The sequence below is a fragment of the Opisthocomus hoazin genome, chromosome Z (assembly GCF_030867145.1).
Source record: "Opisthocomus hoazin isolate bOpiHoa1 chromosome Z, bOpiHoa1.hap1, whole genome shotgun sequence".
In the NCBI taxonomy this organism is placed as follows: Eukaryota; Metazoa; Chordata; class Aves; order Opisthocomiformes; family Opisthocomidae; genus Opisthocomus; species Opisthocomus hoazin.
The window spans coordinates 72,778,776-72,850,864 of record NC_134454.1 but is presented as its reverse complement, the minus strand read 5'-3'; the positions used below and the strand labels follow the sequence as shown (position 1 = coordinate 72,850,864).

Here is a 72,089-nt window from a genome sequence, read left to right as displayed (position 1 = left end):
AATGGGAGCTATTTATATGGTGGCACCACTGGAGAGTTCATACTTTAGGTTCCTTATTCTGCATATCCATTGAGTTAATTCTCTGAACATGACACTTCCTGCATTTCCTATGTGACACGTGGGTCACTGGGCAGGGAAGTGCTGCTGTGTGACTGAGGCAGGTGGCCGTCTGGTGGGATCCTCTGCTCTCCGGCAGGCTTGGGAAAAGATAGATTTTTATGGCAGCTGCCCTACCTCAGGAGTCTTCCCCCTATCATCGGGAGACACATCTGTTGTATTCAGACACAGTGTGCCAGCAGTCTCTCCCACATTGTGGGCTATCTTACAGGTCAGTAAGCTGAAGTACCTTTGTCTGCTTTCATGCTCATGGACCCCACTAATTACTTAGGTAATAGAGGTTTGTGCTGTGAGGTGCCGAGGGTGCCTGCCGGTCCCATTTTGATAAAAGGCCATCAGAGTGGCATTGTATTTTCTGAAATTGATTTATGTGTGTATGTATTTAAGATAATAAAAGCATACATGAGTAATGTTATTCTAGATTACTTTAGGACAAGCTCTTTGTGATGCTTGCAATATAGCCCAGCTGGCCCAGGAGTGGAATGGAAAGGCATAGTTTGCAGGAAGCTGTGATGTATCAGGTGTCATTCCTGCCTTGGTATATACAAAACCTAATAAGCTCACCAGCATAAGACAGGGAGCCGTACATAATTCACTGGTTTTGGATGCTAGATTAATCCGTGCTCTGTAACACTTGCGGCTACTAAAGAGTTAAGTATTTTAACACTGAGTATTAAATCATGTTTCCTAAACTACAAGAACATGCTACTCTGTGATCCTGTCTGCAAAATTTATAGTACTTGTAATAGTAACCTGACCGAATTACGCATGGAGTATTTACGCTCTATTTGCTGTAAAATTATTGGCAGTTTCAAATGGATACAATAGTCTTAGTCTTTAACTACACCATTAAGAGGCCTTTCATAAAAGCAGTGCTATATTCATTCTAGAAGTATTTCCACTTAAAGAATCCTTAAATCTATCCTGTATAGGGCTGATTTGGATTTTGCTGCAATGAAAGCTGCTGACTATACTGAAGATTTTATTCCTTAATATCCCTAAATCTAAATAAGAAATGATGCATGCATAGTTAATAGTACAGAAAACTGAAGGCAGTAAAGTTAGTAGAAGATATATCTCTACCTTTAAATTTTTAAAATGAAACAATAAGAAAGTCTGTATCAAGTAAATGCAGTCTTAGAGCTCCAATGGCTTTATTTGCCAGCACTTTTCTGATTTCATCATCCAGTTCAGAACTTCTGTACCTCTTTCTAAGTGCACAGAATTAAAGATCTAGCATTAAAAATATCAACCAACAGATTGTACAAGCCTCCTTTATGAAGTTCACAGAATCACAGAATGATTGAGATTGGAAGAGACTTCTGGGGACCATCTTGACCAACCCCCCACTCAGGCAGCGTCACCTGGAGCCACTTGCCCAGGACCATGTCCAAACAGCTTTTGAGGATCTTCAGGTATGAAGACTCTACAACCTCCCTGGGCAACCTGTTCGCCTGCTCATTCACCCTCACGGGGGAAAAGTGTTGCTTCATGTTCAGGAGGATGCTCCTGTGTTTCAGTTTGTGCTTATTACCTCCTGCCATGCCAGTGGACACCACTGGAAAAAGTCTGGCTCGGTTGTCTTTGCACCCTCTCTTCAGACATTTGTACATCTTGATGAGACTCCTCCTGAGCCTTCTGTTGTCTAGGCTGAACAGTCCCAGCTCTCTCAGTCTTCCCTCTTATGGGACATGATCCAGTCCCTACATCATCTTAGTGGCCCTTCTCTGGGCTGTCTCCAGTAGTTCCATCTTGTGTTGAGGATGCCAGAACTGGATGTGCTGCTCTAGAGGTAGCCTTGCCAGTACTGAGAAGAGGGGAAGGATCATGTCCCTTGATGTGTGGTTAAAACTCCTCCTAATGCAGCCCAGGTTACCAGGATCCCCAGGTGCTTTTCCGCTAAGCTGCTTTCCAGCTGTTAGGCCCCTAGCATATATTGGTGTCTGGAGTTGTTCCTCCTCAGGTGTAGGACTTTGCACTGCCTTTTGTTGAACTTCTTGAAGTTCCTGGCAGACCATTTCTCCAGCCTGTTGAGGTGTCTCTGCATGGGGGCACCACAACCCTCTGGTTTGTCAGCCACTTCTCCCGGTTTTGTGTCATCAGGAAACTAGTTGAGGGTACACTCTGCTCCATCACCCAGATTATTAATGAAGATGTTGAATGGCATTGGACCCAGTGTTGATCCATGGAGTACACTGCTAATTACCGGCCTCCAACTAGACTTCATGCCACTGATCACAGTCCCCTGGGCCCAGCCATTCAGACAGTTTTCCATCCGCCTTGCTGTCTGCTCACCTAGCCCATGCTTCAGGGGCTTCTCTGTAAGGATCTTATGGCAGACAGTGTTAAAAGCCTTACTGAAGTCTAGGCAGTCAAGTAGGCAATATCCACTGCTTTCCGCACATCTGCTAAGCCAGTCATTTCTTTGTAGGTTGGTCAAGCGTGACTTCTTTGTGGATCCATGCTGACTGGTTGTGATCAGCTTATTGTTCTTCATGTGCCTGGAAATGGCTTCCAGAATTCATTATTGCGTCACATTCCAAAGTGTTCCCAGGAGTCATTTACGTAACATAATCTAAAGACCGATGTATATGTGGGTGCAGATGCAAAACTTGCATACAATAGCTAAATTCTACCATAATTTAAATGTGGGGAAATTGCCCTGAAAGCAAAAACCATAGTCACAAGTGCTGTCACACTTTTTAGTAAATAAAGTAAAACCCCAATTGTTTATGTCTATCAGCCTTGCATTTACTAGATGAATAACATTCCCAAATGGGCTTTCTTCTAAGGATTTCAGCATTGCTTAAGATGAGGCAGGCAGACACGTGCTAGTCATGCATGGGAGCAGCCATTTGGAATGTGGTTTGTTAAAGACGGTAGCTGCTGTGCATCTGGAGCCTGGTGAGGAATGGCAGATCAACCATCCTTGGATGGCCTCACAGAAGTCCGTGACAGTTTCTAAGGATGAAAGGCAGTGAAGGGATCTTCTGACAGCATGTTAGCTGGCCTTCGCCCGTACCTGCTCCCCAATGGGCTCTCTATGTCGGTTGCTTTTACATTCTTTGAGCTCTGTGGTGTAGAGGGAATTTAATTGTAGAAAGATATAAGGGATCAGTGACAGTACTTTCCACGATTCATTACAGACACTGGAAATAGGATAACATGCTTCCAGAAAGATTTGCGATCTCAGACAATTTCTGCTGTTACTTTACTATGTATTGCACAGAAGGAACTGCATTGGAAGACTAAGGCAGTTGCCCACTCCTTGTTTTTACTTCACATGTCTATATATTATATACCTTCAGGACATTGTACTTCTAAGCAGGCATTAGGAATAGGCATTTAAGTCTTATCACATTTATGCTCCTTATCTTTCCACCAGGAAATTTGGAAAATGACCAGTGCACAGGTTATGGGGTTTTTTTTGTCCTCTGTACAGAGGCAATGGATTATTACATTTTGCATGCATCAGACTACATACAGAGAGTAAATCAGCACAGTTTTCCTGACTGAACCAGAGATCTGCTGGTGATTTGTGTATGTGTGTACGTGCACTCACATGTGAGGTTTCCAGTATTTGTACACTCAAAAGTTAAAATTTATTCTCTGTTTTTTGGCAATTGGTTTGAGATATTAAGCAAATTTGAAGCCAGAATTACATGATCTACTGATGTTTTGCTGAAATGGTTTAGCAGAGAACCTTGTCCTCAGCAAGATTGCTGAATAGATTATTAAAGTCTTATTCCAGTGATACAGAACAGAATATATAGATAGATTTAAATATAGGTCATTTTATCTTCTTGTGTGTAAATAAAAAGATTAATCAGCTAAAAAAAGGGAATTAGGAACATAACAGATCAATGTACCGGTAAGAGAGTTTGTGTGCCAATGAAATACATGATTTTGACTTGATCACTTTTTGTTCAGCACAATTGTGTTCATAATTTTCTTCTCTTACCAAGTTTGCCACCAGTATCAATTGCTTGTTACAGTAAGCAATATTTTTAGCATAGTTTTGGGACATTTTTTCACTTACTTTAAAAGCACTTAAAAATGTTAGTATCTTTAGTAAACATGATTGTGAGATAAAGAGGACTATCATCTAGAACCTTAGTGAATTTGTAAGCAAAGATGTCTTAGTATTTAAGCTATCTCAGAATACTCATGAGAATATGTGAGGCTGTTTTTTTTAAAAAACACAGTCATACTTCCTTATTTCTCTTGAATGTATCTAACCTAGTTTATTCAGAGTTGATCTTTGACTTTTCTACAGCTTTGTTGTCACCTAATCTGAAATCTTTCCTCCTCTTTGTTACTTCCAAGATCCCAGATCTTTTAGTCCCCTATGGGTGCACACCCCTACTTTATACTGCAACGTTTCTGTTACTCCATTTCTAAAGATCACCCAGTTCTTCTGTATTTCACAAATAATTGTAGTTATGCTATCTTTCCAGACATAATCTTCCACCTTCACAGTCTATTTCAGTATTGCTGCTTTTAGCAGAAATTTCAGCCTGTTTACATTTGAGCATTAACCTATCTAGTGTACATCATGTACTTTTTATCACAGGCTATTAATGTGATTAATTGCAAAGTAATTGTATCATGTCTGCTATCAGAAAAACCCTTTCAATATAAATTGTATTACATGGTACAGTTTTGTCTCTGAATAAATAAATACACTGCTCACACCTAGACCATTTACCTATTGCTTATCATAGAGAAACTACAGAAGGGGAATTCTTTACTTCTTATGAAACAATTTATTTGCCTGTGATTTAGCTAAGCAACTTTCTGAAGCTTCTCTCTTGTTTCATTTTTTCATGGTAAGATTATAATTCAAGTGTCTTTGCAAGGACATTTAACCATCAGTAATCCTCAAGATTTCTTACCTCATCACCTTGCTCTTCCTAACAAAAGAGTATGTAACAGGAGAGTCCTATTAAAAAATTTAGTTCTGCAGAACTACTAGACATGTTCCTAGTGCATTCTAGATGCTTCTCAGAAAATAGACAAAAAATATGACTCAGTTCCTGTGGCTCATCAGCTTTTAAATAGGTCTTTGATTTGAAGTAGTTGCTTCTGCTTTTGAGCTTGAGTCACACAGTAGTTCTATAAGAGATACAGAAAGAATATAAATGTCTAAACAATTTACTGTACTAGTTGCAGAACTGTAAGGAGGGAGAATGTGAAAATTAATCCATGGGGTTTTTTGTTTCTGCAAAGAGCATCAAAGTATAGTCTCTCCCATAAAGCCTATTATGCTAACCTTTATATTAAAATGATTTTTTTTTAAATGGAAAAATAATATGAAAAAGAAGACTAAAAGATTATGTTTACATTCCTTTTTACATACCTTCTTTATTAACTTTCAGTCAGTGCAAGAAGTATATGGTTGCCTAAAGACTCAGTAGGCATATATAAAGAACTCTGACATAACCCCTTCCAGGGAAGAAAGACCTCCTTCCTGCTGTGATAAACTTAATAAGAGACAACATGCACCACAGATAGAACACACTTTTTGACTTATTTACTATTGTTTTGCCACCCGTCCCACAAATGATGAAGAAAATTGTGATGCATTATGCCCTGTCCTTTACTGGTCTTGGTAAGGTTATTGGTACATCTACTTCTTGCCTGACCTGGTTTAACATAGTTTCGTTTAGGAAAGCAAGAGAAAAACCGTCAAAGTGAATCACGTATTTAGTAAACTTATATGAGTCATTCAAAATTATTTGAGGCCCCAAAGAACCTGTAATCCTGTAACACAGGCTATCAAAATGTATTTCTTTCTCAAAAGAAATAACTGTTTGAAAGAACCAGACAGGCAAATAACCAGAGAAGATACGTGTATAGCTCTCTGGCTTAACATCTCTTTTTTTCCTTTGAGAAAGTAGTAAATCCTAGCTCAACAGCAAATGCCAACAGGAGCAAAGAAGAAAGAGGGTGAAGACTGGGTAGCAGTTCTCCAGGGTATACTTCCACAGTCTCATAACTAAAGGTCTAATTCAGATATAGTATCTCGATGCATTTTTCTTGAACAAGTATTTGTTCAGCTGTTACAGATCCTGCATAGACTTTTAACATCTACAGCATCTTGCATCAAGAAATTTGAAAGCTTGACTACAAAAAGCAGCTATGAATAGTTGTTCTGTGTTTGCCTTCTTTGTGCCACTCACATTTCAAGTTTCACACTTAGGTCTCCAACAAATCCTTCTAACAGTCACTTCTAGACTGAAGAACCCTGGTGCAAATACCTTTTACTGTTAGAAATCCAGAAATGGGTATACCAGGGTCAACTAAGTTGACTAAAACTCCTCAGTCTGTGGAGAGCGTACGGTGGGTTTGTGAAACCACAAGAGAGAATGAATAAGGAATGACTGTATATTTTATTTTCCAACGTACATGCTATGAAACATTGAATGAAGCTATAGTGTAAAGGCTTAAAACAAAGCAAAGGAGGTGGTCTTTTGCATAACGTTTGGTTAAACTGTAAGATTTTACTGCCATGAGCTGCTGTGGGCAGTGAAAATTTGCATGAGTTCAAAAAGCTTATCAGCAAAGCAATGGCAAGAAAAGTCCCTTTGAAGCTATTAATATGGAGACACTGCATTTGATCAGAAAGGCCTAGAACTGCATGTTTTTGAAGGTTACAAGAGCATTTGGAAAAAGTACTGTATGTTCATTCTGTTGTAAGTTTCCTCAATTGTCCACTACAGTCAGCTATTAGAGCACATATAATGGGTTAGATGGACCTTCAGACTATGCATCCCTGTGGATCAGCACTCTCATGATTTTAGTCTGGCATCATTTTAGTTTCTTCTGGCTTTACTTTCTGTAAGCTTTTGACAAAATTAAGAACACACGAAAACTCGAACTTATCAGGGACATCTAGGATGATGATTGCCTTCCAAAGATTGCAGAATTGTTTTGGTCTGTTGACCCATAAAGTAGGCATACTCTTCTAGCTGATGTAGGAACTGCCAGTACAGTTAATTTGAGGTCTTTTAGCTGAAAAATCCCTTTAGCAACATGTGCTTCTCTCTCTGCCAGGTCACTTGCCTGTGAAGTGTGGATGCTGACAGTAATATCATTGCAAGGAAACTGCCCTTCAGAATTACTACAGCAAACCTTGCTGTTTCTTATAATGAAAATTCGCCACACTAGACAGTGTCATCTGGCAAATACAGCTTGCTGTTAGTGATTATTTCTTCTAAGATTTTAAAATTTTTAGGATGCATTTTAACACATCTATAGGTCTCGCAAGAACCAGAATATGTACAAATTTAAACACAGATGCTGGTTTGTTGATATACAGAAAAATCTCTTTTCTTTCTAGACACCTAATTCTATTATTTCTTAGGTTTTACTGGATAATAATGTAGGTGTGAGTCTTTTTTCAGCTTTATCCTTTCAGAAAATTATTTGCCTAGTATAGTCAATTACAGTTGTATTGTTGAGATAGAAAATGACATTTGTAAAATACTCTGAATCTGTCAAGTAGATTTTGAAATACTATGTCTTCATAAAGCTGCAATTTGTATGGTGATTCCTCCAGTGCAGGTATTAAATATAAATCAGGAAGCTAACATTGTTAAGCATTGTTTCATTGTCGATTTTAAATTAGACATCCGATCCTGTAACTGTAGTTGGCACTCTGAGTGTACTAGAACCAGGCCAGAGAAGAGAGGATGATAATGTCCAAATTGGCACATGTGATCCGATGTCTGAAAGCTTGAAGCAAAACAAACCATTATTTTAAAAATAAGGGCACATTTAAAAAACTTATTTACATAAATACTATTAAAATCTTGGACTTACCTCTTATAGCCATTTATGCTAGAACAATTTAAGAGATTGCGATTCCCACACGTCTGTCAAGCTGTTCCATGAGAGGTTATTGCCTCTGAGAAGTCGGTCATTGTTCTGGTTCGGCTGCCGTCGGCAAGAAAAGCTCCACGCAGCCGCTCCTCCCCCTGCCGGGGTGCGGAGGCGAATGGAAAGAAACAGGCAGAAACTGGTGGGTTGGGATAAAGGCGGTTTAACAGAACAGCAAACAGAGGGAACAGCAACAACAACGATACAGAAAAGGAGAAAACACGACAAAACAGACTGCACAACAGACCCGCTCTCCCGAACAGGACCGGCGCCACGCGCTCCCGACCCACAAGTGAGTTCCCGCCGCGCCACTCCCCCCCTGGAACCCAGCGTGACGTCCCATGGTATGGAATACCCAGCTCTGTTTGGCCAGGTTGGGGTAGGGTCAGCCCACCCGGCTGTGCCCCTTCCTGGATTCTGGTGAAAATTAACCCTGTCCTGGCCAAAACCAAGACAGTCATTTAAAAAGTCAAGACCACAGATGTGACTTTTTTTTTTCTTAATTTTGTTTACCTCATTAATGAGAAGAGGAAGTGGTGGATGACTATCACAACTGAGGACTGAGCTGACAGTGCAGCTAAGCTGACTTTCTAGCCAGCTACTGTCAAGAGGGGTGCCAGTCCCTCCGTGTGGGGTGCACTCTCATTTCTCTGATTTTCGTCAACTGTCTGACTCCCTAGTGAAGTGATCTCCAAACTTTTTTAATTCTGCATCCCATCAGTAAAATATTTTTGAGCCACACCTCCCAGATATATGTGTATATATATTTCTAATAAGTTATATACATTTACTACTGTACTAATGTATTATGTACACCATAAAACATGCACAGAAATAGAGATTCAAAAGGGTGAGATTAAGAGGAAATAAACACTTGTTTTAAAATATTTTTTAAATCTTTTTTATTAGCACTACAAAACATATTTTCTTCCCAGACCTCAATGGACTTTCCTGTGCATGCACCGCACTTTGGAGACCAGTGCCCCTGTAAGCCAGTTCACGGCATTCGTAGAAAACTACTCCCTGCAAAACAAAGTGTTTGATTATTTTTTTCTGGATGAACTCTCTGAACGGGCCTGCTGAGAGCTCACAGAAGCAGCAGTGTCACTGGAAGGGTCATGTCAGAAACAGGGAGGTATGACCATCCCACTTGTGGCAGCGAGGTCATCAGAGCCAGCGCAGCAGCCTGCACCCTACCAAACTGCAGGAACTACGTCAGACTGCGTTTTAGGCTCTCTTCCCATTTTCTTCTCATCTGCAAATTGGCTCTAGTTAACCCTTCTCAGGACAAATTTAACTCCTCAAGTATGGCACCCTGTGTTACGATCGTGCAGCCTTAGTCCTTGAACCTTGGCAGAGCCACAAATTGCAGATTTTCAGGGACTCCAAAAACTGGTATTCGCACTGAGAATGATACAGTATATCTTTGTGTTCTGAGCTCCCTAAGAAACAAAGCTGTGTAATACAGACAAGGTTTAAGAGAATAAAATTAACTTTTTCTATCAAGGTAAAGGTTAAGAACGTCATTCCTCATTATAGGGCTAGAGTACACAGAGACTCCCTTGATTTGTTTCTATCACCTTTATTTGCATCTTCCTGCACGGAGAAACAGACAGCTCCATATATCATCATTCAGGGTAGAACTCCTCTTTTACTTCTCCCTATACTTTTATGAGCCTTCTACCCAGCCACAGTGGTCAGAGACAGAGACACTGCACTTCTACCATGGCTCAGCATACATCCACTACCACATACACAGTAGAACTTCTAGGTGTCACCACTTCTGCTGGCGTTGTTAGAAAGGTATGATCAGCAGTTCAAGCGTACCTGGAAGCTTAGACCTACAGGAAGTGTTAGTGCCCACAGCATCAGATGTTGCAATGTCTCCTTTTTAGCGTTGACATTACATCCCTCAAAGAAATTTACAGAAGAATTCGTCGTGCTGAGTTAGGAACCACCTGCACCCCAGGGGACATACTGCACTTTCTGCTAGGAAATACTGAAGACAGTGGTACTTGGAAACTTGCTGCTACCACATTCAAAATGCATAACTGCAAGAACTGTCAGTGAGATGAACTCAGACATCCATATAAACTAAGCTAATCTGCTTAATTTGGGTAGAAGCAAATTAGGAAAAAGGAACCTCTGCCTTTGGGAACTGACACTGTTCGCAGCCTAATTCTGCTTCCTGACCTCTAACAAGACATACCTGTTCTTACTGCCCTACCTACACTGAAATAATATAAACTTTCCCATGGAGATGAAACTCCAATTTTCACAGTCGTAGAATCATCAGATGTTTTGGGTTGGAAGGGACCTAACAGATCATATAGTTCCACCCTCCCTGCCATGGGCAGGGACACCTACTTCTAGATGAGGTTGCTCAAAGCCCCATGCAACCTGGCCTTGAACACTTCCAGTGATGGAGCATCCACAGCTTCTCTGGGCAACCTGTGCTACTGCCTCATCACCCTCACAGTAAAGAATATCTTTCTTGTATCAGATCTAAATCTACCCTCTTTTAGTTTAAAGCTGCTACTCCCTGTCCTATCACTGCATGCCCTTGTAAAAAGTCCCTCTCCAGCTTTCTCAAGCTTCTTGTCACCAACACCTCCAAGTCCTCCTCCTCAAGGCCACTTTCAATCCATTCTCTGCCGAGCCTGTATTTATGCTTTGGGATTGCCACAAACCATGTGCAGGACCTTGCACTTGGCCTTGTTTTGAGGGACTGGAAAAGATAATGGTAAAATGGAAGCTCTAACATCTTAAAAACAGGCAATTTGATCTGTAAACAGAGAAATTTTTTATCTGAACCCTTTTTTATGAAATTAATCTCTGTCAGCTGATCATGCTTCTTCAGTTCTGCAGTCGGAAGATAACGTCCTTGTTCTGATATTTCAACTTCCTGTCTCAGTTTGTCCTTTCCAGATTTGTTTGGATTGAGAAAGCTATCAGTCATGCAGCTTAATCAATGTATGCTACTCCTTGCAGCTGTCAGCGCTATCCAAAGTCAATCTCATGCATATTAATGTTGTAATTTTGTTAAAGCTTTTGAACAAATAATGTGATACCTGGTGGGACGCTGAGGAAAAGAATACAAGACATCAGGACTAATAAGCAAGAGTGATGTATACTACAGAATGATGGTGAGAGTCCTTTAATCATTGTCCTATTTCTGTTTGCTTGTGGAGAAACCACAGTACAAAAAAAACTCACTCAAGCATGTGAGTAACTTCAGCTTCTCTTCAATAAGTCATTACCAATTTGGTATTTCTCTCTGATGCATCATATAAAATATTAATTACTGTCCCTGCACATTAGGCTGGGCAGCTGGGAGTCCCTTACAGACATACTGCTGTAAGATTCGGGTCATTTTGAAAAGGCTTCTCTGGGGTTGTGGACAAGTTTTTCCGAACTGCTGGTAAATTGGAGAAGACAGTAGAAATTAGAGTGACTTCATTGGTTAAGTCAGCAGAGAGAGGTGGCTTGCAGGCTGCACGCTAATATCTGTGCTGCCTTCAGGTCTGTCAGCTAAAATTAATGACTCACTGCAAACTAGAAAGGACCATTTTCTGTGAGCTTCTAAGGGATAAAACAGCTTTGCAAGGTCACATTCTGTGCACACCGTGTTCCTCATTAAGCTCCACCTGGCCTAATCATCAGTGAAAAACAAAATCCCAGTGTAGACATGTGATAAAAGGCAGTAGTAATATCTGATTATATTTGGGAGACCAACAGGAGGTAAGTGAGTTTACTCTACAAACAACACGTTTAGCTAGATGAGACTTTGGCAGAGCAAACCTGGTTTTTAGTGGAATTCAAGGAAGCAAAATACAAATGTATTCCATACCTAAGAACAAAATATGGTGCTACGATATTCACTTTCTAACATGCATTTCTTTTTTTAAAACATAGATTTCATATGTGTTTTAACTTGCTTGCTTATTTTTCCACTGTCCATCAATATTGCTTATGAAGAAGAGTTTTCTCTATCTAAAATTATAGATATATAAATTATCTAAATTGTTAAGATAACAACTCTTCTTGTCTTAATATTTTTTTTCTGTCCATTTGGATTACTAAAAGAGAGTTTTTAATGGGAGGAAATAGAGGAAAAAGAGCAGAGACTTTTGATTCTTTGCCAGGAGAAAGTGTATTTTGACCTTTAGCCAGGACACTCGGCCCGAAACGGCTCAAAAGCTGTGTTCAAAAAAATGCCACACTGTGTCTTCATTTCTTTCAGAAACTTAAACTTGGTGTTGGATTTCTTCAGATAGCAAAGGAATTGCGTTTATCCTAAGAGACTGAGAAGAAAACACATAAAGCAAACTTTGAAAAAATTCAATCAATGTTTTAGAACTAAAAATACTGCAGGCTGAAGAAAAGCCTGAATAAAGCTAAAACAACCAAGATTTATTTCAAACAATAACACATGCTTAGTCAATACAGCAGAAAATGTATATTATTCACATAACATAGACTGGCATAATGATTGTTTCCTGTAACACATCCTTAGCCAGTGAACTAGACAATTTATATAGTTCACATGATGCACGTTGGTATAATGATGCTACACTAGTTGTCAGGAAATTATACCAGGCACTGTACGTGCAGTGACACAGCCCGTTTTCCAGTGAGCTCACAGACAGCTGTGAAGCAGCCGCGTCTCAGCAGCCCCTCGGAGCGGCTGTCTTCCTCAGAAAGGAAGAAGCTCCTGAGAGTTCCTCAGGAGCGCATGGGTTGCTTGCCTTACAGTCTCCCTGGTCGAATGCTGTGCGGTCAAAATACATTTTGATTATGCTAATATTTTTCAGATTTGAGCCATTGTACCTAAAGAAATACATACCCTAAACTAAGCTTGAGGTATGAGATGATTCTCTCTGAAAAAAACATGAGACTCTGCTATTTAATATACTGCATAAGGACAATGCTTTCCTTGTACTTTTTCCACACCTTTTAACATTTCCATAAAGCATTGTTTAAGATAGATAGTGAATTACAAGAGCTTTCTGATATTCTCTTAATATAGGTGTGAGTTAGAGAAAGAATTCTCCACTTTCTGTATCACATTGGAACAGAGCAAACATACCCAATGAACTATACTGTTGTTCCTAAATTGAAATATAGGGAGATGTTTTGTTGTTATTTATTGTAAAATGTGAAAGCGTACCAAGTAGTAGGTTTTCTACATATATTGTACAGGATATGCTACGTATTTCTCCTTTTGTAGAAGAAGTATTCTTGCGCGATGCATTGTTAACTCCATTCTGGAAGGTCATGTCTTTCAGATTAGCACAGCACGTCATGAACTAGCATGGTTACCGACAGTGGGTTATAATGTTGGAATAACACAGTAGCGTTATTCATGGCAGCTCTAATCGGATCTGACAGGGAGAGTGTGTGAAGGCTGTGTAGAAGGTGAGTGTCTAAAAACTGCTATTCCCCTGAACATTTGCAAGGGATCGTGCACAGTTCTGGTACGCGCAGTTTTCTGCTGAGTGTCTGTGTTCCTTTCAGATAAAATCTGTGACGCTGGAAAACAGTTGTGGAAGCAAGCGGAGCCTTGCCTGGAACAAAGAGATCTACCCGTTTTATGACTGGTATAAGTTGATGCTTCAAGCCTTGCGTCCTTGTCCTCCCTTGTTTAAAAGGGCCAGGGAAGGAAAGATGGTCCAGATTCATCCCGGTGCGAACTTCCAGATTCTTACTGCGATGCTGAACCAGGAGAAGTCCTTTCACTCAGGCTGCTCTACGGGCAGCGGGCAGCTTTAAGGCTATCTTAAATGTGATTTGGCATTGGAAGCATCTCTCTCTCTCTCTCCATGAAGTGCAGAGGGAGTAAGGGAAAGAGATGTCTAAGTCAGGAGGCTGAAAGAGTGCCCAAAGTTAGGAAAGAAAACTTAAGTTCTGAGAATTCATTGCTGCTCTTGTACTTCTCTAATGTCCTGTTTGCTTCCCAGTGACATTGCTGTCTTCAGTCACACACTTTCCTGTCATCTGCTAGCTGTCAAGTGCAGCACTATCCCTTGTAGTTTACCACAAAAAAAAAATTTGTTCGCAAACATACGTAACTTCAGTACTTATATAGAAAGCAGTCCTGTCTCCTGCAGTGTGCATGTTGCCATCAGCAGTCTCTGAATACTTGAAGAAAGAAAACTGGGTACTAAAATTAGTCTAGAAATTTGGAGATATTACATAATTCTCAGACCAGAAGATGATGACATCGCTTAGCAGCATCAGAGATTAAAATAGTGGACAGACTTCCAGTGTGGGTGCCGTTTCGCCATTGCTGTCCGGAGGCCCAGCTGTGTCCAGCAGGCCGGTGGCTGGAGGCACCCCCGTGCTGGGGGCACTCCTGTGCGGGGAACACCCCGGTACTGGGGACAGCCCTGTGCTGGGGGCACCCCCGTGCTGGGGACACCGCCGGTGCTGGGGACAGCCCTGTGCTGGTGGGCACCCCGATCCCGGGGGCACCCCCGTGCTGGGGACATCCCGGTGCTGGCAGCACCGTGTCGCTGGGCTCCGGACGCGGCTGGTCCCCGCAGACAGGGCTGCGAGGGGCGGCGGGACAGTGACACCTCCCGGCCGAGGACAGGTCTGCACACCCCGAGCTCGGCGGGCCCGGGCGGCGGCGGGGCCCTTGTCCCTCCTGCCGCCGCCGCCCGCGATCGAAACACCGGCACCTGACCGCCTGGCTTGCCACTGGCACCGCGGGACCTCCTGATGCTGGCAGTCCTAACGCTCCGCTGCTGGTACGCGGCCACCGATGCTTTAGAATTGGGCTGGATTAAATAAATGGATTCCTGAGAAGTGACAAACACTTTTTTCCAATCATTTTTGGTTTAAAAAGAAAAACTCCTCATGAATATTCATTATCTAAGGGAACGGAGACAACAATACATCTCTAGTGATGTATGGTAACGGTATTCTCATTACCTTGTCCTAATGCTATGTGGCAAGCTAGTCGGTGCTAGTAGGTAACACAGACTGAACTTCTCATGCAACGCGGGGTTTCGTACATTATGACACAGATGGCAAATTCCACCACTCAGTTTCTTTCAGTGTCTGAAAATGGATGTACAGGTTTGGTTGCTGAGTGTCTGAAGTGTGCCAGGATACTCCAGATAAAATTTACGTTATTCTTTTTACCTACTGAATTTGCTCAAGTCTTTAGAAAGTCACCATAACATTTCCTTGATTTAAATGTTACCTGTCAGCATACACATTGATTAACAGAGTTGGTGTTAAGCACAGAAGGAATCAAATCAGAGAAGGCTGAGAGGGGACCTTACAAATGCCTATAAGTATCTTCAGGGTGGGTGTCAGGAGGATGGGGCCAAACTCATTTCAGTGGTGCCCAGCCACAGGACAAGGGGCAATGGGCACAAACTAAAGCACAGGAAGTTCCACCTGAACATGAGGAAGAACTTCTTCACTCAGAGGGTGACGGAGCACTGGAACAGGCTGCCCAGGGAGGTTGTGGAGTCTCCCTCTCTGGAGATATTCAAGGCCCTCCTGGACAAGGTCCTGTGCAGCCTGCTGTAGGTGACCCTGCTTCGCAGGAGGGTTGGACTAGATGACCCACAGAGGTCCCTTCCAACCCCCACCATTCTGTGATTCTGTGAAATAACAGGGGGTTTTGTTGGTTGACTCAGCTGATACATCAGTTCTGTACCTTTAGATCAACTGAGACTTTATGAACCGCTGTAATGGAAAAATATTACTCTCTTAAAAATGCCTGGCATTTAATAACTCAGGCAAATTGGTGATTTGCTTTAGAGTACTTGACCTGATTTGAGAACAGAAAGGGAGAAAATTAAATAGACTAGCACCTCACTTTCTCACAAGCAGGGTGTGTGGGGATGTCAGCGATTAAAAATTCCCCCCAAAAGAAATAGAAAACCAATTTCATTAGCATATTGATAACCAGATAACAGACCTTGATCATGCTCGTAGTTAGATATGTTGATGCTTTGCCATTGTCCTTAATTTCAGCAAGGTGTGCCGTATATACATTTCCTCTTGGGGATCTTCAATTATTCACAAAACCACTGTATGGAAATCTCACTTCTACTTATAGGAGTTTTTTCAAATGCTGTGTTAATGTTGACTGCTTCCAGAAATCTCTTCTGCTGTATTCTTCTCCGCAGTAATCTCTGTCTGCTCTCTTTCAGTAAAACCACTGCACCACGTCTCATCCTAGGCTGCATTTCTGTCTTTGGACCGTGTTTCTGTGATTCCTTCCGTTTGGTGATGATAAGTCTTTGTAATTAAGTGACATTGGATGGTTTCAATGAGAAACTGGGTGACAGTGTGAGTGCAAGTGAAATTTCATCAGCTTTTTCTTCACCATCATTTAGTGTTACAGTAGTAACAACGAAGCAGTATTTTTACTTCAGTTACCAAGTTTTGATAAACAGGATGTAGGATTTTCTTCACTGGTATTTCTGCTCAGTTGTCCAAAAGTTTAAACAATTGCCTGAGAAATTCACATCAAGTGTCATGAGTTTCCTGACTGGCTTCAGCCTGCCAAAGTAACTTCTCAGCTGGCTCACTTGGTCCCTGCAGTTTTGGGGTGCACAGTTTACCATGTACCCTTCTGCAGCACTTGGCACCATGCTACAGGAATTTTCTTTTCAGAGGTTGGGAGTCACCTGTTACGCAGACTCACGGCTAGCAGGGGCAAGGCATGAGAAGAGAAAGACCTGGATCTCTTCACAAGTGAATTTTTGTGTCTTTTTGACTATTGCAGAAATAGTTCTTTTCCAATTTCTCCAGAACTACAACAATATTTTTTTTCTGGATAAATAAATTTAAACATAGAGTACATTGGCCAGTGGAATCATTGGATTGACAAATGAATCAAGTTACACCACCCAGCTCCAAGCCTTAATTTATCTTTTGATCTCCAAAGTCTAGTAAGCAACTGATGACCAAACACATGTTGCACCAGTGCCTAAGGTGCCTTTTCTGTGATTTAATTATAATCAGATAGGAAAATACCCTTATGAGGTCCATCTTCAAAGCACTGTGCAACGTGAGGTAGTTTGCTTTTATGAACAATTTTATTAAAGACATTATAAGTTTGAATTCCTATCCGTGGAGCACAAAATTAGGAGAAGTTTATTTTTCTTAATTCCCTCCCACATATCTAGATAATAATTTAGCTCTTTTCTGTGCAGACTGACTGACAGGAGGGTACTTAGGAAATACTACATTACAAGATGGACCACTGATTGATCTCCCAGTTGGGCCTTAAAGTAGAAGGTTACATTTAATCATCTGCTAAGGTTTGTGGAAGAGAAATGAAAAAGCAAGTAACAGGCTTAAATCTGCTATATTGCTGCTTCATATTGGATGAAAAGCGTTTAGTTCTAGACATCCCCCAAATCTTGAAAACTACCAGGGGCAAATACAGGTGATTTGAAAAACTGTGAAATCCCCAAAGTAGCATGTTTGCCTTACCTATTGCCAAATATTGAATGGCATGCCTTAAAGAATGGTACATTTTATATTCAGTATTTTCAGGGGGAAGGGGAGGAATATTCACTGTATTGCTTAAATACTTGTCTCATTACTTAGACCTCTGTTTTTTTGACAGGGCAGGCTCTGATCTGGAGGATAGATTTTCCTGTATCTGTCTCTTACATGTCTTTCAGAGACAGATGTGCTTTCCAGACGTCTTACCCAGTTTATTCATTCTTGCATTCCTGAGCTTGTCTGGCACCAGGAAGCAGAACTTATTCTTAAGGAAGTGTGCTTGAATTCACCAGCAGTGTCGGCTTTAGCCATTCATCTCCCTAGAAAATTATCAACCACCATCCACTTCTTTAGCACGTATCTTTGCCCATGCCTGTTCTCTCAAGTTCTCCTTCTTGACATCTTTCAGTTCTGCCCCCCTGCCCACTTACGATGTCCTAAGCTCTGCATTCATTTTCCTCTGTTTTCCTGCAGATTATGCTCTCTTTCTTGCCTTACCCTATCTGCTGAGACAACGGCCAGTAGCATGGTTCAGCTGTAGCATGGTTTATCCATGCTGTGATGGATCAACATCACAGAGTACACTTTCCACACACGTTTTTTGGGAGACAGTTCACTAGGAGGACAAGATCAAAGGCACATCATCCAGATTTCATAGAGGATAGCTGTGATCTTGTGAAAGCAGAGATAAAATCTTTCTGGATTCAAAGGAAAAGTCAAATGATCCACTGTTGTTGTGTCTGGTTTTCTGTCACTCAACACACTCGTTACAATTATAATCTTAGAACAGGACATAAGGATGCGCAAAGACAGCTCTTCCTAATGTACTGTTGTAACTGTCACATAATGTATGATGTTACTGTACATGTACGATGTGGCAGAAAAATTATTAGTCTCATTGTCTAAGCTTGGTATCTATTTCACCAAGCAGTAAACCATTACGTCTTCTGCAGGAAAATTTTGCACAGAGGTGATTGCTGCACAGCACCTAATAGCAAACTTTTGCTTCTCTGTAAAGCCACTGTTCTTCTCCTTATCCCCCCATTTTTTAGGACCTTTTTGGTTGTATGCAGGCTCTGCTTTGTGTGCAGTAAGATACAGTGCCCTAAAGCAGCCCCCAGACAAGCTGACACAGCACCTATACTCTCGTCGAATGAAGAATGAGGAAGAGATGCAGAATATTCATTAGTTCATATGTCTGCACCGTCAGTCACTGAGGCTTGGCAGAAGTGGAAATCACCCAAACTCCTTTCAACCACAGTATCTTCTTTCCTCGTGATGGCATCTGAGGGTGCTATCGGCCTGACATAACAAACACCAGTCAGGAAGCCAGTTTCTCAAAGTTAACTGATCTGACAGAAATGCTTTTATGTACTTCTCCAGAAGCAGGCTGTGTCAAACTGCACAGTATTTGCCAAGTAATATCTATACATATTTGGATGGGAAGAGGCCAGTAAGAACTTTTACATACACTCTGCTTTACCACATTGGTCATTGTATCTCCTGGGATTTCTTTCTTCCAAGCATTTTCCTGATCCTTTCTTATCATTTCTTTCCTGCATTTCTGTGTCATAAAAGTTAATGGTCATCAAGATTTGCAAGGACGCTTGCTGAGCAGAACCACTGCACCTGAACCTAGAATGACCCTAGATGTGTGACTGCATGTAATGGCAGAGCTACATGGCAGAGAGAGATTAGCTCATCAGGAGAACCACATCACCATAAAAGCAAAGCAATTCCCAAGTTTCAAAGAGTACCTGCATGGCACTTCTGGTGGTCTTAGTGGGAGCTGAGGACAACAGTGTAGGTGCCCATCTATAAAGTAATCTAGAGGCTAATGTATTTTTAAATGTTGGACGTGATTATCAGCCTTTTATCGACAGAAAGGGTAAAATTAAAGGGACTGAAAAACAGTTGTTAAATGACATGGAAGGGCCATCGCTATTTTATTTGCACTGTGGAGATGATTTCTCTCCAATCCATTCTATGTGTATGAGCTGTCAACTTCTTTTTAACCGGCTTTGTTCTATGTATTTTCCTTTATGGTTTGTATTTAGAAAACTATGACCATCAACAGCAAAGGCTATAAAGCCTTTTTCCTCTCCAAACTTCACCTCCCTCTACTCTTCCTCTTTTCCACATACTGCCTTTTAAATTTCTATGGCAGATTTTTTAAAAAGGAAAATAGAGAGGTACTTGGTATCACAAATATATGGCTTTGCTCTCTCACTCTATGGCAGTAAGTTGTCCTCCAAGTATCTTGGCTGCACATCCTACATCTGCTTAGGCTGGACTATTTATTAGTGGCAGTCAGTTTGTCTTTAATATTTTTGCCTAGACTGGTACTTCTGTAGCAGAAGTTCCAAATGACAGAAATATAGCTAATGATACTCTATCCTCTTCCAAAGGGCTGCCTGCCTATCTTAATGTCCTGTGCTGCGGGCAAACAGATGCTCACAAACATTCAAAACAACTGCCAAAGGGGAGACTGAATGAATGCTTTCTGCTGTGTAGTTTAATTACTTAATCTCATTTGAATTCTTCAGGCAAATAGGGCACTCGGCGAGGATAAGATGTGTTACTTAGCAGAGACGGCACTAGTACGTACTAAGAAAATGTCATATTGTGCCTGTTTGTGATCACAGTAGGAGGTAACCTAATGAAATATCCTTAGGTCTCCTTTAAAATTGTAACTGAGAGGAGAAACTAGTATATATTTCAATTTCCAAGCCAAGTGCAGAGATTTGTCTTCATGGGAAGATTAACACCATCTGAAATATGTTTTGACACCTTGTGCTTTATAAAAAAAAAATTAACCCTGTCTCAAAGGCTGACACTTACCCTGCTTAACTCCAGATTCCATTTAGGCTGTTATCATCCACTGGAACATAATCCTTACCCACCCCGCCCCCTATTAACAGAAGAAACAGGGGACACGTTCCTAATTTACATGTCCAAATTAGAAGGGCAGAATCTAGGCCAGACAATATGTGCATTTAGAAAGGAAATACTTTGACATCACTTTTCTTGGCAATTTCTACCCAGAAGGTTATAGATCTGAGTAAAGACAGTTTGGTACTCAAGTAAACCAGCAGCTGAGGTCTAAAATAAGATCTGCAGGTATGAACACAGAAAGAAATAAGAGAGTCTGATTTTGTTGCTCTAAGACGCCAGACATAAGTTCACTCTCCACTTCATGGATTCTTCATGGTTGAATTTATTGGAATTATTTGTAAGTACAATATCATCAATTCACACTACCCATAACTACTCCCCTTGTTATTGCATATACATCAAACATACAGAGGCTATTCCACTTTCTGTGTACATCTTACTGCTCAAGCAAAACAATAAAACAGTTGAGTGAACACAGAGTATAAAATCTGAATGTAAAATAAGGCAAGTGTGATAAAAACAGTAAGGCTCAGTAATCTTTCACTAGAAAAATAGATTTTGCTGTCAAGTTTCCTCTGAAACTTTTACGAAACATATTGTAAAAGAGAAAAACGAACTTAGCTACAGTAAACAAATTCCTTCCTTCAAGGCACTCTTACATAACTTTTAATGTCAATTTGAAAATAATTCAGGAAGTCAGTTGATAGAAATATCACCCTAATAATAGAAGAAAAAAAGGTTTTATTTAGTTAAATGAAAGGCTGAATGGAAAAACAAATCGGATTAAATTTCTATATGGAATAACCACAATCATTATTTTGGCCCAGATGGAACAAACTTAAGTTTGAAGTCTTATAAAATTCAACTAAAAAAAAAAATGAACTTGCTTATCAACGGGAAATTCAGACAATTCAAAGAGTTTTAGTAACAAGTTGTAAAGTTTGGAACTTGGTCTTTCCCCATAAAGAATTGTTTTAATGCATTATATATGCATGTTCTAGCATAAGTAAGTAACATGACTGCAAAAGTATTTAAAACCAGTGGAGAAAAAACTTCCAGGGATGTAACTTCTGGTCCCTTCTATCACGTCCGATTCTCTTCTGAAACATACCACTTGGCTTTGTGTTTTCACCTGTGCAAGAGGTTAGCAGTGGCAGATTGTTCTCAGTCATTGTACAGAAATTCCTATACAAACCCTCTGAGTGGTACAGCAAAAAAAAAAAAAACATTTCTCCTACAGATTTGCACTTTGTCTTCCCTGTTTGATCTAACTCCAAGTCATCCCAGCTTCATCTCTTTGTCCCTCAGGACCCCTGTGGAATACCTGCAGGTCCTTCCCATGTCAACCACTCTCAAATTTCTTCCTCACTCCTTGCCCCTTCCTATTTTTGGGGAGCTCCCAGCTAGAACTGCAACATGGCTAAGTGTGGTCAGCCTGAACATGCTGGGTAGCTCAACACCTAGAGGACCTCTCAGCTGAAAAACTTCCCCTATGCTGAAGACACTAATTGGTTTCGTTCTAATTGCTCAGCAGTCAGCATTGAGAAGTCTTGAGGACAAATTTAAAGGCAGAATATAAACCTCATTTTCTTTGGCTGAAAAAGTTAGAGGCACATGGATGCTGATTTCAGTGTCAACATCAATACTGATGGGTTTTCCCTCTCTTCCTCAGGAAGTGTCAAACAACCTATAGCTAAACACTTCATTATCCAGGCCCACTACTGGGTGATTCTTCAGTCTCCAATCCTAAGGAAATATTCACACCGTTCTATCTGAGCTCACAGTTTGGAAACTGTTTTAATACTCGCCAAGCTTTGCTAGCAATCAGGTCTCACACTGCCTTGTGTCTACCATGGACCTATGGAAAGCAGGAATTTGCAGTGACCAGTTTCAAGCATTCGGAAACAGCCCTTCAGGATTCCTTTGCAGGCTTTAATCTTTTCCTTTAAGAAATGGATAAGGTTATTGTTGGTATAGGAACTAATATCACCTCTTGCAAGAAAACAACAATTTGATTTGGGAAGACACAATTTGCCAAACAAGTGTAATGGTTAGACTCAGCCAACCCATGTAAGTCATTCACTACAGATTAATGTTATTAAAACTATTTTCTGGATACTTACACATAGCTCTAACTGATGTTTGAAGCAAGTATCTTAAGGATGGTTTTGGCTCTCATTTAGTATCTCCTGGATTGAATGAGGTAAAAAAAATTATTGCCTAGAGTTTTGGTTTTTTAAGGTTGCCAAACTTCTGTTCTATTAAAGGCTATGCTTCTATAATAAAACTAATACACAAAACAACTGTGGTAGGAATGTTTTTAACATATGCAACAGGTACTTCTCATAAAATGTACATTTCTAGATTTCCAGAGCATCCTATGTGGTATCTGGACTAAAAAGTATGGTTTATGCCTCTGAAGATGACTGCTCACTATGCCAATTATTTAATATTTATCTCAGCAGGGGAACGCAAGAAGGATTGAACCTAGGCAGAGATACACAAGGAACAAAACCACTTACCGAGATGAAGAAAACTGCTTGACAACTTAAACACCAAACCCCTGACAGACATGGCAAGCAGAACATGCCAGAGGCAGTTCAAGACAAAAATACAGTTACAGCAGCCAAGGTGACCAAACTCTAATACAGTCTTGGTATATGAACACATAACAGATCCATAATCCATGCTTAATTCAGGTTCTCCAGTTCCTGCCTGCCTTCAGCGCAGCCTTTGTTCGCTAATACCAAAAAAGTATCTATTCATGTAACGTGCCTATGTTGGCCAAGACTCCAGACCACAATTTCAAAAGCAATGCTCAGTGAAGGTAGAAATAAGTTGTAACTATTTCTGATTAATAGCTGGGCTTTTTCCCAGATAGTACCTCGCCTCCTTTTTGTTGCAGAAGATACTAATCCTGCTTCATATAGAATCCAAGTCTTAGATTTGTAAGTAAGCTTACTTTCTTTACTACTGAATTTCCTACAAAGAAAATTAATTTCTACAAAAAACAATTACAACAATTCACATACAGAAGCAAATCTTTTCAAACTGCAAACATTTACTTGCTGTAACAAAAAACGCTGTTATATCAATGATAAATTCATATAAAAACCTGTAAATGCATTCTGGCTTTTACAGTGCATAGAAACTCCAAGGCAAAATACAGTAAACCCAGTATCTTAGCAAGGGAAATCTTTATCAATCACATAATGTTTATATACTTCCCATTGGTTTTTATTTGGACTTTAACTTGTAGTTGTTAAAGCAGCAAAATAAGCTAAGAAAACCAAAAAAGCACAGATCAGACTGGATTTTGTTCCCCATCTCCAACAAGACAGCCAATGCTAGGCTTTCTGATAATTTCAAACCCGCAAGACCAGTAAAACAGAAAAAATAAAGGAAGGAAATGAAATCTATTTTATCTTTTTTTCTGTATTCCTTTGTTCAAAGAGAAATGACTAGTTTGAGGAAATTCTACTGAGATGATTCTTCCTTTCACTTCCCTAGGGAGTTTCTAAATGCTGCCTGTTTTTTCCTTACATTTTTGTTAAGAGCAGAAATTCCTTTAAAGACTTTATTCTTCCCTTTCTCACAATGGAAGTTTTTCTTATTTTTCTTTTGGATGAGCAAGCAAAGGCAAGTAATGCAATCAATTGTTCTTCCATTAGCTGTGCATTTTTCAAAGCTGAATGCATACTGTAACTAAATGGTATATTTAAAATTATGGCAACTAGCATCGTAAGTCATAACAGCAGTGTTACAATTTCATGTAAAAGACAACTAGTGGTATTCATGTTGCTTTATCCTATTACCCTGAGAATTTTAGCTGCTCAAGACCTTCTCTGTGCTCTGAGAGGAGTTTAAGGAATAATACAGTATGCTGCAACAAGTAAAAGTACCAACTAGACAGGATGTATGATAAGAACCGTATAAGTGTATCTGAAATTTCTGTGTTCTGCATAAATTGTAACTGCAAATTGGGTTTTGCAGCTGTCAGATCCTGCAGTAATTTGTGCAAGCATAAGGAATTATTTCAGTTCTATTCTGATATGGTACTGTATCCCCTTTACTGCTTTCATCTATTCCTAAATACAGCTGAAACATCTGATCTGCAGATTATTTTAAGGGCTTAGCCTCTTTAGAACTACAGTATAGTAGCACAGACATATGGCAGGACATCTTAAGAAAATTCGTATCTTGAGTTTTCAAAATGTACCTTTATTTCTCATTTAAATCAAGCTAAGAAAAGTTAGAATTAAGACATTTTACTGTTCAGAGCAAATTGCAAAGCTGTTAATGTTTCATTTAAATCACGATAAAGATTTCCCTTTGACTATTTCTTTGGTAAAAATGGCTGTGTCACATTTGCTTCATCTGCTAGTAAAAGGCATTTTCTTTGGTAAAAATACTTTTTTGATTTTACAAGTCCAGCTTTATAACACTTAGATAATAAGCCCGTCCTATATTACCTGTTCCTTCAGTGAATGCAAGGTTAGTTATGATTTGGGACAAAATCAAACAGATCAGTCATAAAACAAGAAGCCTAATCGCATAGAAAGCGCATTTTAGCAGTAAAATGACAAACAACATTACAGACAGCAAAGGTCTAAATGCAGTACATCAGAATACATTACCATCTGTATAAAATGAACAGTTTCACAGCTATTTTAAAAGCATCTCATTTCTCATAAGTGCAGAGGAGTTTACTTAGAAGCATAGTGAATGTTTAAAATGCATAGCCGCACACATCTTCTGTAGCTTTGTGATGATTTCCACTTCTGTTGGCTTAAGTCTCCTGAACTGAAAAGAATAAACACATTTCCTTAATACATGAACTCTGTTATTTTGCTGCTTCGTACTTTCCCATATTTGTTTGAAAGTAAACTTTTTTGACAGGTCCATTTCACAAATCTGAATCCTTATTGGTTCACTGAGTGTCATGTGCCAAAAGGACATTACAAGAATGGGACCTTAGATCTAAAGTGGGATAAATCCTTGGGAACCTGTTCACAGCAATCAACAAGTACAGTAACACGCAGGAAACAGGAGACAATATACTCTCGGAAAGTATTTGTTCTTGATTGTTTTCCAATTTGTTAACCCCCTTTCTATGAGCCTGACCTGACATTTCTCTTTCTGTTCTTTAAAACAAAGTGTACTGGAAACAGTCTTCCTTCAGGTAGATGGCTTGTGGAGAGGAAAAAGAGCACCAGCAGTGACATGAACGCAGAGTCACTCACATCTCTCGAGATGAGAGTTCGGGGTGCCAGATGCAGAGGGGGAATAACAAGGGGAAACAGCCAGAGTGTGTAGGACTGGTCCTCAACTGACAGACCATCCTTTAACAAGCTGTTCCAGCTGGCATAAGCAGCCTGTAATCGGACTGTAAAGAGGGCAGAGAATCAGGGAAGTTCGTTATACAGCTGTTACAGGGCTACATACCCCCTGCTTCCTTCCTCCACCACTAATCCCTTCAGTCACCATCTATTACACTCCATCTTACTTCCTAGACTCCTATAATCCCTTGTTTCATGCCTCTGGTACTGTTACATTCCCCGCTTATTACACATCCATCCTCCCTCCATAACCTCGCTCAACACCCAAGATACAGTCTGAAAGAGCGGGATTTTGGATACATCAGCAATTCTTAGGCATCTCAGCACCCACCCTGGCATTCACAGAAATGTTTTGTGATCAGGAGTCAAGCAGTTAAGCAGGTTAATCTGGGTCCTGTTCCAAGGACTGCATGGGTAAACACAACTATTACACCACAATGATTACAGTACTGAATTAAAAGGGTTTGGAGTCACGTTATTGCTGACATTACATCATCAATGACTATTTATCTAAACAGTAGTTCTATTACTATATTATTCTCACATCAAAAAAAGCCAGATTGGGATGGCACAGTGGATTTCCTTGTATTTAGGCTGCTCAAGAGAACAGTAAATTCTGTTCCCCGTTTCATCTCTTTCTTACCTTTTTAGGAACCAGATTAGATTTTTCTGTGCCTAGCACTGCTGTTTTCCAGACCATTGCTTTCTTCCGATTTACTACAAAGAGAGGTTAAATTCCAAAACTTTAGTCTAGGATGAGAATCCAGTCCCGCAATCCAATTAGAGATTACATCTACAATGTATTTGATTTTCTCTTTCAGCACAGGAAGTTGTAAGAAAAAAGAAGATTAAACAAAATTTAAGCAACCAAAGTACTGACTCTTGAAGTCTTTCAGCCAAGTAGTAAAGGATCAACTCAATCCCCCTCAAATATCCCACAAAGTTCTGGGCAGAAGTTAACAGTGAAAGTATTCCCAGAAATGACTGCCATGCTATCTTTTCATTCATTCTACAGAATCTGTATAAAGTGAATGCTCAAATAATATACATGCTATATACAGCTCAACATCCTCAGAACATGGGCTGAAACAGTTATATGATTAAAAGCAGTGTGGCCAGCAGGTCGAGGGAGGGGATTTTGCCACTCTGCTCCTCTCTGGTGAGAGCCCACCTGGAGTTCTCAGCACAGAACAGACATGGACCCGTTGGAGCAGGTCCAGAGGAGGCCACAACAATGATCCAAGGGCTGGAACACCTCTGCGTGAGGAAAGGCTGAGAAAGTTGGGGCTGTTCAGCCTGGAGAACAGAAGGCTGCAGGGACACCTTATTGCAGCCTTCCAGTACCTGAAGGGGCCTACAAGAAATCTGGAGAGGGACTTTTTACAAGTGCCTGAAGTGATAGGACAAAGGGTAATGGCTTTAAACTAAAAGAGGGTAGATTCAGGTTAGATATAAGAACAAAAGTCTTTGAGGGTGGTGAGGCACTGGACCAGGTTGCCCAGAGAAGCTGTGGATGCCTTCTCCCTGGAAATGTTCAAGGCCAGGTTGGATGGAGCTCTGAGCAACATGGTCTAGTGGAAGGTCTGGCCATGGCAGGGGGGTTGGATCTAGGTGATCTATAAGGCCCCTTCCAACCCAAACCATTCTATGATTCTTCCTTCTGGAGTACCTGCAACTAGCTATATGGTGTTTGTCACAGTCAAAATTTGAATTAACAGTCTTCTTACTAAAAAAAAAATCTGTGTCTGAATCACTAGCCTCCCACCTAATACATTGCTGGATGTGACATTTTAATTATCACCCAAGTTCAGCTGTATATTAGTCACCATTTGACATAACAGACCAGCAAAGCTCCTTTGTAGCCATTTTCTCTGGTACACAAATCTATCTTCTAAACAGCCAGCAGCTGCAACAACTTCCAGTTATTAAAGTCTGGCAAGTGCATGGTTTCATAGATTTTCCTCGTATATCTTTATCCAAGACAGAACTCCAAAGTAAAGATCAAGCAGTTGATCAAAGCCACATCCCACATCTCTCATCAAGCATGAAAACATTTTTTAGTGCAATATACAGTGTTAAGATCCTGTTGTAATAGTTTCAGCATGTTTATAAGAAGCAGGGCTGTGGGACAAGGGCAATTATTCAGTCTGCAACTCAAGACATATTCCAAAACACTAAACAGCATAATAGCATACTACATTCCCAAGACATATTCCCACTTTACAGTATAATTGAATTACAGCTTTAAAGCTATTTAGATAAGGAGGAAAGCACTAAAATATATTTTCAGCTAACACTGGAAAAAGGAATGGGAAAGTGAGTACAGCATAGGGAAACAAAGAAGGTCACTGCAGCAAGAAATTCAAAAAGGGAAAGTCAGCACTACTTAAAGCTATGAAAAAGGGAGATAAACATAGGTGGAGAGAAGGGACTGAGAGGGAAGAAAACTGGAGTAGACTGGACACATCTAAGAGGAACTGCTAGGCTGCATCTTAAAACAAAAGGAAAGTTAACAGGCCAAATTAAGCAACCGGGCTTCAAACGATGGGCAGCAGGAGAAAAGTACAGTTTATTTTAGCAAGCAAGCCCTCAGAAATGCATCATCCTCAGGAGGGAGGAGCCAGCTTGGGAGCACCAGCCCTCAAGCAGCAGAACAATATAAATGCCATCACCTGCACCTTTGGCTCCAGCAGTGCAGCCACTCCCGTGCCCAGGAGACCCAGCCATCAGCAGAGTGAGAAGAACCACCCCCAGGAGGCTGGAGTTACCACCAGGACAACCAACACCACCAGCTCCCAGTACCCCAGCAACTACAGGCTTACCTATCACAGTCAGTGCTTTGACCACATGCAAATAAGAGAAATGTATGTTAATATCCACAAAAAAATACATGAGAAAAATTTCAAAGCCTCTTCTGTAAAGTTTCCACCTGAAAGTGACCGTCCTCAGTTATAGCCTTTTAGAAGGAGTTTATGATGAGGACGCATGGTGCTCTCACAAAAAAGCGAAATCTCTTCCAAGCACCAAAATTAACTGCCAAGTAGAAAACAGCATTCTGCATACTCTGGAATTAGGAAGTCTTAAGGAAAGGAATAAACTGTACTTGCGCATTCATCACTAACCCTTACCGACTGGGGCAACGACAGGGTATAATTTTATACAACACACTTATGTGCAAAAAAGCAAGTATTTCACTATAGTATACAAATTCTTTACTTACAGTTGCTCAACTTGGTCAAATTCTTTTTCTTCTTCTGCACAATAGAAAAAGGATTATATAAGCTTTTGATTTTACAAACAGTAGAAAAGTTATATTTACTTATTTACTCCACGTATAAGCAAAACAAAATCTTTTTTAATTTTACTAGTTTTCCTACATTTGTAATTTAAATTATCTTGTTCCTCTGTTCAATGGAATTGCCTGCAAATTTATCAAAAAAATATTGATCAAGTTTCATGAATCTGATTTTAATACATATGTTATATATTATATATAATAAGTATAAAATACAGAAAAATATATGTATGCTTATATGTATAATATAAACACATATATATAGTTTTTACATACATGGGTCACCTTCTACATATTCAGCACCTATGTGTGCCTTAGGTTCAGCAACCATTATCAGTGCTTTCTGTTTCAATGTATTTCTCCTTCTTACTCAATTTCTTGACAGAAGTTTCTCCTATCAAGACTACTAACAGTTGCTTCTATTCCTAAGCACTCCCCCATGTAGTATAGCCTCTAAATTCCTTTGCCTTGTAAGGAAAAAAAAATAAGAGCTATATCAAATCCTTCACAAGAAAGTATGGCTTACTGAAAGCACCTTGAACCTGAATTCTAGACTCATGGAAAAGATTTAAAAATCTAAAATAATGCAATGTTCTAGAAGAAAGCATTTTTTCAGAAAAAGTACATATGTGAAAAATCACACTGAACTTCACATACGAAGTGCTGTGGGTCATACCTTTCTATCTTTGGCTGCAATTAAAATGAAAAGCTAGAAGGGACTAAAAAAACTCACCTGCATGTTTCTCTTTCTTTTTCGAATATATCTCATAAAGGAAAATAATAGTTACTAAAATAACAACTTCAGCCACAATTGCTAAAAAGGGTTTGAGAGGCACCATGAGGGACAGAATTTTAAGCTTCAGCTTTCCTTTACTTTTCCCTAGTTCAAAGGCAGCTTCACACCAATATGCACCATCATCTTCCTTGGTGAGCTTCACTATCTTCAGATGGGTTACATTGGTAGGTATTCTATTAATTACATACTTGTCTGCCATCAAAGAGTCATTGATGGCAATCTGAAAATAAAAAATACATTACAAGTCTTATTAATGTAATGAGAGAGTTTTTAATCAAATTATTTATATTAGCAGACAGTTTGATATAGAGAGATGTAAAATTAACTAAGAACATGTGGCATTTATGAAGCATGTTTAGTCCACGGTCCAGGAAAGGATTTGTCTTAGCTGGCCACCCTGGCTCCCTTTACATGCAATGAAGGAAAATGCACACTTTTAGCAAGCAAGTTGTGTGACCTGTTTTAGTTTATTTAAAATTGGATGAAAGGTACCCCTGACTCTATTGACTCTCCACTGAGAGGCAGCCTCAGGTGTCAGGATCTAACACCCAAGTTTCACCACAGTACAAGTCACACACTTTCGAGGAAGTTGAGCTGGCAATGCTGCTTCACCAGGAAATATGCTGATAGCCTTACAAGGCAATGCTGCTCTCCAACAGTAGAGGAGACAGGTTTATGCACCTGCTCCCAGTTGACAGTGCTTCCCCCAGAAAAGGGCTAGAACAAAGTGGGTATGCTTCCAAGGCTAAAAAGGATCCTGAACGGTGGGTATCTAAAGGAGGAAAACTGCTGAGCAAGATTTTTCCTCACAGCCTTTATGGCAGGAGCTGAAGCGAGAAGAGGTTTCAGCTCCTTCAGAATCAAGCAGCACAGCAGTCTCCACCATGGGCTATCCTCCAGAGAGGCTACAGGCTGGGTAATACAGAAACATTTGTACCTGGAGGACAAGGAAGAGAAGGGACATAGTGCCATTCTCTCTCAAGCCTCCAATACCTTTACATGTCTTTAAAAGCTTCCTGCTATGATACGATTTTTTTCGGTATCAAGTAGTAAGATCTCATCAATATAACCACCATTAATACAGTAAATACAAGTATCTCAAGATTCATCTGATTTGTTTTACTGTTATCTGGGCTGTAGTATGGCAGGGACTTTTTGGAAAATAAACATCATACAAAACAGAACAAAAACTATCCCTGTAAGAACAAATACTTCTAAATACCATATTTTTTTCCACAGGCAGAGATTTACATTAACTTTAATGGAAATGTAATTTGCAGAGCCTACAATGACAAGTCACTACACTAAGAAGTGTCTGTACTTGTTTTTTGCCTCATTGTTTTGCTTGGACAACAGATGGAAACCTTACCTGTTCACTTCCGTTGATCATATACCACGTCCAAGCAATGGGAGTATAGCCAGAACTTTTACAAACCAGTACAGCTGTATCTCCTTCATAACTGACTATGTTTTTTTCTTTTCCTTCAATTTTTGGTACTAAAAACAAGTAGAAAAAAGTTAATCAAGTGACACCTACATGTTTTAATTACAGTATTGCAAAAAGATAAAATATATTTAGTTATGTATTTGTCATAGTCCATTCATTTCCTTTTCCCATAAACACAGATGACTATCACTCATGACATGATCTAAATGAGACTTATTACAGGCTGACATTCTGTATACAGAATTTTTGCAGAAGACTACAGAAATCATCCTCTCTGTTGCTGTATGATCTTGAAAATTGCCCATTAATACTTAAAATCAAGTGAGACTGATTTCTGCCCTTGCCCATTTCTTCTTTCCCTTCCTCGACAGCTGTGAGCTACATCCTTTAGTTCTGGTACACTAGAAACAAACATGCTAATTTTTCTGCAATTTCACTCAATCTGCCAAAACTGATAGAAGTCTATTCCAGTTACAATGCTACCATGTAATACTATCTGGCAAGCTGTGCATGCAGAGAACTTTTTTTTTGTAATGAAGACAAAACTGCAGACTGAGGGAGCTTTGTATTTACAAATGTTTTCTAAGCTGAAGTAATGACTTGTGGGTGCATGCCAGTAAAGAGGACTTTTGGTCCCATCTTGCTGAGATCAGAATATGGTCACAGGAAACAAGACATCAGTTTACAACTTTAGAGCTACTTGTCCCAGCCATTATAACTGCAGACACCCCACAGCCCTGCAAGAGCAAGAGCCCAAAATACACTGTTGAACATATTGAGGCATCCCACAGATAGAGCTGAGAAAATGTATCATGATGGAGTATGTATTTCCCCTTCCCCTTTTTTTCCCCTCTTTATTTGGATGTTCACCAGCACATTTTCCTCAGATATATTTAAAATTTTACTTCAAGTTTCATTGCTCTATCTTGTAAGTACAGATCCAGTACATCTTTTAAATTACATTGGTCACACAAGACTAAACAGGCCAAGAGCTGGCTTTCAGCAGTTACAATGGAACAATTCGGTATAAACTACGATTGTTCTTGTTCCCTCCCATTGTTGACTGGCTGAGCACAAATCGTCCCAAAAAGTTCACTTCTCACGAGCATTCAAACTTAAAAGTTTCCATTCCTGAAACACATATGAAACCAATTTGTTAACAAGTGCTTGCAACCTCAGAATTTGCTGCACCATACATCACTCCAGCCCCATTACTTCTCACTCCATAGGTATTTGTTCTAATCATTAAACACTATCCTTCTAAAGAGTAGTGGCAGAGTATCTTCACTGCTGTCAGTAAAAGGGACAACTTGAGTAATAACTGCTGCCACTTCCTTTGCAACATATAGAAGAGAAAAAAAGCAGGTGGGAAAAAAGAATGGAACATATGAAAACAAACAAAAAACCCTTGAAAGCAGCGTAGCAGGTTTATGTGGTAGTCAAAAAGACTTAGCCACGCTGATCAGTGGTAAAGCACAGCTATAGACATACCAGAAATACCACTACCACATTAGCCATGATTAAGGACGTGAATACCCATCATGACTTCTGCACTCTAGCTATGTAACAGAGAGGTTAATCCTTGAAAGCGTGCAAGGAAATAGTATGTTTTGTCCCAGGTATTTTTGCAAGTAGAACACCCAGAATTGTGTGACAAAACACTGCTGCTGCACAGAAAAAAACAAACCGTTGAAGAGATGAACAGACAGGTGATGGCAACAGCATTTACACCAGTCAGATTTCCACAACGGTTTAAGACCAGAGTTGTTCCATAGTGCATGTACCTGGACAGCTGATTAAGGATCCCTCAAAGGGCAAACACAAATAAATCTATTCTACTCTTCAATACAGCTATTGCAACATTTCACACCATTTTAAAGTACTCATGAATGGTCTCCACATTTAATAATTTGATCTTCTATAAGCATCTCAAAATGTTAGTTTTCTGCAGACCTGCGTAAAAGCTCAACTCCTCAAAGTCTGCAGGGTTATGCCAAGCCAGGATAGGGGAGGGAAGGAGAGGCAACACATCCAATAATGCCTAACTGCCTAGTGGAAAAACCTATTGCAGTTAGTTACAGCAGTGATGATTTTAGCCACTGAGTCTATACCAACACATTACTCATCTTTCACTTTGAGAATTGTTCTCCCTGCATTACTGACTGGAAGATTCAAGGACTTCTCTTTCCCATTTCCTTCACTCCTGCATTAATCTTGAAAAGTGTCAAGCCTGTACTTTTTATGGCATCAGAAGTGGCAGCATTCAACCACTGTGAAGCAATTCTCCCATCTTACTGCAATAAATCAACCAGTCCTAAGCACTGTTCTGGAAAAGATGACTTCCCTATTGAGTCATTCCTGCCTTCACTGAAATACTTATTGTATATTTTCAAAAGAATAAAGTCTCCTTTGACTTTTTTTCTACCTAAAAAGACCCGAGTAGCCATTCAACTAAACCTTACCCACATGTCAACAAGATATAATTATTTTTAGACATTAAAAGGTCCAAATAAGCTACAATTTTGTCTTTCTTCAGTATTGCAAGCTAGTCTCCCTGGCTGAAGATTTGAAAGCAGATACCAACTTTACTATTCAAGACTTAAACATACATGAGAGAGTTTCCTCAAGTCGTATGACTAGATACCTCACTGAGCAAACCCAGCTTGCAGCACTGAGAATTACAAAGCCCTGTTGGTTAGTTCAGCTGAGGTTAGGATAGTTAAGAGTTATATAATCCCCAAACACGGGCTCCTAAAAACCCTTTCTTATATATCACAGTCTGTGGCACTTTCAGAGATCAAATGCTTGCCTTGCTCTTTGCAAAATTTGGACGGTCAGAATAGGGAAGGGAATAGCTCTCATAGATGAAGGTTCTCAGCAGCTCGTATTTGTTTCAATTCCATGTCTTCCATTCAGCTGGACTTTGCCCACAACTGCCAAGGTCAAGACTACTGAAGAGAATACAGAACAGAAGAAAGGGCACTCATACTGCCCAATGAAGCACACTAACTTTTAATGTAAGAAATGTTCTTATATAGAATGAAAGATGCACTAAAGCAATAACTTGGCCTTACAGAAACACAACTGATTTTTTTCAAAAACCTGCCTCCCTTCTGCCAACCGTTTCTCCTCTTCTAACACTGAATCTCAGGCCAAACTTTCAAGTCATTGGCTCTGTGTTTTGAAGAATTTGAGACACCATCCTTTCCTCCCACCCCACAGAAAGTGATGAGTATTCACTCCTGCTGTACAGATGGAGAGGGAAGGGGAAATCGGTTACTCATTTCAGAAAAAAAGTAGGCTTACATGCTCTCTTGATTCTTAGCAAATTTTGTTAAAAAGGCTTTTAGATTTTGCTTCAAAATTCTTCTTCTCTCCATGCTACTGAAATGCCTTTGATAGTGACTCTTACTTGGCTGGACCATATTAGTCACTGCTTATCAAATTAAGCTGTGATTTCCATACTATCCAGAAACCACGCTAACACAGGATTTCAATGGTCAAGTGAAGTAAAATTTAAAGTAACTTGCCTTGTAAATGAAACACAGCGCTGATTTCTTCTTCACCTTTCAGGGTACAACTGTAACTTCCCAGCTTACTGTTATCCAAAATCCTCAATCTTCAAAAAAAGAGTTCCAATTTGCTTTTTTGCTTTTATTTTCTTTCATCCTATCAGTGACTGCTAATTAACATTCTAATAAAACCAGCAAAGATTAGTAGTGGAGCAGAGAACATACATCGCTGAATCACTAGGATTCAGTTTTAGTACAAGGTAAGAACAGCAAAACAGAAAAGCACAAGCACATATGGGAACACAAATACAATTTTCACCCTTGTTGCTCACAGAAGGCCAAACATCTTTAGGCTATACGACCTACAGGTTACCGAATTAGACATGGGTTCACCATGTGAACTATATAGCATACGTTAGATAGGATTTCAGAAGATGTTACTTAAATGGTTTTTCTTTCTAAAGCTGGTCAGTCCATGGCCAGCACAGCACCAACACAGAACAGTTTTAAAGAGCTGGCATTTAATGAAGTCCAGCACCTTCTCTGCTGGTGAACTATTATTTCACAGGTGGCTTTGAAAATGATTTACACAGTTGTGCTTGTGTATACGGAGTAGAAGTGACAGTACATTCTCATCACCTTTTCTATCACAGAAATTTTATATAAATATTATTCATGCTAAGAAATCAAAGCAATACAGAAATCAGCTCGAGACTACCTGGTTAAAATTAGTCCATTTACAGATTTTTGAAGTCTGATAGTAAAGCATATCAATTGAGAAAAATTATCTACAACATTTCTTGAGTCTCCATAGAGTTTTTAAAGAATTAAGAAAACCTCTTAAAAATCCAAAACACCTTTACTGTAACGCAAATTTCTTCTCTTTTGCTAGCTGTGAAAGAAAAGAATTGACCATTGATGCCTTTCAGGCTTGCGCAAAGCAGCACTAAGGTGTAAAAGAGAATGTGGAAAACAGGGGAATGGAAAAAGAAATAGAGGTATTTTAGCAATCTCAGACTGAGACTACTACTGAACAGAATAATCAGACCTCAAAGAACTGTGTCCTTATTCTATATTCTTGTCTTGAAGAAACCTTGCTTCTCCAGCACTAGAGGAAGAACAGTAGCTCTTCCTCCAGGCTCAAGGTAACTGCAACCTTTTTCCTTTCCTGCAGTTGTAATATGTTGATTATAGACATATATTAATCACTACATTTGGCTGTTATTCTAATATATACAGGACTAGTATTGGGCAGTGTATATGCATGCAATTATAACTCGTTAGAACCTGCAAGTCAAACTATAAAGAATGCTACTTACTGGATGCCCCAACTGTTTTCAGTTTTATTGATGTGTCTGATAGTTTCATTTCCCCTCTTCCAAGTCACTTGAAAACTTTTCAGATGAGAATATTTATTGTCCAATCTGCATGAAAGTTCAATTCTAGTTGCACTGTCCAAAGTGATATTTTTTTCCACAGAAGTACCAGAAACACCTAGAAGTTTAAGAAATTGTTTATGAAAAACATGTTTCTTCATTCTGGGGGAATAAGAGTTTGAAAGACTGTTTTACATATGCTGGATTATAGCTGGATACAGTGTGCTGCTGCTATACTTCCCAGGGTAAAAAAGAAACCTGCAAAATCAGACAATCAGTGTTTGACAGTAATTTTCTTAAGCCATAACTGAGTTATGATACACATCCATTACAAAAATGGCAGTCATTCCATTCTGTAGGTAAACATCCTAGACGGCTCCAACATAGAAACACAGGCATTCATTTCACTGAAAGCAAGACAGATTTATGCTTCTGCACAACTTAACCCAAAACATTAAGTACTTAGCTCTCACCAAGGGGAACAATGTCTCCTCTCACGCTAAACTTTTTTTGACTGCACATTTGGTATTAAAAGAGGAGTATGTATTGGATTAAAAATATTAGTAAATATATGCAAAGTTATATTAAGAATATCAAAAAGAGTTAGACTTGTAAATATCTATAAGCATCCAGCTTTTAGCCAGCTGCAGATTTTATGGTAGTATGAGATGGTACGTAATGTCCTGTTGCTAGTGAAGTTGATGATAGAATTCACAACCTTAACATTGTTGGATCTGGCCTCTCATGCTACAGCTACCCAACTTGAAACCAAATCTTCAAACCCATTTATGGCTGCCTTTGCCTTCCTAGTGGCAAGCCAGGAGAATTACAATGTGAAAACATTTCAATACAGCTGAAAAATCTGACGCTTTTTTGCTTTTAGCAAGCTCTATGAGGATAAAATTAGCGTATCAAAAAAGTAGGTTTCAACAGCAGATATGTTCTCTGATCCATGCAGCCTTTTTTATAAGAAGAAACCTCTGACTTCGTACCTGTCAGCACTGATGTTTTATTTCATAACTAGCCTTTTCTTTCTTGTCTTCTGTCTGAACACTCCATTAAAATTTATTCCAGGCCTCATCTCAATCCTAGACGTACCCTGTGGTACTAGATGGTCAAAAAAGTGCAGCTGTGTTTCACAGTACAAACTGTTTCTGTGAGAAAAGGAAGTTTTAATGTACAGCTCACTGACTCAGTAATGCAAGTTGTACCTAAGCAGCAGCAAAGTCTGACTCGCATAATACTATAATACTCCTATAGAACATTTGAACTTTACTGGATCTGGCATATACATTTACAGCCTGCAGAAGAGCACACACAGAACTCCAAGTCCCAGCCAAAATATTACAGAACTGTTGAACTGGAATTAAACTTTGAGGTGCAACACTTCAGTCTTTCATAGCAGAGCAGTTACTGCTACTCATTTATTAGAGCCATTGCACTCAATAAATGAGTCACACAACTCACCTTCTTAAGGTTGTTTATGATCGAAGTAATTCTGCAAATGGAATTAGTTTCACAGTAGCAAAAGTTTTACATTCAGATTAATTACACTGCCTAAAAACAGAATCCATACCTTTTGAGATATTTTAAAACTAAATCCACACCTTAAAAGCATGGAACATGAAAACTCAATGCTGTTGAAGATTAACCACTAGTAGGACTGATATCTGGGGCATCTCTGTACCAAGACTACATGTACCAGAACAAGAAACAGATACTACCTTAAGTTTTCTGCTTGAAGAAAATACAGCATAAATGCTGTGCAATTATGTCCTTAAAATACCATACCAGTACTTTGCAAAGTTCTAACTGATCTCCTCCAACAGAGAGATTTCAGTTTGATCAGTTTTTCCAGTTGTCGCAGAAAACAGTTACAAATGCTTAACTGTCAACTGGGAACTTTGCATCCTCTTTAGGAAGAGACTTCTCTTTCCTCTTCTCCACGGTTTAACTCCCACAGTGCTGCAGAGCTGACTAACACCTGCTGGTTAACCAGCACCCTAACTTGCATGGTCTCTTCAAGTCGACTCACAAGCACAAAGACATTGTCACCTGAATTGATCTGGAGGACAGACAGCTATGAGTTGTTTTTATCTGTGGTTTTAATTTAAAAATGTAAGAAACCCGTTGTTCACTGCAAAAGAGTTACTAGAACACAAAACTGAATAGTGCAACAAACTTCATCTTTTACCGAGCTCATCACTTGCTCACTGTGACCTTAACTTTATCAAGAAGTTGCCATCCTAGATACTTCCACAGGTCATACAAGAGATCGTGTGTAATCACAGGCATTCTATGTAACATAACTGGAAGAAAAAAAATAACATACTTACCAGGTAAGAGTACCTCATACTCCACAAAAGTGAGGTTAGACACATTCTCTTTGCTTGCCTGCTTGAACACTTGTGTGGCAAGATCTGGACCTAACAAGATTGTGGGGGAAGCAAAGTGGTATGTTATGATCCTATAAAGGTAAGCATACAGCAGAGTGTCAATATTATATTGCAGTTCTTTCTTGGGGAGGGGAGGAAGACGGTGGAAGGGGGAGCGGAAGGACCTTGCCATATGCCAACTACTGTGGAGATCATTCCATCTGTCTTGTGTGTTAACAGCCAGAATCGTAAAGTAGCAGTGTGGCGTGGCCACTGTTATTATGCCATTTTAGAAGCTGGTTTCTAGCTTTAATATAATGTTGTAATTGTGCATGTCAATACTCTGAAGAGATTGTAATTATCGATTTCACAGCCTGATTCAAAGAGTCATCTGTACCTGTGGCTTTTCCTAAAGCTTTTAGATGAGTCCTAGAACCATACAGGACTAAATCAATGTTTAAGAGGAGCCTGGAAAAGTAATAAGCTTTAGAAAAATTTAAAAAAGTAGAAGGGCAGAACACTGCCATTCCCAAAGCCACTACGATTTAACAACGCAGCCAGAAAGCCAGCGGTAGACTGTCTAATGTAGATTCAGCTCTAATGAATGTAGAGGCAAGAACACCCTGTGCTCCACTGGAAAACAGTCAGAGGCCCTCACTGCTCCACAAAACTCCTGTTACACTGCAAGGAATTTCCTTCCACACACAAAGCATATCAATATCGACCATCATCTGCCCAGCTAAAATCCACCCCTTCTTTCTATGAGGAAAAACTACGTTTAAAAGGTTTAATATGGCCAGCAAAATCCCTTCTATGTAGGCCTATAGATGGTGTATTATTCAGAGACTACCTTTATAAAGCTTTACAACACTTGATACAGCTATCAGGCAGACAACTGTAAGCATAAACAGCCTGTTCCCACCACTGTATTTGTTCTCATACTCTGTGCATTTCAAGAGCAGAGCAAGAAAGCAAATTAATAAGCTATAGCTTTAAAAATAGGTGTAGCCCAGTTAAGGAAGCATCAGCCTTTCACATCTACACACGTAATTGCTTCATTAGTATTGTACTATGTGCATACAAGTTCCTCGTAAACTAAAGCACACTGTTGAAGAAGACATCAGAAATTATGCTTAAAAAAAGTTCAGTTCAATACAGTTGTAGCAATTTTCATCTTTTTAGTTTCCACAGTTACTTTCTATACAGCCTTAAACATCAAACTGTTTGTCTTTATAATTATCTACTAATATAAATCCTCCATAACCACTTGAGTAAGAAAATATCAAAGTAGAACCTTAGGGTAGCCGAAATTTAACTATTTAAGTAGAACACAACTTGTGACTGCTTTTACCAGGTGTAGATACACTATGTTCAAGTGTCAAATGATCTGAAGAGCTCCCTGAAGTTTTCCAGTTTACAGTTCGTGCAGTTGTCACGGGCTCTGAAAGGTAAAAAACCAAAATTTTAAATTTATTTAGTGATGAAACAAAAGAAATAGAGATTCCCTCACCCCACAACAGATAAAATACACTAAATGTTTTAAGCCACACATTTTACATGCTTGCAAAGTAATTTGGTTGCCAGTTATAACACATTTCAGGAATATACTAACAGTAACCACTGATTGAATCTGCCTAATCATACAGCATTACAGGAGAAAATTATTCTGATTTTGTAGAAGGGAAGGGGCTTCATTCCTCTCTTGTGCATAGAATGAAAACATTCCCACTCAAGAGTTAGGAAAATATAGAAAACTGGGCTACAGCTTCAGTCTTCTCACCAAGAGAAGCACTGGGTGGCAGAGTTGATCACTGTGCAGTAGAAATAGTATCTCTGAAAGCCTAGATCTTCTCAGAATTACTCCTTCTTTTCCTGCATAGAATACTGAACTTTGAGTTAAAGTTCTTAACACATGCCTCTCGGCTACAGTTGAGAGAATGTGGTTGTGCTGAAGGAGGTCCCTGCTAGTGGCTTGCATCTAAAGGTCTCTCAGCAAGCACAAGCAGAGGTACCACGTGCCTTCCAAGCTGCAGGCCTGTTCCATAAAGCACTGTTTTTATCAACATGTCAGCTCACAACACAAGGAGTGCTATACCACAGGCAACTAGCCTTTTGCCTGACTTGTTCCATCTGCACTTTCATACCTTCCCTCATGCTTCAACCAGTTTAAGTAACAATAAACCTGTATATTAAGGTGGAGGATGTGGAAGAACAGAGCTTCAGGATAGTTCATTTCGTGGTTGTTCACATTAGACTGTTGTCAGTCTCAAGCATAAGTCCAAAACAGCTTTTTAAGAAAAAAATTCTGAAGTTGTCTTCTAGCACTAGACATTAAGTCCTGTTTCTCTAGACAAGAGCATAAGCAAGCCTTGATCTCTGCCTGATAGAAAAAACTAGTCCAAGTGTTTATCCCTGAAACTACACACAAAGGCTGAAAGCGTTCTGGGGAATCTTCTTCTGTCTGTGTGTGCAAACACCTTGACAGCATGCCAAGGTTGCCATGGATCACCTGAGTTTATGTCAGTTTAACACACACACCACCTGGTTTGTTACTGAAATCCCTCATGATGATAGATTCAGAAGGCACCACGGCCAGTTCATATGATAGTTGTTATTCACCCACAAAAAAACAGGCAACCTTTAAGATGTCTTGCACACTAATAGGATCCTCACTTTCTTGCTCAATTCACATATCAAATTAAAATAGCCATGTGAAATCATATTATACAAAACACTTCATGTATTTTAGCTCATATGTATACTTGTGTTTATGTATGGAAAGAGTAATTGAATCTACTAGCTATTGAACTGCTAGTTCTCACACGTGTTATGCTAAAAAGGTGTGAAGATGAATACCAGGTAAATAGCATTATCATCTCCAACAACAAAACTGTAGATGGAATAACTTGTCAAAACTTGCTTGAGTTCATGTATAAATTTAACTCTGATCTTTGTGGAGAAAGAAGAGGTAGAAATCAACAATCATCAGGTTATTCTCCCATCTGGACCTTCTTCTCTGCTCCCTATCAACGACAAAGTTCAGGTCTAGAATATGGTGACTAAAGTGTGGGGACAAAATAAGGTTTTGACACATTCAGAACTAAAGGAAAAAAAAAGATAGATGAAGCTAGCAGACACAGTGATGCAAGGGCATTATTGTATCTCTGACTATTACAAGAGCATAAACAGTCCTCCTCACGCTAAACATTCTCAGCTGTAAGTGCTAGAACACAACCTCCTACAATGGTTCTGGTTTGGAAAGTGTCCCATCTCCAGGATCACTGCCTGCTTTTATGGCTTATATGAGTAAGGGCAACAGATCACACAGCTCGCAGCTAGACAGGCATCTCAAGGACTGTGGAGAAGGCTACAACACTTAAGTTCTTGCAGTGGCTTTAAAAGACCTAGATGATACCTTTACTTCTGTTTCCCCTGAATAGTCACAATCTTATTTCAAAAGACATATTTAGTATGAAAATGCAGACTCTACATGGTAACTTCATATCACTAGGAACAAGTATTACAGCTTTAGGGGTACTGAAACAAAAGGATTACCAGAAGATGATTCATTAAGTCCAGCTCGCATCTTAGTCAAAGAGTTTGCCTGAAACTGACTAGCATCTTGTGTTGTCATAGTTGGATCTAAAAAGTAAAAAAAGAGTTTAAAAAAAACTTTATTCTGTCTCAGTTGAGCTGAGTTAGAAGAATCCAGTTCATCAAAAGAATTCAAACAGAACCTCCTCACTGTTGCCATGAAAACCCGGAATTGCAGACTCAATAGCCGGAAGACTGTTAAGCAGGAATTCTTTGTTACAGCACCAGGCACACGGGGCATCTCTCCTCCAAACATGCATGCCAAACACCCTGTCATTTCAGGTTAAATACAATCACAGCATACATATTCATTATAGTTTCAAGAAATGCTTAGCATATTCATGACTTTTCCAAGAACTAATTGGCATATGTTAATATCTTTCATGCATGTCTGTTAGCATCCTCCAGTGGTCTTTGGGAGTCCTAAGATGAAGGCTTATACTCCTCATCACAGTGTCTGCTGGTTGACTTCTGTTTCTCTCCAAATTCAGTTCTAAGATCATGTATACTGTGTCCTTCCAGGTTGTTTTTCTCTGTCTTGTTGCCATCTTGGTGCCTCTATCTCTGTAGCTTGGTGCATCTGCCCTCCCAAGGCTGAGCTGTCTGGGTAGCATTATTTAGGAGCCTCTGTCTTAGAGCTTTCCTGTCTTCTCAAAACCGCAAGGATCTACTTTAGTTTAATTACAATCACTCTGGTAAGTGGAAATTTTACATGTACAGCTATCATCACCTTACTACCTTCATTTTTTCGCAAGTTCTGAGCATATACAGCCAAAATGTGCAAGAATGACGTCTCATTAGTTCTTTGGCTTACTTTCGACAAGAAAAGATTAATGAACATAGGTAGTATTTATTTGACCTCTAATTTCTGTATACAGGTCTTTTCCTGTCATTAGCCTACAGTCAGGCAAAGCCATTCTTCTTAAGAATATTCCAGCAGACCAACAAATTTTATAACTTGTACACAAATTGTGTCTTGTTTGTGCGCTTGGACCACCACAGCTCATGACACTGGCACTAGTTCATTATTTTTAAACATAGCTTCGCAGGTTCACTAATAGAATAAGGACATTACTACAACCTTACATGTCTACCCTGTTTAGTGATACAGTGAACAACCTCCTTTCCTTATCACCTTGGCAAGCAAATCAAAAGGATCTGTGTCAAACACAGACTTCACTGAGTAATACTAATCACTATTTCCATTTTCCTTAACACCACTGCAAATCTGATTCTGCTTCTATAATACAGTTTTTGTAAGAGCCAGGCAAGACTCTAGGGTTTTGCTTTATGTTCTTGACTGGAGAAAGAACAGCAGGGGAAGAGGTAGAAGACTTGCTTAGCTTGAATATGTTGCTGTGTCACTCTGCTATTAAGAATTCAAGGTCCCCAGATGTTTTATAAAAATGGAGATGTCTGCTCCTTCCTTTCTGTTCCCACATTTGGGTGGCAGAACTAGTCAGCATAAAATAAACACTATATCCTCACACACTTAGGTGTTCCAGGACATACTCCACTGCAACAGCAGCAGCAGCACACACTCTTCCTCAGACTCAGAGCAATCTCATAGCTTTTAAGTGATTTGGCTAGTAGTTACACAGGGGAAAAAAGGGCACGTGTTTTGCAGTTATAATTAAAGTCTGGGATGGGTAGTAAGATCAGCTAGACATCCAGGACAGCAGCAAGCTGATGAAAAGTGAAAAGCTAGAACACACTTTAAGAGTGTTCAAACGTGTTGAGAACTGTGTGCCTTCAGCAGAAGGTAAAGTCGGCAACCTGACAGTTCCTGCAAGTGAACAACACTACAAACACTCCTACCCCATTTCAGCACTACAGGCACAGAAAACCTACAGATTCTGCCGCTGGCACCTCCAGCACACAGCTACTCCAGGCTACGTCAGAGTCATGCCAAGCTTGCACCATCTGCCTTCTCAATCTGCCCATCATACTTCAACCAGTTTCGATTAAACACCACAGTCAAAGGATATGATTAAAAAATTAAACATTAGTGGTTCTTAACAACAGGCTCTTCATTTTCTGTACTTTTTCCTAACAGTCCACTGGTCCCACAGCCAAGTACGCCCTTCATCCAAGCAAAGAACTTAAGAAATCTACTCCATCTGAGCAGCCGCTGGCTTATGACCCAGCAAGAAGACTGACTCTTATTCTCTGCTTGACAAAGGTGCTGAGAGCAACAAGAGCCATTATGCTTCCGATATTCATGGTAAGGTTGAAGTAAGTTCCATGAATTTTTATCTGCAGCATCTTGAGGTATTCTAAGGATGTCATGGATCACCTGACTGTGTCAGCTTAGTAGATGCATCACCTGCACAGTAATTAAAATCCCCAAAGATAAATTTAGAAGGTGCCAGTGCCAAGCTGTACAGCAGTTCTGTTATCTCTCTGCAAGGAAGCCAGATAACTTGCAACATGGTTTGCATACTATTAGGGTTCTCGTTTGGCTTTCTTCCTCAATTCACACACCAAGTAAAAACAGTCGTGTTATTTCTAGTCACCACTGCTTCCACATCTTGGCTCTTATCCGTCTGTACATCACACTACATCAGACAGAGGCAACATGGCACCACTCTTGTCCTCTCACATACACCTGCTGAACAGCGTCATAGATCAAGACGACCCAGCACTGCATGATTAGCACCCTCAAGCCAGGCAGTGATGTAAGCAAGTCAAGCGGAATAACTCCTCAAAATACTGAGTCATGGCTGCATGCCTAGCCTATAATTGGTTTGCATTAGATTCAGTCAATAGTGTGGTAGCTTGCTGAGTTCTTGTTGTTGTGATCTTTATGCACAAAAGAGAATGTGAGAGTATGAGCTCATTAATTTACTTTTCCACCTTACCTCTGCTCCCTACTGCAGCCAGTATTTGGGGGATAAAGCGTGGATGTACCATACTGGCCATCACCAGAGCAGTTTCAGGCTTTAAAATCTAGTTGCTCTCTTTTTCAACCAGAAAAGTGGCTAAATAGGAAAAGGCTGAGACACCCTTTGGTTTAATTAATTTAATGTTTTATTTAATGTCAAGTAATTTAGTATCAATTTTATGCTATGTGCAAGCACGCAAGCATTCAGCTGCATCCAAAACCAGCCACCAGAACAGCCTAGTGCCTGCAGAAAAGGGAGCAGCTGCAGGCTGAGCTCTCCTGAGGCACTAGAGGATCACAGGAAGGACTTCCAAATGCCCTGACAGAAGCCCTTCCCTCGGGGCAAACCAGAAAAATCCAACACAGAAGCAAAATCTGTAAGAAATGAGGTGTATCCTCTACTCATCTAACTCCTTGGCATCTTTACGGGCAGAAGCTGGGAGATGAGATGTGGTCCATTTGCTGTTCCTAAAGGAATGTGGCAGCACGTGCTGCAACTAAGTTAGACCACCACAGCAGGAAGCAAATGAAGCAGCAAACTCTGACGAACAGTGTTGTGACACTTAGAAATTACCCCTAACACAGAACAGAAGTGAAGGCTTAAGTTTTTGAAAACAATTAACTAAACAGCTACAAGACGAAAAGCCAAAAGCAACAGAATAATAAGAACTCTCCTCAAGCTGCTTATCTCAAAATAAGTCTGGGATGCCTCTCGTGGTAAGAGCCTGACAAGATGCAGAAGGCTGCGCAACCCACCCTCCTGCAACTCAGTCCTTCTACAGCAAGTACTCCCCACAGTTGCATTTATTTTGCTTGAACAAACCCACCGAACATCCACATCTCCAGAACACACACTGCTTCTGCATTTCACTAGAAGACAGTTTTAGTTCCCTTCCCTCCAAGGAAGGATGAACTTCCCTTTGCTGCACCTGTGCACACAGTCCCTGTGCTAGGCTAGGTTTTTGCACATTTGGTTAATAAGCAATGGAAGAGTAAAATACTCTTCCTCACATTTAAAGCATCATGGAAATAACAGTATGGAGCCTCCCTAGTTCATACAAATACAAAAGTATTTAACAGAAGTCTGGAAAATAACAGCCTCATGTTTTACAGATAAAGGGTGCTAAGGCAGGTGGCTCATTTCCTATGTCTGCTCAAAGCCAGAGATGATACCCACCACTTCAGGAAGGTGGCAGAGATTCTGGAAACACAAACACGGTTTTATTTGATTCGGTTTTCTTTAGCGTTGGGGTTTTTTTTTTTCACTGATGGCTTTACATACTGTTTCAACCACCATCAGGAACAGTTTTTGGCAGTAGCAGTCAAAAACTAATACCATGTGGCTAACTGGCCATAATGTGACTCACACATCCACCATTTACAGTCACAAAACTTTTTGATCAATGAAATAAATTGTTCGAAAGGACTTCAAGTTCTATGTGTACGTACATGAATACACACACATATTTTAAAGACTTTGAAGAACTACAAAGCAGATTTTCCCCTGCGTGCATACATAAACATATGTATTTTAAACAAGCCTTGAGAAGTGCAAAACACATTTTTATGCCCTTTCGCATTACATGAAACTACGACAAGTTGTATAGAAGTGACCACCACAGAGCAAGCAGTATTGCTTCCTGCAGTATTTGGGAGACCAACAGGGGCACAAACAAACATGTAACTACTGACACACCACACAACGAAGACGCAGTTAAACCGCTGATGGTTAATTAAAGCCGCAGTAGTAATGATCACATAGGTGCACTGGCAGAACTTTCAGCCTTGGCAAGACGTGCTCCAGCAATTACATCTTGCACAGCTAACATCAGCAATCTGGTGTCTCCCTCCACGACCGTTCTGTACCACTCCGCGATGCTTCAGAAACTAGGATTAACGAGAAATCCGCTAGTTTTAGAAACAGGCTCCTGTTTCGCTGGGAGTGGCTGGCCTGCTACCGAACTGCTGAAAGCCATCAGAAGAACAGGGCCCAGAAGGCTCCAACACCTCACCCCCCCCCCCCCCGCACATTCAAAAACACATCATAAAACCCTCGGAAGAGCACCCCTCACCGCCTGCTAGGCACACAGGTATTTCAGTAATTTAACTTGCCGATTTCGGGTTGTTTGTTGTTTTGTGGTTTTTTGTTTTTTTTTTCCCCAGGGCTTAACTAACTCTTTACTCGACAAGGACAGAGCAGCAACAGAGCTCCGCACCCCGGCCCCCCTGCACCCGCGGACCCCCGCCGGCGAGGGGCCGGGCCCCGGCCGCTCGTCAGGGGACGGCACGGGGTGAGACGGCGAGGGTCGGGGCCGCCGAGGAGAAGGAACGCCCCGGTCGTTCGGGCAGGCAGGGCTGGGAGCCAGCCGCCTGGCGGCTTCGTCCCCGCGGGGAGCCGGGGGGATGCTCCGGGCCAGGGAGGACCTTTGCCCAGCCGCAGCTCCCGGGCGCTGCCCGCGGCCCCCCCCGCCCGCTGCAGCCCACCCCGACGCTGAGGGCGGAGGGGCCGCCCGGCCCGGCTCGCTTACCTGCGGGGGTCCCGCCCGGGAGGCTGAGGCAGAGCAGCAGCAGCAGCCGCAGCAGCGGCGCCGGGCGCTTGCCGGAGAAGGCGGCAGGCATGGTGCCCCGGCCGCCGCCGCGCAGGCAGCTGGCCCGGCCCCGCACCGCCCGCGGGCAGCGGCTGCCGAGGAAGCCTGAAGCGGGCCGGAGCGGCTCTGCGGGAGAGCCGGCTGCTGCAGCAGCTGCGACGGGGATCAGAACCGAAGGAAAGCAGCCGCAGACCCGCGAACAGGGCGAACGCCAGGCAGCGACCAGCGGAGAAAGGCCGGGAGGGCGCCGCAGGCAGCGCCGTCCCTCCTCACGGGGAGGACCTGTCAGCACCGCGGCCCCGCCGGCCTTTATGTGGCGGGAGGAAGGGCGTGGGTGAGCCCGGCGGCTAATCGGAGAGGGGCTCTGGCAGCTGGTGGGCTCGCAGCCCTGCCGAGGGCGGCTGGAAGGTGGCAGAGCAGCTCGGGGGGTTGGGTCGTGCCTTGTTTCGGGGGCAGAAGCGGGTGTTGCGGCAGGACCATCTCGGCTGGAGCCACCCTCCGGGGCAGCCGGCTCGGGTAGGGCTTGCCCGGAGAAGGTTGTGGTGATGCTGTGGAGAGCCCAGCTTTGAGGGTCAGCGGCTCCAGGGCGGCTGGGTTATGCGGAATGAGGGGCCCCGGCTGGTCACATCTCTCTTTGTAGACCTGCTGGCTCGGGCGGCGATGCCCGGGGAGCGAGGGCTCCCCTCCACTCTGACTACGGCGCAGTGACTTTACAATCACAATCTGATTGCTTAGACTAATCTGTCTGTATAGGTATACATATAGTGAAACACTCGTACGTATAAATATCCTTGCATTTCTGTTTGTTACTTGATGAATAACTGGATTTGGATTTTGCAGTATGAAATCTGGCAGGGTGGCGTTCTCTGAAGGAGACTCTCCAGAATGGGGTACTTGCTGCCGCTTCGTTCCTATCAGGATGTGGTTACATCAGCTAATGCAAAAATGGAATTGTACGTAAGGTTTGTATCAATAATGCAAAAAGGTCACTGCAGCTAAGGCTTTACATCACCTTAGCTCTGCCATGCTGGCAGAGCTGTAGGAGTTTATGCAAAGCAGGAATAAGTCAAATGCCCTGTGTGTTGATTTTCCAGCATTGGACATGTTCATGCTGCCATCTGTGTCCTCCAGTGAATGTCCTTCAGCTTAAAATTCTCCATCATAAAACCTCCCAATACACATAACAGTAAAAAACTGGGAACAGGATTGTTTCATTAAGCCCTTGCTGCATGTCACGGAAGGAGTCAGGATTCGTGCTGGCTATGTGGGACCATGTCTAGAACAGCAGCCTTTTTTGTTGTTCATGGAATGAACGCCCTTCATCTACTTGGAGCGATGTGATGGAGCCTCTGTGCTCCAGCTTCAAGGTGATTTAGCTCACATACAAAAAGTGGGGAGTCATATATATGAGTAGTCAGTGCACTGTGATGCCTCCTTTTGAAATTTGGCTGAAACCTGTAGTTCCGTGGCGTGGTTTGATAAACAGACAGTGCAGTGTGCTCTGAGGAGAGATTGAACCCCCAGACTTTTGTTTATCTGCCAGCCTGCTACAACTGCACAGAGCAATGGGATTTGGAGAGAGAATCCAATTCAGATAAGGCTGTTGAGGAATGGCAGAAGATCTCCAGCTTTTAATGGGGAAAAAATTGGCTGGAGCTTGAAAGCTGTTTTATCTGAACCAGTTAGGCCTGAAGAGACTTATCTCTTGGGCAGCGGGGGATGAGGGGGAGAAAAGGGTATGTCGACTGCCTTAAGCTATGAAGAGGCTCCTTTGTAGTTCCAGTTAGCTCCCCTTGGAATGAGTGAAAATAAACCCTTTGTGTTCACCCTGATTTAGCAGCTGGGTATGCAGCACCTTTTGGTGAATCAGATTTTATCCACCTGGAAACTCCACAGATGGGTTACTGTGGTGCAAGTCTGTATAGGAGTCTATGGCTAAACTCTGCCAGCTGGCAGGAACGGGGCTGCTAGGACAGTCTGATCTAGGACCTAGCTGTGTCTTTATCAGCTCTTGCCCAGTGGAAACTGTAGAGGTTCTGATGGAAAAGATTTGTTTTGAGTGACTTCACATTATGTCCTGTATAGGACTAGCTTCTGTCTTTCCCACCAAGGCATCTTGGATAGAGCATCAAAGCAGTCTGAAGACATGATGAATATCTTTGCAGGACTGATTCTGAGCTCTTCTTCAGGACTTGTTGTCTGCTGTCGTCTATACATCGCACACTTACCTAATCCTGAATGGGAAGAAAACAAACACTTACTAAACTACTCCTGACGGAGCTATGGTTTGCTGTACTCATGGTATGACATACAGAGGCCACAAAGCAACAGAAGGGGTAAAGGCAAAGAGGAAGCAGAATTTAGAGGAACCAATCAAGCAAAGGAACCAAACAGCCCTTTAAGGGTTTTACTGCTCCAAAGTTTGCCTTACCATAATAATACGTTAGTACTAGATTATTCCCCAAGTACTACTGCTGGATTTGGTAGGTTGTTGAAAGTGTAGGAGTGAGATTTCGGAAATTAAATGGTCAGTGATCACAAACTATGAGAAAACAATATTGGAGATATTTTAAAAAATCAGCTGTCATATTTGCTTGCATTTGGAGAAACCGACTGGTGAGAGGAATTTCAGGAAAAGTATCTCTATTTAAGCTTTACATATTAACACTAATCTGCTCCATCTATTAACATCCAGCATATTTTCCTCTTCTTTCTTGAGCTCATCCTTTCTCTCACTTCCAGAGGGAAACTGACTTTTTCTCACATGGTAATTACTTGAAAAATGTGACAGTGGTTTTGGAACAAGCTTTCATACATTGAGCCGTACTCTGGCATATAAGAAGACTTTTGTATTTAATAAAGCTTCTAACAGAGGGAAGATGATGTTTTATTCATCTGGAAGATCTTTGCCAAAGGTTTTCATGGCAGAAGGAAAATATCTGAAGCTCTGAAAATTGCTGTGACCTGTTGATTATTGTCTGAAGAAGAATCTGGATGATAATTTTTACTTTTTCTCCAACAGCCAAGTGTGTGTTTTCAGAGCCCAGTTTTTGGCATTCATTTATTTTTGTTAATAACTAAAACAATAAAATAAACAAAGGACATACCTTAGACAGCAGTTTCCTTGGCTGGAGGCTTGCTTTTATAAAATCCACCCAAATTGTGAAAGGGTAACTAACGTGTATTTGAGAAGAACAGGGAAAATGAAGAATCAGTCAAAAAAGACTGAAAACCTCCTGAGGTGGCAGTTCAGATATGTTTCTGAGATGGTGCTTAGTAGCTTTCTGTGTCTGAAGCTGAATCGTCAAGCCTGTATTAGACTCTAGCTATTTTTTTCTAACTTTTATGGAACTTTAACGAGGATACAACATTTGTTTATGGGTGTGAAATTTTTAAAAAGCATGAAAATAAGCAGTGGACAATAGAAGAAATAATTCAGAATTACTTCAGAAATAACTCTTGCAAGTATGCCCAGGAGATAATTTTGCAAGGCTAGGAAAGAATGTGTTACTGATCTGTGGACCACTAACAAAGAGATGTGCTGGAGTGGATGCTATGGAACATGGGTTCTCCATTCTGAGGTAACAGGTTATAGTGAAATAAAAAACAATGCAGAATGCACGTGTTTCTCCAAGCCAAAGCAATATATTGCATGCTAGTACAAGACTACAAAATGGAATCTTATTGTCTTCCCCAAACATTTATCTTTTGCTTGCTCTCTTTGAAGGATTTAACTAAACTGACCTCTTGGCTGGATTTAAAATTACCGGCCAGATTATGCAATCTGCATACTCTGCAATTGCCAACTCTGCAATGTCTGCATCCTGCTGAGTCGCTGGAATCCCAGTATGTCCTGTCACCTCCTCGGACACAAACTGCACGATTAAACATATAATCTATATTGAGAATTCTGCCACTTATCAAATGTTTAATGTCACTTGCTGTGATTTGAGCTTTAGATGAAACAAAAATTTGGGCTGTAATGCTTTAGAAACATATTTTTAAAAAATGTTAGGTTGCTGTCAATACCAATTATTGAGATTAGCAATACTGATCATACACAATACAATATCAATTGTTATTGTGCGGGGTTTGATTTTGTATTTTTTGTATGGCTCTGCTCAGAAAAGTCTTTGTTCACATGGCAAAGATACTGTCATCAGGAACTGGCAACCAGAATGTTAGTCAAGTAAGATTTTTGGCAAACAGCTGTTTTTACCTTTCTGCCCCTCTGCCGCCTCTGCCCCACCTTGAAGCCTGAACAAAATTGACATTTTTAAAATGGAAAATATAATGAAAAAACAGTATTTTGTTTAAAACACAATTTAGATTGAAACTTTATGCACAGACATCTAAAGAATTTGCTACAATCTGTTAGTTTAATGTAGAAATAAAGTTCACTGCAATACCAATGCATGCCACTTTATCACAGGGTTTGTTTTGCAAACTGTTGGTTCAGACTGTGCAGAAAATATTCTTAAGTGTCTCACGCAAGACCAGATGTTAAGGGAGGTATATTGATAATTATATTATATATGTAGAATGATATTTCATTGCAGTAATGTACCTGGAAAAAAAGTAAGCTGACCTCTGATCTGAATACAATTTGAGAACAGTTAACACTGTGTAATTGTAATTATGCTGAGGGCACGCAGTCTCACCTACTGCTTTAATATCAGGAAGAAGATCACCTCTGATAAGTCTTTCTTTTTCATGAGTTACCCATTTTCCAACCTCTCAAACTCTTGGTTTCTCCTTTGTTGCAAAGGCAAAAAATCGTCAGAGGCCTTTCATACCATAAACTATACAGCGAAGTCTCCTCCACTGTGCTGCGGTACTTGCTGAATTATTGGCAGCAGTAAGTGGGAGCACTAAGTCGCCTGGTGAAACAGGCCTTGTTGACATCACTGAAACTGGGCTATGTGGGGCTTCTGCTCGGAAAGAAGTGATGCGTGTGCCGCACAAGATAATGGTTTTCCATTTTTTTGTGGGTGTGGTGACAGAGTGTAGACTTTGTCTCATTCAACTGACCTGTTTTATGGTTTTCCTCTGTGGTGGGTTGGTGGTGGTTTTTTTCCAGGTAGTTGACACAAACATAAGTTTCTCTGAATTTTTTTTTTTAAACTATGTTTGTAATGCTGAAGATAAAACCTGAAGATAAGACAGTGTAAAATAAGTAGCAAGTAAAATGGCCTAAGCCTTATTGATTGTATTCTTGGTGGAGGGAAGTCATTCGAGTTAAACACCACTCCATGTATTTATTAGTCAACTTCAGGAAACTTTAGAAACTGTACCTCTAACAGCATCCTTTCACTATGCTATGTAACTAAAACTGATATTTGTAATTTCAAAATCACAAGCTTTTAAACAGCTTTTATTAGTCTTTTGCTTTTTAATTCTCTTCTCTCTTAAATGAAGGCTAAGGTTTTTACTGAAATCACAGAACTCTGTAAGTGGGAAGTGTATGGGAGGGAGAAAAGAAAGAAGAAAAAGGATTGCAAAAGTTGTCATAAAATCTTCGGCACTTTTACTGACTGCAGAGTCATCATAGCCAAAACTGAAGAACTGAAGTGGGAAGAACCATGGTGTCATTTGATCACTTCGTAACTTTGGGGAATGCAGGTTAGGTATGTCCCTGTCCTCATCAGCACAGAGGCAGAGACCTCAGCCCGTATGCGTTGGGAATACTTAGCAGCAGTGGCTCTGGGTGAATGTGAATGTTCACTTTCCTAAAACTTAAAAACCTGCATATGCATTGGCAGAACCAAGCGCAAGCAAATGTACCCTGGAATCTGCAACGCTAAAGGAATATACCCGTGTTTCTTGTACCATACTGCTTCTGTTAAAGAGAAAACTCAGTTTCATTGTTTACCACAGTGATGATTCTCACAGCTTTTAATTCACTAAATGTAACATTTATGTAACAGGTACAAAACTATTTAAATACTCTCTGAGGTGATGCATACCCAGAACTGAATAGCTTAGTACTTTAATAAAAAAAAAGTACGTTGGTCCAGAGAGAGGTGGTCTTGGATACTTATCTTTGGGTGGGAAGGAAAACACCACTCTAAAACAGAACAGCCTGCAAACATTTCTAATTCTTCACATGTGGGAGAGCTTCTTTCAGAAATTGTTTTCCAGTCTGTAAGTACCTTGTTTGGAAAAGCGGCAACGGCATGTAGCAAACAGACAAAGGAAGAAAAGCCACCAGAACTCTCATAAAGAAACTTGTCTAAAATAAGAAAGAGTATCAAGAGTTAGGCTTTGTATTGTCTAGAATTTGTGGAATATTTATTTGTACAAAACAATTTTACCTCATAGGCTTTTTCAGTCCAACTGTGCACCATAATCCTACTGTTACTCTGATGCCTAAAGCAGTACCCACTTTATGCCTGCAAGGGAAACATTTTCATCCGGAGCTGTGAACTGCCCCATCAGAAGTGTCCAGTGGGATCTGTGAGAGACAAAGTATGGGGCTGTGAGACAATCATCTTGTGTATCTTTTATTAATACATAAATTTTGTTTGACGCCGGTAATAATGGAGTTAAAATGCCTTTTTCAGCTGAGCTGTCACACCAGAAGGGTTCAAAGATGAACTTCTGAAGGTGACTTTTTAACAGTAGATTTGTTCTGCGAGACATTTCCACAAAGGATTCATCAGGGTTATATTATAAATTGTACAATGTTATCAATGTTTCCAGGGAAAAAAATACATATATATTTTTAAGTGAAAGAAGCCTAAAATATGTTAGTGTGTAGAATGTAAATTTCAAAGTGAAAAAGAATGGTGAGAAGTAGTTTTTACTTTTGGGTGTGAATCAGCAATTGTTAGTACATTTTCAAATATTTCTGCACTCAGTAAGCTAGGGGAGGATTATGCAACAACCTTCCGGTACAGCAATTTAAAAAAAAAAGTCCTCATGAAGAGAAGAATGTCAGTAGTGAAAAATCTACAAAGGTAATGCAAATTTTTTTCAGCAATAACTGTTATCAACTTATCCTAGCTGATCTGTGAAGTTTTGTTTCAGCTTTTCTAAACCTCACAAATGCCAGAAAAAAACATGTTTTTGTTCTTCATTGTTCCAGCTTTGTCTCCAGCCTTTTTCACCTTCTTTTGGTTATGAGAGTTACTGGAGCCGATAGTAAAATGTATTGTAAAATTTCAATTTACAGTATAAAAACTAGTTTGTTTTAATTATTGCATTTTGATTAATTCAGCCACAAATTAGAATTAGTAATGCTAAGACAGCTTTTTAGAAGAAAAAATAATTTTGTTTTTTTTTTAAATAACTCAGATAAGAAGAATAAGTAATAAATTACATCTGACATCAGTAAGACTTTAGAAAGCATATTGCTAAGGCTTGTGTAATTATTTATTGGAAAATAAGGTTCCAGAGAAAAATGTAAGTCTCTGGAATCCTCAGTCTACTGTGAGGATGTTGGGTCATTCTGCCTAGTTAGATGGCATATATTCCTCTGGCTGACTTCTCATGGTGTTAGAAACATGTCTGTCAGAGAAAAATGTGTTCTCTCAGTGTGGACCCTATTCCCATGCTTGACAACATTTAATGTGTTTGTCCTCACACCAGCCTTGTGGGTAATGTTAACCCTGGTGAGACATTAAGTGGTTCACCCAAGATAACCCAGGAAAAGTGTTACGCTTGACTGTTCTTTTCTAGCGCTTTCTGCGCTGTGCCAGGTGTTTTTTGGTTCCCCAGGATAAAGCTGAGTAGATAGACAAGGCTACTCAAGGTGCACTGGAAAAGTCAGAGGCATTCCCTCCTGACCTTTCATTACTCCTTTTTCTTTTAGGAGGGAGCAAGGCGTGCCCTTTGTACAGACGGCATGTTTGGACTTGGCTTGGGAAGAATTTGAGTTGCCCCCTCTAACACACAGCACAGATTGCAAGGTGAGCATCGAAGACTGCAGGCAGCTGCATGAACACGGTGATTTTGATGCAAGCAAATGTTTGAGCACTTTTACACATTGGCATTTTGTAGGGAATTAGCTTCCAAGTACGAGTGGCCTGAAAGATTGCTGCTGTGCAACAGATTCATTATCCTCTATGACTTCTGCGAGGGATTTGATTGTTTGTAGATCTCTAGGACTTCATGGTTACAGGTCTCCTGGACTTACAGCTAGTGTAGTATATTGACTAGCAAAAATGCTGGTTTTTAAACTGAAGCTTCTTACAGAGGTGTCTTTCCTGAGTTTTACAGATAAATACTGTTGAGCTTTACTGTAGAAGTGGTGTGCTCACTCTGGCATTTGAACTGTCCTGGGATATTCAAATCAGAAATAAAATTTCAGTTACAGTTTCTTATCGGTACACACTTCCTTTAAACATGCTTGAAAGTTTCATAAAATTATTTAAAGCTTCTCACAAAGTTGCTAAAACAAAGCTGATTAATTCTAAATTACTTTAAGGCTTTTTTCTTCTCTTGATAATACACCCTTGAGGATGACGGTGGCTCACTATTACAATGCATGAAGCCAGGGACAGTGCAGGTGTTAATTACATTTTTTAAAGTAATCATTAAATAGTTTGTACTTCACACAGAGACAATGACTTCAATGTAGTAAGTTAATTGAATTTAGTAGTAGGAAAATAGGAGAACAAATCTGGATTGCAGAAGTCACTTGCAGAAATCTCTGACTGGAGTGGTTGGAAACTGCATGATGCTCTTTTCACACGCTTTTCTTAGTCACTGTTCTACTTAATCTTGATGAGGGGGGTTGGACTAGATGACCTTTAAACATCCTTTCCAACCCAAACCATTCTATGATTCTATATAGGTATGGACAAATCTCCTGCATCATCTAGTACATCCCAGTTTATCAGTGCAGCAGATTTCATTGCTGTTTCTACAGCTTCTCTGCAGCCCCATCCTTGAACAGTGAAAGAGAAACCAGTTCTAAGGAAGCTCTAATTACAGTACACTAATTCTTCCAGCTGATGTGTGCTCTAGAAGTTGCTCTGCCCACTTCAACTCCACGAATCGCATCTTTCCTTCCTAGTAGAAAAAAAAAAAATTACTCACGTGCATTTATTACTTTTTTGGCAGTTTGCATTTTAGGATACATATTCATTCTTGAAAACCTTTTCCACTCTTTAGCAGACCTTTAAGGCATGCTCTGTGATGTCTCAGGTAGAAGCAATACAGATGTTATTACTGGGGACACAAATCGTTGCAAGGGGAGACCATCCCTAGATGGGCTTGTAACAAGGAATATGACACGGTTCATACAACACTTAATTTAATCTCACTAAGAGATTGAGGGATGATTACCTCGTTTCACACTCTTTTTTTGCAAGTTGCAAAAATTAAACTCTTTTCAAATACTTCTTGGTGGTGTTCAGTTGGTGTCAGAAGAAAAGGAGACATTTTTACTGTCTACGTTTTCCTAAAATACATACTGCGTAACATTGTGTAACACAAAGAAAACACACTCGGAGCTTTTCAAAAGAGGAACTTTGCAAAGAGACAGAATTTTGTAACGACAACCTGAAGTCAGCTGAAGCCGGAAACATCACCGTTTCCAGTTCTTTGTCTGTGAAACATCACTGTTTCCAATTCTCTGTCTGCACGCCAAGTATGCAGCTTATCTGATTCACGGTATGACTGTCCACATTTAGTCCTAAACAGGCATCCTCTGTAGTTCAAAAAATGAAACTTCTGGGCTTTTAAAAAGGAAGCAAAGCACAAACGGGAGATAGCTCACAAAAGGGCTGGATTTCTCTGGGAACTGAGCAAACATTTTTCCAGAAGATTTCTACTGAGAACAGCAGTGCTATCAAGTAGCACTTTTATGTCTCTTACTCAGATAATGCCCTTGTGCAGTGTTTGCTACTTTTTCACTCTTACAGCAGAAGTTAGAGAATAGTGTTTATCAACTACATGTTTGTTTCTTGCTTTCCTGGTGTTACCTACCTGCAACAGCGTTTGCTATTTTTATGTGTGTGTGTATGAGTGTAATTTGAATGAAGAAGTACAGTCATCAGTTGTATTATTGGAGAAGGTGTTAAGTTTATGTAGTATTTTTTTCTTTATCACTCTTGTTCCTACACAGACCTAAAGGGAAAATGCTTCTGTAGAATACTGTCAGATCGTGAACTACAGGCACAAAAATTTGTATTGTGGGAGCAGTTTTAACTGTTAGTTGGCGCTGATCAGAGAGTAGGCGGGAGTGTTCTTGGGATCATATTAAACAGTAGCGTGTGATTCACTATCCTCCTAGGAAGGGTCAAATCTTGCCCAAAGTCCGTGGACTTCTGGCATGGATGAACTTGGACTTGAGTGCAAGTTTAAGTCTGTATCGGGAGAAGGCAGTGTAGACAAGCAACCCAAGACAAGCAGTGTTTATATAAAACCCAACAATTGAGGAATCTGCAAATCAAGCTTAAAGCAAAACAAGAAACCGTTCTCCAATGCAAAACTACCTTTTATATGATAATGAAAAGTCATTAGTTTTCTTTCACAGATAACAGTAATCTGTCCTGGGGCTCAACTCAGTGGGGAAAGAAAACCTCCTCTTTATAGGTTCTGCCTCATTACCCCTAGGCAACTTCACTGCTGAGAGCGACGTGCAGACTTGCCAGCATGATGGATTCGATGACAACAGAGGCAGTAGATGGGTGGCGGCAGCTATTTTATTTTGGGGAAGAAGGTGATCTCTGCTCAGCTGGGAAATAAATTGACTATTATCAAAGTCTGCCTTCCACTAAACACATTTTTAAATTACAGTCTCTGATTTTCAAATCAGTAAGCTGTGTTAAGCTAACAAGAAGAAAAGTGCAAATACCTGCAACAATTCAGTGGTGGGTTAAACTTGTGTATAACAGAAATTGCTGATAACATATTAAGAAAAAGCTTCCCCTTTTGAAGACAACTAAGAGTAATACCCATCTTGAAATCATACAGAATCTGCCCTTCTCTGACTTCTCACCAATTCTTGTTACAAATATTTATTAACAGAAGATGATAAAACAGAAAAGAAAATTGCATTTGTTTTTACTTCTTTGCACATTTACACTCTCTGGCGGGGCGAGCGCACATCTAATGAGCGAGAGGAATATCCTACTCCTGGCACGCCATCTAGTTTCCTATGTATTTATGGCGAGAAATCTTCTCAGACTAGAGCCAGCCCTGTTGGGACAGCTTGATCTTCCCCTGATACTCGTTGTACATTGTGAATCTCCTGAATTCCAGCTCCCAAGAACAGCGGTGCAGTGGCTTGCAGCAAGCGTCTCTGCAGCCAGACTGTGTCTGGACACCAGACACCAGCAGGTTAGAAGCTGAGGTCCATGCTAAGCAGGCACTGTGAACATATTTTTGAACTGTAGTTCCCTTGTTCACGTCTGGCTTTTAAGACCGCAGAGAAACTCCCGGGACTGCAATGTCTGGTGCTATTTCAAACACAGCTAAGAATCTGATAGCATTCCTCTGTTACGATAAATAACTTTCTTGTACTTTTTTGTGTGTAGTCTCCAACCAGTTCTAGATTCCTACTGTGTTTTGTTATATCATTGGACACTCACACATTTAGTCCCTTTATCCTTTCATTTTAAAACCATCTTCCCTCAAAAATAGATGAGCAGCCTCTACTTGTTTTCCTTTTTTCTGAGCTTAGTGTTTCTTTTAAGTAGGACATATCTAAAAGTGAATACCCCAGCTGTTTTTAAATGTGCTAAAATTATAGAGTGCAATATGGTTGCACTCTATATAGTGCAATAGTGTTTTGGTGTAAAAAGCTGAGAATGCAACAAGGCTTTATAGTGCATTATATACAGCACTGAATACTTCTATGAAGATAATAGCATTCACTCATTGCTGAGACAAGCCAGTTTTGAACTGCTGACCTGTAATATAAAAGGAGAGCTGATCATTCCCTGGAGACACCTAAACAACTGTGTAGTTTTAAATGTAAAAAAATTTAATTGATCCTTGCTAGAAGATACTGCATGTTTCGTTGTTTTGGGAGATCTTTGTTTTTTTGAGTGAGGGTGACAGGAGTCAGGTAAGACTGGTTGTGGTAAATCATACGTTTAGTGAAATGTCATAGTCATAACATGAATGTTACTAATAACTGAATTTTACTGATAGTATTGAACCACTGAAGTATCGATTTCCTCTGTCTTGCATTATAGTGTTCTGCTGAGCATTGCATTAAAAAATTAAAGCTGTGATACAGTGTACAAGACATTTTAAAAAAGAACACTTTATTGTATGGGTGGTTTAAAAGGTGTGGAGAATTTATGGTGAAAACAGAGGCAAAAGGCTAGAGTAAGAGATGAGCTGTGTGCTTTTACAGGGGTCTTTTATTCCTAAGTTTGAGTGCTATTTCAATATTGATTACTTCCACAGTGAATATCAGTCATGTGGCTCGATCAAGACGTGTATATGTTTTAACATGGTCTGTGTGATTTTTTGCTGTTATTTCTGGTAATGCTGACATCAACTCAACTTTTCAAAGCATTATTCATCTCTCATGCCTATTCTAATAGTAGGTTGGATGGTGACAGTGTTCGGTCTGTTTCAGACACTTAGAAATCTGAGAGGATACTGAATACTGAATGTTGGCAAAGAGTTCTTTTTGTTGCAATCAACACAAAATGAGATGGCCTTGGAAACGATGCCTTGGCACTTCCTTGTGACCATTAAAGTGCATTATTTCAAACACTTAAATGCTATAGTTAATACTGGCATATCTGCCTAAATGCTAGTGAGGACATCCCTGTAATCTGGTAATTACTAAGTCAAAGCCTTAGTTAGCTAATTGCAGTTGATGATTCCAGAGTTCTAGTGTTGGGGATAAATACATTGTGAAAAGTTTCATCACATGAGCTTTTGAGAGCTTTCATTTCTTTTAAAGAGGAAAAAAAATATGCAGAAGTGCGTGTCAGGTCCTTAAAGGCTGTTTGGCACAGCACTTTAACTATCTTTAAATACTAGATGCTTCATGTTGTGGACAGCATCTAGTGAAACCAGTGGGAAAGCTAGGGAAACCACTTTTGGGAAAAAAAGTGGTGGTTGTGTGTCTCACTGTTTCTTTGCATGCCTTTCCCCATGTGTAGAGGCAGCACCTACTTATTTCTGTGATTTTTTGCTGTACCTACCCAAACCTCCATGAATTCAACATTTTCCCCATTTCCCTTCATGGTGAGAAAAGTTTGGACTTGAGAACATTATACCTTAGAGTAAGACTCATGTCCTTTTTTTCCTGTCTTTGCTTGCACAGAGTTCTCTCTCTGTTTATAATCAAAATGTTATTCTAGATTTTGTCTCAATTATTTATTTTGTTGGAGAGAGGAATTCATGTACTCCTGCACATCAAAATCTGCTCAGCTATCATCATGCTGAATTTAGAACAGCCTATTCAGTACTACAGTCAGCAGTTTGCCTATGTTTTTATGTTGTAGTCTGTCATTATTTGTATCTTCTCAGGGTTCACACTTCTCCCTCTCAAAAGGGATTGTCTTTTCTCTTCCCTATCCCTCAGGCTTGTCCTTCCTGACACTCTTCAGAGCTTTGTCCTTTTAACAGACTCCCTTCTGTCCCAGGTCCAAGAATGAAGACAATGCTTTTATTTTTATACCTGTTTGGCATTGTTTGTGAATTTTGTGCTTTGTTTCCATAGCTATGCCTGTACAGACACTTCAGAATATATTGATTTCCTTAAGGAAGGTAAAGCAAATCTGCTTTTATGTCCCTAATGCAGTACTTAAAGGACACAACCAGATATTGCAAGTTCATTCTCAAGGCAAGAGTTATTGATACGAACATCCCAACTAAATTGCCCTTTCTACATTTATAGTTAGAACAGATGCAGACATCTATCTGTCCTAGGGATTGACCCTGACCTGAACTGATTAATGAATGAGAAATTGTGAAACGACATCCTCTCAACATCCAGACCAGGATAAAATCCCCTTATCAAGGCGGCACTGAGACGGGACTTGCTCTTTCACCGTGGCAGGCTCCAGCTCCATCCCTTACTCTCTAACCCTGGGACGTCTCCACCCCCTCTGCCATAGTTCTTGCATTTGTCACAGCAGAATTAAAGATTCATTGGGCCAAAGAGACAGACTGAAAGGGAGCATCAATCTGTGGCCGTGTGGTCAGAGCACTCACGAGGGAGTGACTGGAAATCCTCTTTATGTACTTTGTTCAGTAACTGTTCTTGAAACAGCATTGGGAATCCAATTTTTTGTTTCGTTTTGTGTTTCAAATTTTTCTTCCAGCGTGACAGTCATATCCAGTAGGTATCAAGTCATGTTTTTCCTGTAGTGAAAACATTTTTCAGCCCTGTGGTGGGAAGCAGAAGAAGCACCAGCGGCAGGGGAAGGTGCTGAGCCCCAGCCCTGAGGTGATCACGGCACTTTTAGTAAATCCAGCACCTCCGAGTACGAATTTGAAAATGAAGATTTCGTCACAGGTCAGAAAGCAAAAGACAAATGAAGCGGTAGAAATGGAGCCCTCCTCTTCCCTCCTGGCATGAGGCCTGTCATGTCCCACCTGGTACCCATGTGTGCCAGGCCTCGAGGGCACCAGCAGGTCCTGCCTGGCCCCCCCGACTCGCCCTGCCCTGCCCATGGCCCCGTGTCCACCCAGACCAGGCTGCCAGTCCCTGCCTGGGCTGTGTTTTCGGCGTGCCTGTCCCCGGGCCTGCGCACAGGGTAGAGGTTAGACCCCCGCTGCAGCTTGTCTGCCGCCCGGCTCCTCTCACTCCCGACGGGGCTGCTGATGGGCGCTGTGACCAGACGTCTGCCTCTTCGGGGACATCTTTATTTCTTGTTTTGAGGAGGTGGCCAGCCTGGGCGGAGGGGTATTTCTGTGGAGGAGCCCATGAAGGTGCAGAGGTCCACCAAGGGGAGGGGCCACCAAGGCAGGTGACGCAGTTTCTGTGCTAGGCCCCGCTCCATTCCTTACACGAGCATTTCATCTAATAACAGTTTAATTAATAACAGACCTTGGAGCAAAGATCAGGAAAAGGCCCCTGTGAAGTTAAATCCCTTTCATGTTACTGCCAGCCCCTGAAACCCGGTTACTGAAGAGGGGCTCCGGGTGGCGGCAGGGCGGCCTTGCTGGCGGGGTGAGATGGGCTGCTCGGGACACGGCCCTGGGCGAGGGGCATTCCAGCCACGGCTCCTTCTCCTGCTTACGGCAGTGTCCTACCTGCCGGTCGTGGGCTCTGGCTCCTGGAGCTCGCTGCGAGGCTGTCCCCTGGCTGTCTTGTACAGAGACAGCGTTACGGGTCTGGCTCCTCTCAGGAAGGGAGCTGATTCTTAGCAGCACTGAGAAAACTGCCCCGAAACGCAGAGGCACATGCATGGATTATAAGTGCAGTCTGGCCAGGGAAGCGGAGCACCTTAGTCCTGTCAAAATGAACACTTGATGTACAGAGCTAGCCCTTTTGAGGGATGTCTGTCAAAGGCACAGCCTGTGGCACCGCAGGGCATTTGGGTCTCTCCAAGGTAAGGTGCCAGATAAATGGTGTTTTCAGGCTGAGTAGATAATTCCTCTCTGAACGCCTACGTTAAGGACCTCTCTCTTCCGTGTATCTGTCCCAGATTCATACTAGCTGTCATTTGATTGTTACATACCTCCTAAGGGTTGCATTCTCTCTAAAGCACTCACATAATAATCTATTCAAGAAAAGTAATCTTTCATTGCCTCAAGACAGGCAAACCCTTTTGTTACTGTCGTTGTGAATCTCCTCAAAACCAAAGTGTTTTTACATAGTTCAGTCTTTCAATGTCCTCTTTTATTCTCATTCAGGAAAGTCTAGATTTGGTAACAGTCCAGAATTTTAGTATTTCATTTTATCTAAAGAAAAAAGACCAAGGATAAATATTGTAGTTTTTATTGCTTTAATTACTGTTTTGTTTTGTGAAGTAAAGCGGTGAATTCTTGCTAACAACATAAAACTGTATGAGGTAAAATCATCTCATCTATAATTTTAGTGTTTTAGCAATTTTTGAAGAAAAAATATATTAAAAATCTATTCATGTACAATTTTGCTCACCCACTACTATTAAGCCTCCATAAGAACTGCTCACGTTGTACAACAGTCAGCATTTCACCTATGTTTTTATCCATACAATTTGTCATTAGTTTGTGCCTCTTTAGGGCTTGGGAATGATTTCTTAAATAGTCTGTTCTAGTTGCAGTGTACCTTTCAAAAATTACTTTTCCTTCCTGAGGCTCCTTGATAAAAGGCAGAAGAAGGTAAAGTGGCAGAAGTATTATAAATTAAAGCAGATGGCATTTCAGTTTCTGAGAATATAATGAAGCTTGCACACAATGTTAATTGTCCCATAACCCAGTGCATTTCTTGCACTATGTTGAAAATCAGCCAGACTTTTCCAGGAGGAAGGATTTTCACATAATTTAAGACAGTATCAGTAAAACAACATATTAAAAATAGAAGCATGCCAAACTGGAAAACCTGGAATTATCTAATGTAAGGACTTTGGCTGGCTGATGCCTTTGAAGATGCCTAGTCCTTTCCAATGACTATGTTTGAAGTTCTCATGTAACTTCGAGACTGTAAGTAATTCCAAGTACTGAAACACCATGATACAGAGAAGAGTTGAACTGACTCATCTACACCTCCCCAATCACTTCCTTTGGGAACTGTCAATAACATGATTGAATCAGTTTTGACCAATACGTCATGGTCATTTGAGGATAGATTTCTTCACCATTAAAGGTGAAATAAACTTTGTTGTGGCAAAAATTTAAATGTCTTTTCAGATCAAACGGTAACTTGAGTGGTTTTTTTTAATGGTCTCTTGCATAGCTTCAAGACTGTTCTATTTCACCAGGGAAAATTGCTTATAGTTCAGTCTGGAGAAGGAATAAAGTATGTCCTACCGTGATGGAGTAAATAATGCTGGTAAACTAATTACTTACAATAATCAGCTGTATTTTTAGGGATGAACAGAATGGTATTAGATCTGAGATTCCAATTTCTGGAACAGGCATCAGAGAATATTAATATAACTACAGAGGCAAAATAAGTGTCTTCAGTGTAAAACAACAAACAAGCAAGATGTCCCTTGCTTGTTTTTAGTGCTCTTACTATAGTCTCTGAACTGTCTTATCCCTTGCAGTCTTTCCTCCCTTTTTTTTCTGTCAACACATTCTTGGATTATAACTCTTTGCCATGATATATATTAAAAGCCTATTCATTTTTTATTCATACTTTAAGATTGTGTTACTAAATCGTATGCAACATATACTGTCAACCTTATACAAAATACAGAAACAACTGCCAGTGATAAATCTTGTTTGTGCTTTAAAATTGGATGAAGTGTTCGTGTCTGATTTTAGGCTGCCCTGCAGCATTACTAAGTGGTACAGTTATTACAACCCAGTACAGCACAGTGCGTATATACGGATGGATGTTTATTAACCTCAAGATGATAGTTTAACACAAACCTCTCCTACTTGGTTTTGCTTAAACTGGAAGTGTTCATGTTTCTTCAAATATCCAAGAGTTATTTTTCGCTTCCTCAAAACAGAAAATAACGCTGTGTAGTAATTACTGAATTCAGAAATAGGAAATCTCTCATCCATATGAGAAAGTAAAATAGTACCTGGAAGATATGTACATTAATTTGAAGCTATATTGGGGGGGTTTAGTTATCGCAGGTGATTACTTACATTGATACATTTGACCATATTCTTTTTCGAAAGATAATACACTTTAACAATGAAATGCTATCAAATAAGTTGTAAGGTTAAACTAGAACATCAAGGTTAAACTATGACACCAACAAAAGAATTGAACTGCATCTGGTCCTGCATACAGTGTCTGTAGGAGACTTTGCTTCCTTACCCTCAAAGCACTGACTTTGTTGTCAAAAAGAGTATTTGTAGTTTCTTTCTGCAACTATTCTGCCAATGTATTTTCTACCAGCCTGGAAATTGTCCAGTCACATTGTTGATGCCTTTGTTTTACTGCGTATTTCAGCTGTATGAACTTCATGCCTTTTGAAGAAAATCTCATTGCTTTTTTGCTTTCCCCCCTTCCTGATACTGAGGGAAATTGCTTTGCACAATGGAGTTTAAGTCTTGAGTACCACTGCTTGCAGCGCTTGCATCCTGGCAGACGACAGGAAGAGGAACAGTGAAGAGTGTAAGAAACTGAAGGCAGCTGCAAGCAGAAACAAGCAGCTCGTCTGGGGACACCTCCAGCCCACAGCAGAGGAGGAAGCTCTGGTTACCGCATGACACTTGCAACAAGGCAGATGGGGGAACTGGGTTTCAGAACATACACATGCACTTCAGTAGGACAGATGGTTTGCCTCCAGCTGTTGAGAGAGCAGCTGAGGCCGTGTACAGGAGCCTCGTCTCTGCAATTAGCGATCACCCAGCTCTGGGTGTTGCAGTGATTTTTGCCATGTGCACCTGTAGCAGTCAGCACACTGATAAGGAGACAAGGGGAATGTTTCTTGGAATAAATGATCTAGAACTTAGCTTCTGCTGTAAAAGCACAGTTGCTTAGGAAAAAAAAAATATGTCTGATGGGAGGCAACTTTTAAATTAAAACTAAACCATCCACTTGTGTTGTCCACTTGGCTTACAGACCTAGCACATTTCCTTTCTTGTTCACCTGTTGTGTTTAACTCCCCCACCATTTCCCAACACTACCCATCTCCCAGAATACCCCAAACAAAACAAAATTGCACCAATCAACCTGACATGCAGTCCTAGAACCCAAAGAACCTGTACAGCCAAGAGGCAATTTTTAGCTCTCAAAGATATTGAATACACAAGGCCTCAGATGTCTAACTGAATAGTTACGATTATATACAGTTAGAGGGCAGTGCTACATACAGTGCACAGTTCCTTTCTCACTCAGATGTCTATTATTTGCTGTGATCTCAGAGACAATAAGATATCAAGGTGGGATTAGCAAATCCTGTCACTTCAAATCCCATTTACATTTTGTAGTATGAAGTTATGAAGTATAAACTTACTACTTTTCACCCAGTTATTTCTGGATGTAGATGAGAAGGTAAACACACAGAATATTTAAAGAAAGATACCAAAGGGCACATAAAATGCTTTATTCTTTGGACTCACTGGGAGAAGTTTGATTCCAATACACTGTTTTTACCAGTACAAAATATTTCAGGATAACCTGGATAAATTGACTAAAAACTAAAGCTGAATACTGCAATGGACAAGGAATGAATACAATTATTTAGGTCTCCACATTAATTTCTTCCTGAAGAATTACAAATGCTATATTACTTTCTTAAAATGGAGTATGGCCATAGGACAATACATAATTTTAAAATGTGAAAGAATTTAATGGGCCATATACTACTAAAAGAAATGCGTTTTTGAACTTGTGATCAAGTGCTTGTATGGAGAGCAACTATGGCACTTCTTTTCCTGCAATATTTTTTATGAATTATATTACTCACAAGTGGTGTTAAAAATAATTTATCGGAGAGTATCACCACTCCTCCCTGAGTAGGAGGACAGCAGTGAGGGATGGTCTTAACGAGGATGTCTTTTATGGATCATGCAGTGAGGAAGCTCACCTCATCAAAAATGCTGGTGTCTATTTTGGTAGAACAATGACATTTGTTATTCCAGGCTGCAAGAAGGCAGTTGCTTGACTTGGGTCTCTATGCCCTCATAAGCTGGGACCCACAGATCTGTTCCCAGACTATCTGCAAAATGGTTCTGAGACTGTGGTTTACATTATCAGAATGAGTATTTCTTCCTGGTTAGTTTGTGCCCTTGCTCGCTTCACAGCCTCTCCCTCTCCAGATCCAAGCTATCCTTGACACCTCTGTAGTGAAGAAGTCACTAAGATAATTGCATCATGTTATTTGCCCTTCTGTTTTCTAAAACTCCGCTTTGTGATGAGTTATTTTGCCCTTCTCACATTCATGCAGTACAGCTCAACTACCGTTTTTTAAGACCCTTGATGCAAAGTGACATATTCTGTACTTCTGTAGAAAGTTTATGTTTTAGACTGTAAGATTTATGTTCTTGCCTGTGCAAGGGATAGGTAGACTACTTGACTGTAATCAGTGTATGCAAGATCAGATTCAGACTTGGGAAACTTCTCAGAATAGCTACAGCCTGTCAGTGGGGTTTGCTGTGGTCCTGTCCCCTCTCTTGAATCAGTGTGTTCCTTAACGTGTAGTCTTGTAATAAGCCACTTCAAGAGCTGATCTTCTTAAAAATTGGTTTTGATGTATACCTGACTTTTGGTTTCATTCCCCACACCAGCTCAATGTGGGTTTGCACAAGCTCCAGTGCTGGGCTAGCAAAGGGGCTTAAAACACACAGCCAGAGGTAGAAGGTAGGTGGGCTGTGGAAGATTGAACTTAATCTATAAAATTTCATCATTGTTTTGGGGGAGGAAGAGGAGAGGGCAATGAATACCTTGTACAGTATGTTGCAGTGGCTGCTGTTTACATTCACATATAAATTCATATTCAAAGTTTAGTCTGTTTTTGTGTTTTTCTTTTATCTCTTTATCACCTTTTGTGTTAGTTTCCCTGCTTGTGTGTATGCTTAAAAATCTGCTATTTTACAGCCATTTTCATTGGTCATATTTTGACCATTTGTGAAACATTGCCCTAGAGAACACTAATGACTATGTCAATCAAGTATTTTTTTCTGAGAGTTAAGGATTTCCAAACTCCAGAGGTGCTCAAACTATACCTTGTTTTCCTGGACAATTCTATTACTCATTTCTTCTTCCTTCTTTGGAAAGTTATCAGAGTGATACATGAACAATTGCTGTTTTTATCAAGTAACAAAAATGCCTTCTAAGGGAGATTTTGAATTATTTATTCTGGTTAACTGTATGGATAGTTTTTTTCCCCTAGCAGAAAATAATGTACTTGTTCACTGAGTAATGTGGCTAGTGCGTTCACTCCAGACAGGGCAAAGTTGAACTGAGTTTCTTCCTCTTCAGGAGACAGATCTTACGCTTCTAAGCAAGGTGCCATAAATACCCAGCGTTCAGATGAGTGCTCTTTCTCTGCTCCTGTAAAGCTGTTTCTCTTTGTCCAAACCAAAAGTACATTGAGTAAGGGCCCGAAATCCTCCCAAGTGACTGTTCAAACAAGAGAGCTGAAGGTTCATTACTTCTGTGTTCCAATAAAGGCAGGAACAAAACAAAACCTGGCTTCTGCCAACTATTCCAGCTAGGAGCTGGGGGAATTTTCTAGAGTGGGGTGCTCTTGCTGAAGCTGTTTCACCTCCTGTAAAATACAATCAATCTTGAGAGGCCAAGATGTGAGACATCGACATGAGGTCTCCTCGGGCCTTACAAGCTACAGAATAAGAGGATGTTTCTTTGTAGCGCAGTTTTATGACTTCTTGTTTTTCCTCAAATGAGTGTCCCAAAATGAAACTTTTTGTTTCAGGCTGAAAAGATCAATTTTGTGTTAAATGGACCAGAACTTCTCTATCTCCTATTTCAATCACAAAAAGAGATGACAAAAATAAGTTTTGCTTGATTCAAATCAAATATGATTTTCCTTTTTCTTTGATTCAGCAGCAGAAGTCCCAGTTGAAAGGACCTCAGAATACTAAAGACTTTCACCCTGCCATTTTTCTGAATGTATGTATCACTTCTTCATTATTTAAACGCCTTTATGTGAACAGCTATCAAGTACTGTATTGCTTGAAAACTGTTCACTCTAATATTTTTAATCATTTATAATACCTTATCTGTGATATGTGTTGAAATTATGTTACATATATTGTATCTTTTTTGACCATGTAAACAGATGAAAATAATTTTCTGGCACACATGTAAATGCTAATAGTAGCACCAGAATTATTATGGCTGCATATTGATATCATCCAATAAAACAATCCTGGTGCAGAGTTATTTAAAACAAGCAAGTATAAGGGGTGGGACTATAGCCAAATTGTAAGGGATTTGTAAATGTCTCCATGAATAATTTTTCCTACTATTTACCCAGTGTTGCTCTTGTGACTGAGTTTACTGAAATGCATAAATCAGTGCTGAGTATTTTAGGAGTCTATCCAGCTGTATTTCTCTTTTAGCATTCTCTTGTCAGCATGAAATATTGTGCCAAGAGCTATATCTGTGTAGTTTACGGAATTTAGATAATTATATAGGAAGAAGAAAAATTAATTTAATAAGAAAATAAAAGTAGAGTTTATAGTATAGAACTGTCCTAGCTGCATAAAAAAATCATCAAGATGCAAGAACTAAGATGAAACTCCTTATGTAAAGTTTTATCACTGTTTTGCACACCAAAACCTCATAAAGCATCTCTGTAAAACTGAAATCATTTAAAGACAATGATAGACATATTAATAATTTATTTCAGGGAATGGCAAACGTATAAAGAAAAGTTTGTAGAAACATTATCAACTGATTATTTTATGGGAAATTTCTTTTCACCCTTGAAATATTTTGTAAGATTTATATGTTAGCCTCGTGGTTTTCACCATTTTGAAAGAAAAAAAAGGAAAGCATCAAATGTAAAATGCTGTATAAAAATATAACAGAACTAAAGTTTACATCTGGAAATCAGTAATAACAACCTAGTTTCAATTGTGACTGTTTTTCTATACTATTCCCACAGACCAAGGTTAATGGTATAATTGAGTTAGTCTATTTACGCAAGTATATACTTTATGTTGTGAATGTTAGAAGGTATTGGTCTCATACTACACAAGCTTTAGTATAAACACACTGTAGGCCTTGTAAAACAACCTTATCAGTCACAAGATAGCTCATCTACATTTTGTAATATATTTAATTAGTGTTTATGGGTGTTACATGGGACAAAATAAATACAAAGTTCAATGAAAACAGATGGGGCTCCAACAGAATTTGTAAAATGGGTTACTTCACTGCTGGCAGCCTTGATCTCATTTCAGAGAAAAATGAAAGCAGAATTGAGAAAGAAGAGGAAAGAGAAAAAGGTCACACAGAAGATATGAAAAACACAATCCAGAATCTTTTTTTTTTCATGTTTTTCCTTATTAATTTTGTGGATTTGAAGTAATGTGGCACCTCTCTGGGCTAAGGCAGAGGAATTTACTACAAAAGGATATATTTATTTTACTTTTAGGATATAACCTTTGTCTTACTGCATGTTTTGAGTATCAGAGAAGGAACTGAGAAGACAGACAGCTCAAACCTGCACACTGCATAAGCATTGCTTCATCAATGGGCATATCCCAACCTCCTTCCTCATAGGGACATTTATGAATCTTTTCAACAATGACAGTGAATTATTTTGGTATCCTTTTCAAGAACATATTGTATTTGAGGAGACTTGCTTTAATATTAGTTTAAATAATAATATTAGAAATACAAAGAAATAATATTATTGGAATAGGCAAAACTTCACTAGGCTTACAGAAAAAGCCACTTTTTTTAATATGCTGCACACAAACTTATGAGTTTTAAAAATCAAAGTATAGATGTGGCACAACTAAGACCTGTGTTAAAAAACTAATCAATCATTTCATTTTAATTCATAACTTGTCTTGCTCGCATCAATGAGACTACTCATGCTGAAAGCTTAGATGTGATTTGCAAAAGCAAGGTCTTCATTGTTGATTGTTAATACCCATGGACAATATTTTTTTAATAAGATGCAAGAATACTGACATGATCACCTTTAAAAAAAAATCAAGTGAAGTACTTGAATAGTCTTCCAAATAAAAGCAAACTTACTCCTTTTCTCCCAGTTATTTCTGAACTTTTTTTAACTCCCCTACCTTTTTCCTCCCATTCCTTCCTTTCCCCCCACCACATTGTAGATTTACCTCAGACAGTTCTTTTTGTTGTAAATATGGCACACTTTCTTTTGCATTTGATATATATGTCGTTGAGGGGTGTCAGGTTTTGTTTCATTGCCACTTCTTCTATTTCACCCATTTCCTGTATTGTAGACAGCCAGCAGTCTCACCACTGGAAATCTGAAGCTGGTCATCTACTAGTCAGTACACATTTTTAAAAGGAAAGACATCTACTTGATATGTGGTAAGCATGATTTTGTATGAACAGCAGCAAATACATGAAAGGGAGTGTTTCTCCAGATACTTCAGTGGTTTGATTTATAACTCCACAGACTTTTTGCATAGGATTTTTTTAATTGTTCCAGTTTGTTTGGGGTATAGCAGAGACTGCAGATTTTTACTTGTTTAGATTGTGGTGTTATTTAGCTTAACAGTGACTTACGCATTCTGGATACTGTTGGTTCATGCTGTACTTCAGGGTTAAGATAACAGGGAAACCAGAGAATGGACTGACTTGTAGTAATCATGAAGATAGCTTGCAAGCAAATCATCTGGATAACTACCAAAAGATATGGTCAATGGGATGAATACTGTACATGTTTGGCTGTGTTTCCTAGCAGCTAAAGAAGTAAGTGAAAACCCACACAATCATAGAATCGTAGAATGGTTTGGGTTGGAAGGGACCTTTAAACGTCAATTAGTCCAACCCTCCGCAATGAGCAGGGACATCTTCAA

General features: G+C 40.1%; 1 protein-coding gene across 1 annotated transcript; it reads right to left on the bottom strand.

Annotated features, from left to right (window-relative positions):
- Positions 1–20,739: 20,739 nt before the first annotated feature.
- EMB (embigin) lies at positions 20,740–47,653 on the bottom strand. The gene is made up of 11 exons (XM_075411641.1): positions 47,520–47,653; positions 42,069–42,155; positions 39,865–39,954; positions 38,475–38,564; positions 36,082–36,256; positions 34,781–34,869; positions 31,173–31,300; positions 29,741–30,023; positions 28,933–28,966; positions 26,356–26,429; positions 20,740–25,176 (listed from the first exon to the last, which is right to left on the bottom strand). The coding sequence occupies exons 1-10, from the start codon at positions 47,608–47,610 to the stop codon at positions 26,372–26,374; spliced, it is 1,125 nt and encodes a 374-aa protein (XP_075267756.1). The 5' UTR covers positions 47,611–47,653; the 3' UTR covers positions 20,740–25,176; positions 26,356–26,371.
- Between the last annotated feature and the right edge of the window lie 24,436 nt (positions 47,654–72,089).

Excerpts from the sequence above, each read along its gene's own strand:
- EMB (XM_075411641.1), bottom strand. The coding sequence starts at position 47,610 with ATGCCTGCCGCCTTCTCCGGCAAGCGCCCGGCGCCGCTGCTGCGGCTG. Across the intron at positions 42,156-47,519 it reads CCCGGGCGGGACCCCCGCAG|ATCCAACTATGACAACACAA; the intron begins GTAAGCGAGCCG and ends TTTACTTTTTAG. Across the intron at positions 30,024-31,172 it reads TGATCAACGGAAGTGAACAG|ATTGCCATCAATGACTCTTT; the intron begins GTAAGGTTTCCA and ends TTTTATTTTCAG.